Source organism: Camellia sinensis, chromosome 6, assembly GCF_055761805.1.
Source record: "Camellia sinensis isolate YWXY chromosome 6, ASM5576180v1, whole genome shotgun sequence".
Taxonomy (NCBI): Eukaryota; Viridiplantae; Streptophyta; class Magnoliopsida; order Ericales; family Theaceae; genus Camellia; species Camellia sinensis.
The window spans coordinates 174264910-174336079 of NC_138966.1; the positions used below are offsets into that span (position 1 = coordinate 174264910).

Sequence of the window (71170 nt, forward strand, 5' to 3'; positions counted from 1 at the left end):
TATGAAGTGTGGAAACCGCTTGGTTCAGCAAGGCATAACAGTGAATTTGCAGGTCAGATCTTCAACATCTCTTTCTTTGACTTAAAATTTTAAAATGGTGCAATAATTTATTACAAATTCCTTGGAAGATTTATATTTTCAAGTAAAAGACACATTTCATATTAAAGATTACATATATGCATTCTTGATGTTTTAGGTGTTTATGACACCCGAAAAAGGTTGGGGTGTTAGGACACTTGAGGACTTACCGAAAGGTACTTTTGTCTGCGAATATGTGGGAGAAATTGTGACCAACACAGAGCTATTTGAGAGAAATACTCAAATGAGTGGAAGAGAGAAGCACACATATTCTGTGCTACTAGACGCAGACTGGGGTTCTAATTGTGTCCCAAGGGATGAAGAGGCTCTCTGTTTGGATGCAACAGTCTATGGAAATGTTGCAAGGTTTATCAATCACAGGTACTTCAATGCTGTAAGTAAATACCTTTGTAATGTCACGTGGCTTTGCCGTGAGCATCAATCTGAAAATAATAAAAATAAAATAAAAATTGGCCAGAAAATGCTGGTTTTACGCTAAATTTGGTTATTTTGATGCATTTGTCTGAGAAGCATGAGGCTCATTTAGCTGTTGCACATGAAGGTTCTATCATTGTGGAGTAAATGACAACTTTTCAGAGGAGAAATTGATATCTATGTCAGGGGGCTCTTACATTTCACCACAAGAAATTCATTTAGCTTTCTCCAATTAGGGAAAGCAAGAAGAGGAAAGAATGAGTTTGGGAAAAAACAAAAATTCTCATGCATTCATGATTTTAATATTCTTCTACTTAATCAGTTGCTGTAGGCAACAAAATCTCTCCTAGTACTTATTAAATCCTAGTCCTATAGTATCTTTCCTTTTTTTTTTGGGAGGATAAGTTTTTAGTCATGTAGTTTTGTTTTCCCTATTCTCTCTCTCTCTCTCTCTCTCTCTCTCTCTCTCTCTCATTTATTTAGTTTTGTGATTTTGTCATGAACTTTTATGTAGTGTCACATTGTCATGTTGACTCTTTGTTTAACTTTATAAGAGGGAAAAAAATCTTCCGTCTTTTTTTTAGTAAGGATTTTTTTGAAAGTTTATGTATCTGAATTATGCATTTTGTTGATTAGATGTTTTGATGCTAACTTGGTTGAGATCCCAGTTGAAGTTGAGACACCGGACAATCACTACTATCATGTATGGAATCTTAGCATTTCATTCCTGTTAATCTCTCTCCCTCTTTCTCTCTGCAAATTTTGGGGATTAATCCAAATATTGTCTTATTTCTTTGTAGCCTGCTTTTTTCACAAGAAGAAAAGTTGATGCTTTGGAAGAGTTAACGTGGGTAAGTAGGTGGTATATATGTACTGTGCTCATTGAGATGCAGCTTTGATCCATTTGACATAGATGCTCCAAAACCCCTTCCAAGCTTCGGTTTATATTTTGCTACCTCAAATATCTGAATTTGGGCTTAGAATCAACTAATTTAAGACTTGTTTTATATACTACTAAGGTATGGCTTTACTTTTTTATATATTTTTGTCCCTTATTTATTATTATAATAGTTCTTTTGCTTAATAAAGGATAGATTCACTGTTTCTACCTAATTGCACTAGGTTCAAGTTAAATTCATTACAATTTGTAGATGAATCTGTAGATTCTATATTTGGATTTTCTAATCTACTGGCTTAATCTTTTCTTCTATGTTTTATACTTTTATATATGTTTTTTTTAATGTTTATTGCAAAAGGTCTAGATTTTACATCTTGATGAAAACATAAATCCTCGTGTTCCTTTTTTTTTTTTGAGTTTTGTCATTCAACTATTCCTTATCGTGTAATTACTATTTTTTATGTTGTAATTTAATTATTATCTGCTTATGAACTTAATATTCAACTGGTAATTTATATATAACAAATCATTACGTAAACTATATCAACATAATAGATTTTTTATTTTGATTACTTATGTTGATATAGATGCTTTGTGAACATGTACGTTTATACGTGCGCACACACACGTGTATATATATATATATATTGATTAAAACATGGTTTTTAAAATGTATTCGGCAAGTTTGATAAATTTTCATCTTCAAGTGCATCTATATAGCTATAATAAACATAGCGAAAAGTAAAAGAGTAAAAGACAGGAAACATTTATCTTGGCAATGACTTAAAGAACAACATAAAATCCGTTGTCCATATTAAATCATGCTCATGACCTGAATAATTTCATTAAAAATTCAAATTTGAAATTTGAGGGCTAAAACTTTTCAGCCCTCCATCCTTATTATTTTCTCTTAATTCTTTATCCATGTTTCTTTACTATTGGCTGTAAACAATTTGTACACAATCAATTGCAGGACTACGGTATCGACTTCAAAGATCATAGTTGTGTGAGTGATTTTCTGATCACACTGCCCGCTTAGTAATCAGTTAGAGAGCACTGGCAGAATAGATGGCTTCAGTTATCCTACAACAGAAAGAGAAGGCTCCAGCGGTGGCTCTTCCACCCGGGGGCACTCCGACGGTCAGGTCAGTATATCTCTCAAAGATAATCAAGTGCTAAACTTACTGCTCAAAGCATAAATTGCGTACCTTAGACCCACGGGGGTGCCTCTCTTTTATAGTTTACTTAATCCTATCTCACAGGAAGCCTGACTTCTATGGACTGCAATTCAGTACTTACTTTGGACTCTTCAAGAGATAAAGATAAACTCCCTAAGAGTTTTATCTTCATCTTGACTATGTCTCCTCTTTATCCTAGGACTCTTGTCCCTTATCCTTTGTCCTCTTATCTCGGATTCCGATATCTTCAGAGATAACCTCGGCCTTGCCGAGATAACCTCGGCGTCACGACCAGCACACGTGGCACCTCGGCTGACACGTCGGCGTCACCTTGCCACGTGTTGGTACTCAGAAAATATATCCCCACAACTGCCCTCTAGGTTTTATTACCTCTGTATTCTGAGGCGATAGAACCTATATCATTCCATTTTTCCAGTACGTCGGTTTTCAGTATTTCAGCCGAGATTATTATTTTGGCCGATATCCTTTTTATTGAAGAACAAGAATTTCAAGAACCCTTCCACGCGTGTGAGCTGTCATACACCATAATTCAACCATTTCTAACCACGCGTTTCTTTCTCATTGGTTCGTACCTGTGACGCGCCCGTAAGTCATCTCTTTCTCACGTGCGCCGTCTGACGTATGCATTCTTCTAGGCATATTGATTACTTTTTTGCCGCCATTTTCATTTTTGACAAAATCTTTCCCCCTTTCTTCACTTTTCACTTTTGCATTCGATTTCTCTTTGTTTTTTCTCTCTCTAGCTCCTGGATACGCCATTGTTCCAATATTCAAGCTCTGCAACTGTCTTCCGTTCTCCTTTCCTGTGAAGCTTTCATCGTCCCCGTTACATCTGTAACTGTTGTCTGACTTCGGCAATCTTCATACCGGCTTCATATTTTCTGGTAAGCAGTTGTTTTCTTCTTATTCTAGTTTTTGATCTTTTCTGGAATTTCTTGTTTATTACTGCTTTGCTCAAATAATCAATTTGTAAATCATACATCTAAATGCGTTGATTTCGCGTTTTGCTTATGCCTTGAATACATGTACTGTTCATAGTTCTTCTTGCACGCCTTGCCACTGTTCTTGGCCTTCAACCCTTTGTATTCTTCATGTTCTTGATAGTCCATCTCTGTTCTTGATTCTGAAACTTCGTATTTGTTTTCTGTTTTTTGTGTCTTTTCCAGATCTGTGCCTTTGATCTTCATCTTCATAGCTTTAGGTTTGGGATTTGTTTGTAGAACCCACATTTTTAGGGCAAACTAAAACATCCCTTTCAAATTTCTTCATTAACTAAAACCTAGGTTTTTTGCCGAGGTCCCAATAACCCTATTTGAACCATCTTCTTATTGAAGCCCAATACCTTTAGTTATCCCGACATCATGGGTATGTGGGAACATCGGGTAAACACCCTCTCTAAGCTGGAATTTTTTAGGCAAGAGTTTGAAATCCCAGCCGATGTCAATCTGAAGTTGGCTGGGGATGATGACTCCATCATGCCCACAGAAAATTCCATGCCCTTCCCTGTGGTTGCCTTTATTGAGTGTGGACTTCGGTTTCCACTTAACATCCTTTTTCGTGAGATTCTTCATTACTACAAGTTGAACCCCATGCAACTGGCCATTAACTCTTATCGAGTGATCTACGGCATTATTGTCTTAGCTAAACAGGAAAACGTTAGGATCACCCTAGCCAACATCCAGTACTGCTATATCATGTGCGCCCTTAATTTGAAAGAAAAAGGCTACATTTATTACCTTAAACCGAGGTCTACAGAATTCAAAATCGTAGTCGACCTCCCAGACTCCAACAAGGGGGATGGGGATGACTATTTCATTACCTCAGGAAATTGGGAGTTTGCTCCAGACGAGGACATCCATCTCTACCCTTTTCCTCGTTCAGTTTTAGAGGGCAAGGGTAAGAGCCCAATATTCGGCTTTGCCTGTTTTCTTTTGAAGTGTTAAATACTTTGTCTGTTTCTGACGTCTATTCTTCTTACAGCTGTTCGTCAGCCACCAAAAAATTTTCGTCAGCCACCAAAAAATTTTCGTCAATCCTTTGTTCCCAGCCAGGATTTGAAGAAACTTCTGGACTTGCCAATCCACAAAAGAAAGGCGTCTCTGCTCCTCAATTTTATCCCAATTTATAAGTCAACCTTGCCCGACGTTCCCAAAAGGAAGAAGAAAACCTTTTCTCCACCCACTGTTATAACCTCGTTGACTGCATCTACATCACGAACAGATCAACGATCAACATCTGATCCAGCTGATCAGCCATCCACTTTGGCTCCATACCTGGTCCCAATATCAGAGAGAAAACGTCGGCGACGACTTGTCCTTATTGTCGAGATGGGTCGCCCTAAGCCAGTTGCAAAAGATCTTCTAGCCAGTATTCCATCATCTGTTGATGAGCAACCAGCACAAACCCTTCCACCACCTAAGCCAAAAAGAATTAAGAAGGCCCAACCAAAGGCTAAAGTTACTCAGACTGAGTCTGAAAATGCTTTGCCTATATCAAGGTTGGCTGAGAGTGACAAACCTCAACCTTCTGCTGGGAAGAGGGGCTCGGAAACCCAGCTATCAAAGTCCCCAAAATCCAAAAAGCCGAGGTCTTCTTCCGCTACGACTTCGGGATCCAAGAAGAGCGATGCCCCCTGGTCCCCAAAAATAACTCTGGAGGACAAGCCAGTCTTGGCTACTGACAGTGCCGACGACATCAATGTCGGCGTAGCCCTAAGCACAGCTCTGCTCCTTCCTGGTGACCTTGACCGCAACACCGAGTTGAGCGAGTATGAGAATTATGCGTTGATGCTTCAACGCTTCGTTCAAGTAAGTGTCTTCTTCTTGGTAATTTTCTTCTTTCTGTTTTGTATTTAGAAAATTTTGTGCTAATTTTTGCCTTGTGCTCTTTCAGGCAATCCAGCATGCCCACTCCTTTTCTGTTCAATCTTTTGAAAATCGGCAAAAGCTGGCTGACATGAAGAAGGAGTTCTCTTCTCTCCAAAAGATCAATAAGGGCCTAGAATCAAAAATGAAGAAGCTGAAGGATCAAGCCGAGGCTGCAATTAAAGCTCAGAATAATGCCGAAGAGAAGGTTGAGGCTGCTGAGGCTATCAAAAAAGTGGCTGAATCCCAAAGAAAGGAGGCCGAGGAGAAGATGGCCCAAGCCGAGAAAGAGCTTCAAGAAACCTTGGCCACTAAAGAGGCTGAAATAAAAGATGCTGATGAAAAGGCATATGCCCAAGGCATGGCTGACGTCACTGATGCTTATGAACAGCAAGTGAAAGAGGCATGCAACAAGGGTTTTACGCTTGGTTGGATGTCCCTTCTAAAGAAACTTAATGTCCTAGAGGACTCGCCATTAAGAAAATCTGATGCCATTCATCTGCCATTTCCTCCAATTCAAAATCCAAATCAAGACGTCGGTGAATCCGAATCCGAGGAAAATGATGAGGATGAGGATCAGGCCTTGGTGAGAAAACCCAATGATGCTGATGGGGCCAAGTCCCCTCCTCAGAATGAGCAAGTCCTAGACTTGACTCAGGATGAGGAAGGTGATGAGGTTCCCATAGAAGCTGTTCCCGAGAATGCACTTGCCGACGTCTCCTCTGTGGACAAGAGTGTTGAAGAAACTCTGCAAGAAATTGATGCTGAGGTAGCGGCGGACAAGGCTGCTGGGATGTCTTCTCAACAAGCAACTGATCTTCAAATTCAACCAACTGATGGAGAGGAGTCTTAGCTTTATGTTCTTCTTTTGCTTACTTGTATCTTGTTGCTTCTTTATCTTTTGGAACAATGTATGCTTTTTGTATGGCCGATGTGCCCTTTTCTTGGTGAATGAATATAACTTTTTCTTTTCTATGTGCTTGCACTCCTGTCTTCTCTTTTTTGTCTTTGCATGATTCTATACTTAGAATATTCTACATATGTATACTCTTCCTTCTTTGTGTAACCTTCTCGGGGTGACATACCTTGGTTATACTAACCGATGATCTACCTCGGCAAGTTCTTGTCCTGCAAATTGCTTATAAATTTCAACAAGGATAAACATATACTGGTTTAATCTTTATAAAATTTTATAATAAGTGCTAAGCAATATATATTGGCTTAACTTCAACTTGTAAATTGCTACAAATTTCAACAAGTGTTAAGTGTTACTTCAGTTTAACTTCAACTTGTAAATTGCTACAAATTTCAACAAGTGAAAATAAACAATTATCTCGACTTAACTTCAACTTGTAAATTGCTACAAATTTCAACAAGTGAAGATAAGCTATTATCTCGGCTTAACTTCAACTTGTAAATTATTACAAATTTCAACAAGTGAGGATAAACAATTATCTCGGCTTAACTTCAACTTGTAAATTGCTTCAAATTTCAACAAGCGTTAAGCATTACTTCGGTTTAACTTCAACTTGTAAATTGCTACAAATTTCAACAAGTGAAGATAAATAATTATCTCGGCTTAACTTCAACTTGTAAATTGCTACAAATTTCAACAAGTGAAGATAAACAATTATCTCGGCTTAACTTCAACTTGTAAATTGCTACAAATTTCAACAAGCATTAAGAATTTTTGTCTTCTCTCTGCCCCTAATGTGAACCTGAGTTCCACTTGGGTTCTCATTATTCAGAAACAACATTATGCATAATTCACAAGTCTTTGGAGAATCTTGCTAAAATTTTGTTAATGGCATCGGTAAAAAATAACAAGGAACATCTAATGATAGAAAATTTTCAAATTACAAGTGTTCCAGGGTCTTGGCAATGCTTTGCCCTCATTATCTTCAAGTCGGTATGCTCCATTGCCCAATACCGAAGTGATTCTGTAGGGTTCTTCCCAGTTTGGACCAAGCTTGCCCTCTCTGGAGTCCTTCTTGTTGCCAACAACTTTCCTCAGGACTAGGTCGCCGACCTGAAAATTCCTTGGATTAACCTACTTATTGTAAGCTCTAGCAAGTTGCTGCCGGTATGCTGCGAGCTGAATTGCAGCTTTCTTCCTTCTTTCTTCTAAGAGATCTAGATCTCGGGCTAGAAGTATATCATTAGTCTCATTCTCTACTCCTTGAGTTCTGATCCCTAGGATGCCGATCTCCAGTAGGATGACTGCTTCTGTGCCGTAGGCCATGGCAAAGGGGGTTTCCCCTATTGATCTTCTCGGCGTAGTCCGATATGCCCAGAGTACATTGGGCAACTCGTCTACCCACTTTTCTTTTGCTGCCTGCAATCTCTTCTTTATCCCATCTAAAATTACTTTGTTGGATGCTTCTGCTTGCCCATTGCTTTGGGGAAAACTTGGTGTTAAAAAGTAATTCTTTATTTTGAATTTCGCACAGAAGTTCTTGATGAGTTTGCTGTCAAACTGCGTTCCGTTGTCGGCAACTATTGCTCTTGGAATGCCAAACCTGGTGATGATGTTTCTCCATATGAAGTTCTTGACGTCCACATTTCGAATTTTGGCAAGAGGTTCTGCTTCTATCCATTTCATGAAGTAATCTGTTGCTACCAGCAAGTACTTCCTTTGCCTAGTTGCTTGGGGCAACTGCCCAATGAGATCCATGCCCCATTGGGCAAATAGCCATGGACTGGATACAGGGTTCAAGTCAGCAGCTGGCTGGTGTATCAAAGGCGCGAACCTTTGGTATTGTTCACACTTCTTCACATAAGCTTCAGCATCTTTTTGCATATAGGGCCACCAATACACCTGGGTAATGGCCCTGTAAGCTAGTGATCTGCCCCCAACGTGGCTTCCACAAACCCCTTCTTGAATTTCATATAGAAAATCTTCAACGTGCAAAGGGTGTACGCACCTTAAAAGGGGTCCAGTGAAGGACCTTCTGTAGAGATGTCCGTCCGCTGTCAGATTGAATCTTGCCGACTTCAATCTGACCTTGTGTGCTTCCTTATGGTCTTCTGGCAGCTTTTCCTCTTTTAGGAATGCAACAATTGCATCCATCCAGCTTGGTCCCAAGTCCACACACATTGCTTCATGTTCTGTAATCGGTGGTTCTATGCTTGGGGTTGACAAATAATCAATCATGATTGTCCTTGTTTTTCCAATTTGTATTGAACTTGCCAAGTTGGCCAATGCGTTGGCGTGGCTGTTATCATCTCGGCTAACTTGAAGAAGTCGACAGTTGCGAAACAAGGCAGCCAGCCTAATGACTTCCTTTGTGTATGCCGACATCCTCTCATCTCGGGTTGCAAACTCTCCTGTTGTTTGATTTACTATAAGTTGTGAATCACAAAAAATTATTACCTCATCTGCCTCTGTTGCCACTGCCAGCTTTAGTCTTGCAATCAATACTTCGTATTCTGCCTCATTGTTCGAGGCCTTGAACTCTAATCGAATAGACTGTTCCAATATTTCTCCATCAGGAGATATTAACACTACTCCTGCCCCTGCTCCTTGCCGGTTTGAGCTCCCATCGACAAACAGGCGAAAGGAGTCGCCGATGTAAATGCTGCAAGGTCTGAGTTTTTCCTTTCCTTGTTTTTTTGCCTTTGGCTGGGCTTCTCCTTATTTGCTTGGACATCGTTCATCTTGGCTCAACGGAGCCCGATGTTCGATGGATTCTGGCGTGAATCCGGCCACGAAGTCGGCCAAAACTTGTCCCTTAATTGCTGTTCTCGGCCTGAACTCCAGGTCATACTGGCCCAAGCCCACTGCCCATCTTGCTATTCTTCCAGTTAAGTCTCCTTGTTGTAACAAGGACTTCAGTGGGTGCTCTGTTAGCACTATAATCTTGTGCGCTTGAAAGTAATGGTTCAGCTTCTTTGAAGCCATTATTAAGGCCAGTATTAATTTCTCTAGTGGTAGGTACCTTGTTTCTGCATTGGCCAGGGTTTTGCTTACATAATAAATAGCCTTTTGCTCCCCTTTTTCCTCTCGGATTAGCACTGCACTTACTGCGTGTTCTGAAACTGCCAAATACAAAAACAGTTCTTCTCCAGGTTCAGGTGTTGAGAGGACTGGAGCCGTGGTCAGATACTTTTTTAGGTCGGCCAAAACGGCTTCACATTCCTCAGTCCATAGGAAGTCCGTAACCTTCTTCACCAGGTTGAAGAAAGGTTTACATTTGTCTGAGCTTCTGCTGATGAATCTGTTTAGGGCTGCGACCCTTCCAGTTAGCATCTGCACCTATTTTGCCGACGTCGGGCTCTTCAACTCTAGGATGGCCTTGATTTGATCTGGGATGGCCTCAATGCCCTTTCTTGTTATCAGGTACCCCAAAAACTTACCTGATCCAACTCTAAATGCGCACTTCAATGCGTTCAGTCAGAGCCGGTATGTTTTGAGTATATCAAAGACCTCTTTTAGGTCGGCAAGATGACCCTGAAGTTCCTTGGTCTTCACGACCATGTCATTGATGTAGACCTCTACTGTTTGGCCAATCAGGTGTTTGAACATTTTGGTTACCAGCCTTTGGTAAGTTGCTCCTGCGTTTTTCAACCCGAAAGGCATTACCCTGTAACAGTACAGGCCTTTTGGGGTGATGAATGCGGTTTTTTCTTCGTCTGGGTGGTGCATGGCGATCTGGTGGTACCCTCTGTAGGCGTCTAGAAAACTCATTCTTCTATGCCCTGAAGTGGCATCTACTAGCTGGTCAATTTTGGGTATGGGAAAGCTGTCTTTGGGACAGGCTTTGTTGAGGCTGGTAAAGTCTATACAGACTCTCCATTTACCGTTTTTCTTCTTTACCACCACTGTATTGGATAGCCATGTTGGGTAGTGTACTTTTCTAATGGCCCTGGCCTCTAAAAGTTTGTCTACTTCTTCTTCTACTGCTTCGACGTGTATCAACGTCGATCTTTTGGCTTGCTGAATTACAGGTTTGGCCGACCTGTCAACATTCAGTTTGTGGGAAGTGACCTCGGGGTCAATGCCAGGCATTTCGTAAGGCGTCCAAGTGAACACCTCAATATTTGCTCTTAAAAAAGTCTGCAACTCTTTTTCCTCTTCTTCGGCTAACCCCGAGCTGAGAAGAAAGAAGCGTTCTTCATCCCCCTTCTGGACAAGGATTTTCTTTAGTGCCTATTCGCTCTTCTTGGCTGGTTCTTTGCCGACGTCTTCTAGGACTTCCAAGTCCTCATCTTCAATTTCTGCCTCCTCTGGCTCTCGCATACTACAGGTAGATTTCATTGCTGCCATGGAGCAACTCTTCGCCTATAGCTGATCGCCTCTAACTTCCTCTATCCCATGCTCTGTTGGGAATCCCAGTAGTTGATGCAATGTTGAGGGAACTGCCATCATTGCATGCAACCATGGCCTTCCCAAGATGATGTTGTATGGTGAAGGCGTGTCAATCACCATGAATTCTGTCCTTACCTTCTTAGTGCCAGCTTGTTCTTCCAAGCTTGTTGCGCCCAATGGCCATGTCAGCGTTCCATTGAAGCCAACCATCGGGCCATTGGATTGCTCCAAGTCATCAGGATGAAGGCCCAGCTCCTTGTAACAGCTAACATACATGATATCGCAAGAGCTACCGTGATCAACCAGGATGCGTTTCACTTGGCACTCCCCAACCAGGAGTGATACTACCAAGGCATCATTATGCGGATGCTGGACCATCTCTAGGTCGGCTTCAGTAAAAGCTATCGTTGGTCCCTGGCATTCTTCATGCCGAGGTCTTTTATGTCTGACCTGGTTCACGTGCTGTAGGTGTTTTACCTTCTGAGTCTCCCCTCGTATGTCGTTTTCGTTCACGTTTGAGTGAATTACATTAACCACCCGTGGTCCTCCTGCCTGTGGTTGCTGAGCTGGGGGAGGCGGAGCTGCTAGTGCTTGAGGCAATCTTACCTGTTCTTCTCTAGTTCTGGCCTCATCGACAAGGTCTCTCAGATGGCCTTGCCTCACCAAGTCTTCTAGTTGTGCTTTTAGGGCTCTGCAACCCTGAGTTGGGTGCCCTTCTTCATTGTGGTAAGCACAACGCCTACCGACGTTTCTTCTCATAAATTCCCCTAGTGTTCTTGTCGGTCCTCTGAAATAGGGTTGGTTTCGTATTTGGTCCAGGACTTTGTGGATCGGGACTCGGAATATAGCCGTTACTGCCTGTTTAGCCCTCAATTCTGTTTCTTGTTTGTTCGGTTCATTGTTACCTCGGCTTCGCTTCGGCGAGCCGTTTCCTTTCTCCTACTTTGTCTCTTTGTTTCCCGACGCATCCTCCTCGGCTCTGGCGTACTTCTCGATTCTCGCCATGAGTTCTTCCATGCTTTTTGGCAATGTCTTTGCCAAAGACTTCCGTAGTGGGCAGTCATTTTTCAGGCCGTTCTTGAAAGACACGACCGCCACCTCTTGGTTACATTCAGGTATTCGATTGAACACCTCGTAGTACCTTTTTTTGTAGGCCCTAAGGCCTTCATCCTTGGTGATTTTTAAAGCCATCAGTGCGTCGACCCTCAAGGGTTGTAATTTGTTCGTCACAAACCTGGCCACAAACATCTTGGCCAAGCCTTCCTAAGTCTTTACGCTTCCCTTCGGTAGTTTATGGAACCAATCTGATGTAATTTCCCCGAAAGATGAGGGGAATACTTTGCAGAGCAACGGCTCGTTCCCACTATATAGTGCCATTGAATTCAAGTATAGTCTAACGTGAAAGTTGGGATCTGACTTACCATCATATATTTGGAACCTCGACATACTGAATCTCTTTGGTGCTTCAAATTTGTCCAGTTCCACCGAGAATGGTGTCTTCGACTTAACCGGGGAAGTTACCTCGGCTTCAGCATTCTGTTGCTTCCTCTTGAGGTAATCTCTCAAGTCTTCTTTACTCCTTCCTGGAGCTCGGCTATCTTTGGACTTCAATCTTTTCGGCACACTACTTTCGGCCTCGTGGTGTGCCCGTTTTGATCTTTCTCCATGGGTTGTGTCAAAGCAGAGCGCCTGCCCTTGAACGTGCCGATGTTCTTTGGGCTCTGGGTCCTTCGTGTGATGTGTCCTTCGGGACTCCTCTCGTCTTGGCTCCTCTCGTCCGACTTCCCTGGAAGATCGGTGTGAGTGCCTTCCGCTCCTGGTGTGCTGAGGGGCGTCAGGGATTGTTTTCCTTCCTCCCTTCTGGGTATTAGTTGCTGGTATCGGCGTGTTGTGCAGCGGGTACGGTGGCTGCATGACATTGTTTTGCATCATGAAATTGACGACCGACTGTAGGTCTGCCAACTTGTTTACCAATTCTTTTACTTCTTCATCCCTCCGCAGGCACTTATCCCTACATACCTGAAGGTTATCTTCGTTATAGTACTTGTTTTGGTCTGCCTTCTTCGAAGTGTCGCCCTCCTAGCCGACGTCATTCTCTCCGTGGCCCTGGTTACGAGTTTCTGTATTGTTGTTGTCTCCTTCAATATCAAGGTCGATTGGTCTGCCGCTCCCAGCAGGAGTGTCGTCCCCAATCTTTTCCTTATGTCCGTTACTGGCCATATATTCTTTTAAGTTCCCACAGACGGCGCCAAATTGTGTGAGTGATTTTCTGATCACACTGCCCGCTTAGTAATCAGCTAGAGAGCACTGGCAGAATAGATGGCTTCAGTTATCCTGCAACAGAAAGAGAAGGCTCCGGCGGTGGCTCTTCCACCCGGGGGCACTCCGACGGTCAATTCAGTATATCTCTCAAAGATAATCAAGTGCTAAACTTACTGCTCAAAGCATAAATTGCGTACCTTAGACCCACGGGGTTGCCTCTCTTTTATAGTTTACTTAATCCTAGTCCCACAAGAAGCCTGACTTCTATGAACTCCAATTCAGTACTTACTTTGGACTCTTCAAGAGATAAAGATAAACTCCCTAAGAGTTTTATCTTCATCTTGACTAAGTCTCCTCTTTATCCTAGGACTCTTGTCCCTTATCCTTTGTCCTCTTATCTCGGATTCCGATATCTTCGGAGATAACCTCGGCCTTGCCGAGATAACCTCGGCGTCACGACCAACACACGTGGCACCTCGGCTGACACGTCGGCGTCACCTTGCCACGTGTTGGTACTCAGAAAATATATCCCCACAATAGTCATCCAGTGAAAGCATTCCATTGTTGTTGCGAAAGCATGTTCTGCCGAATGTGAAACATCCAAAGAGTTAGTATATATTTCTATAACCATAAAGCCTAAATATTTACCTTTTTGTTCTTCTTATGGACAGCAGAATCTAGTGCTTCATGAGTGTATGTTTATGGAAGATAATAAGCAGTATATTTCTTGGTAGCATTTCCTGACTGTTTGAGGCTTTGGAAACCGATCATTTCACTTGTTGGGAGTCTGTGTGACTGAAATGCTTGTTGCACTTAGAAATTTGATACTTAGAGTTGGTTTGGCAAATGCTTTTTTAGTAACTTTTTTTTTTCTTTTTTACTTTTTAGGATAAAGTTATTACTAAAAAAGTTCATGCGTTTGGCAAATGTTGAAAAAGTTGTTTTCGTTACTGTGAAAGTTTGATTAGGGTTTGGAGTTTTATAGTTTCATACTATCTGTACCTTTTTATAAATCTCAAAGCACAACGTGCTCCTCAATTAGAATGGGCAAAAACGTTCCTATTGTTGGAGCATGACTTTTCTAATGATACTGAATTAGTGCATTACTATTTAAATTTGTATGTGCAATATGTTGCTTAAGCAGAGTACGCATGTGGTTGACATCTGATTGTTGTAAAAGGTTAGTCTTTTGGTTTCCTGTTGATTCAAGTAATACTAAAAATTGTTAGGTTTAATATAAATCTTTTATTTTGAGAAACATGTGAATAGCGTTGAACCAAATTTATTAATTTTTTTTTTAATATAATCTATGGATTGAATTCTAATTGCATTTTACATTTTGCGGTACAGAAAATAGATCCAGTTCATGAATTTTCAAGTGCTCACAAGGAAAACATTACTGAGGAAGCTAGCTGTGGGTCTCTCAATCACTCCCTCTTATAAAGCAGTCTTATAATTGATGAAAATACATATTACAAATAGTTGTAATGAATTCTGATTTGGCCTTTTGTGATACTGTGGCAAAGGCTAATAGAATTATATATATACATATATTAATAGAATATTATTACAAATAGTTGTAATGAATTCTGATTTGGCCTTTATCAGAATTATTTATATACACACACACACATATATATATATATATAGCAAACTATATTTTAGATATATGTATTTATATTATATATTATTTATATATAAGTATATAATATGTACATAAATATAATTAACAAAATATTAAACTTTTCAATTTTTTTTTCCTATTATATATGTGTAAATTTAATTAATAAAAGTTAAACTCCACAAGTTTATTTTCTATAATATATATGTATACACACACATATATATATAGCAATTTTGGAATTATTTGCTTTTCTTGAGTGAAAAAATATTGGGCCATGTGGGGGAGTTTTATAAGCACTCATTCTTGACCACACTTCTGTCTTGGATCGATGTAGGACTTTCTTGTGCAAGTCCTCTCAGCAACAAAACAAGTGTATCAAATGTCAAACAATTTTTGTCCCACATCGTCTCTACACAATGGTGTTTAGGTAAAGGGATCTCTATTTATGTGTAGTGTAGTAGGCTTCATGTCTTCTATTAGTTTGACTTGGCGAACGAGCTACAACGAGCCGAGCTCGAGTTAGATGAATTTTGTGCGAGTCGAGCTCGAGCCAATAAATTGGGGCTTGTTTCGAGCTCGAGCCGAGCTCGAACATCTTCAAAATAAGTCGAGCCGAGCTCGAACATTGATAAACTCGACTCGGCTCGGCTCGATTACACCCCTAATGGAAACCCTCCTCTCCAAAGCCCAAGAATACATGAACGTCAGAGATTCCCTAGCCGCTCGACAAGATTCCACAGCTAATAACCCAACCCCTAGAGAGAAGAGAAAGGACTCTAAAACCAGAAGCACCTAGTACATACAACAAACACCTCAGTATATAGACCGACCTATTCGAGGCGACCGGTCGGCACCTACCCAACCGCCCGGCCGGTTCGAACGATACACACCCCTCAATTCGCCCATGGAACAAGTCTTGAACCAGATCTAACGAGATTATCCGTTAAAATGGCCCCAACCGTCGTGGTCTTCTTCCAACTGCTGAGACCAATCCAAATACTACCGTTTCTATCAGGACCACAGCCATAATACCGAGGAGTGTGTTAACCTCAAAGACCAGGTCGAGGGCTTGATACGCCAGGGGCGTCTCAGTCAGTTCACAGCAGCTCGCCCTCAGTAACAACCAAGGACCGAACCTACCAGAAACAACCACCGGCGCACCCCCTTCGATAACCCGCATAACCTAACCAAGGCCATGATCGACCCCCACAATAGCCCTAGGCACAAGGCAACCCTGCCCCCCCCCCCCGATTGGGGAGATCAGAGTTATCGCCAGCGGGCTTGCATGTGGAGGACTATCCCGTTTGGCCCAATGGGCAGAACTTAGAAAAATCAGGCAGGGCTCAGATAAAGAAGTCGCAATATTGGACCGCCCCTTCAAACACCCCAAGCAGTGGATGTAACAACCCTCGTCACTGTTTACCGAATAACTGATTATGACTGATAAGTGAACTGAATAAACTACTGAACTAACTGACTGAAATTGAAACTGAATTGACTGAGTATACCTGTTTAATTGTAATTCTATCTGTTTGGTTATTTGATTATCTGTTCGTGTCTTTGTGTTTAAACTGCTAATTGAAGGCCATATCGGTGGCCGAACCGAAAACCGATTAGTGTTTTATGATCATCGTGATTTATGTGGTTTTATGGTGTAATTATCTGAAAACTGATTAGGTATGATTAAATTAGATTAAAATGAGTTAAATTGCACAACTTAGACTTAATTACGACCTTGCCCTATTAATGGCCATTTCCTACATTGTTATTTGGACTTAATGGTGAGATCATTTCACCCACTTCCTCAAAACATAACCGAGAGAGAGGGAGAGTAAGGAGAAAGCTTGATTTCATCTTGAGTTTTGCTTGGTACTTGAAGTAATTGAAGAGTTCTTTGCAAAATTGAGCTTGTACATCTTGAACTACAAGACCTAAGGTAGATTCATTGCCTCTTGTGTATGTTTTGAATTGATTCTTGCATGGTTTTGAGCAAGTTGAAGTCTAGAGCCAAGTTATGGCTCTTAATTGTTGAATCATGGCATCATTTCATGCATGCATGTTTGAATTGTTGAATTTTGAGTTGATTCCATGGAGAATTGTCACTTGCATGCTCATGGTTATGTTAAGTCCATGTTTTCATCTTGTTTTTGGAACAATTGGCTCCTTAGAGCATCAAATTGAAGCTTTGAAATGGTTTAATCCATGCATGTTTGCATGTTCTTCATATTCATGGAAATTGGTTTGAATTGGATTTATTTGAAACACCCTTGGGCTTTGATTTTACAAATTGCGCTTTGAATCATGTTAAAGTATGAGTTTTGATGTGTTTTCTGAAAAATTGGCCCAAGATGATCGAATTTTATGGTTTAAAACTTGGTTTTGAGCTTGAGGTTCAAATCTGGAATTTCCAGAATTTGGACTCACGCTCGAGCGGGGTGACTGGCGCTCGAGCGTGGAAATCATGCTCCCAGCATTCTTGTTCTGTTTTGAAGTCCGCTCGAGCGGAATAATTGATGCTCGAGTGGGACATTGTGTCTCATGCTCGAGCGGGTGTCGAGCGCCCAATCGAGCGTGATTTTCGCCTATCCAGCACTTTTGACTGTTTTGCAGAACGCTCGAGCGGGTAAGTCTACGCTCGAGCGGAAACCTTTGTCTGCATGTCCGCTCGAGCGGAGTAACCTACGCTCGAGCGTGACCCATGTTTTCTGAAAAGTCTGAAAATGCTTTTAAAGTGCATTTTTGCATCCTCATCCCATCCTAGGCATTCTTAGGCCTAGTTTAAAACATCTTATTGAGGATATAGATGTAGAACCACACCGAGGCAAATTAGGGATTAAGTTATTATCTTTCCCAACTGTGTAGCTTAGTGTGTGTTCAATCTGTAATTGTGTAGGGTTGGCGACTGGGGACGCGCTCTAGCTTTACTGTAGCCCAGAACTTTGTAAGTAACAACTGTGTAAAGATATGTTCAAAATGATTATCTTCTGAACAATTGAACCGCACTGCTTTCTGAACTGATACTGTTAATTGAATGAATGTATGTCCTATATTCTGAACTGTATTGTGGCATCCTTAGCAACTACTGTTTACCATTACTGTTACAGAGATCTCTGTCGGTTCCCTTGTTGGAACCACTACTGTTACTGATTGATGGCCATCATTTACTGTTCGGTCTTTTAAGACCTACTGTTTACTGTACTGTTATGCTAATGGATGTACCACATATGACTGTATCGACTGGACGACTGAAATGCTGATTTAATTAACTGTTTTCATTACTGTAAGGACATTCATTCTTAACCCCTTTACGCATTGTGTTATTCACTGAGCTTTAGCTCACTGCTCATATATGTATGTAGGTGTACAGGCACCAGACCGCAGTTAGGAGCGTCGGGGTAAGCTCCAGTTTTGTCAAGCCAGCCACTGTGCCTCACTGCGAGGTTCCGAGCCTGTCAAGTTATGGCTTAGGGGTGTTTTAGTTCCCCCTTCTGTCTCTATAACCGTTTTGTTTACTGTATTGTACTGTACTGTTTAATAGAGATTAGGTCCCTAAACTAAATGATTGCATATATGTATATACTGTTTGTCTGACTGTATATATTTGAATGAAAAGTCTTTTTGCATGCAGATTATCACAGCTCATTGGACATTATTTATTTACTGTATTGGCTTCCGCCAGCCCCTGTACTCTGTATTACTGTATTACTGTTAAGCAGGCCTTCGGTAATCTCGGATTACTGGCCGGTTACAGTGCTAAACTCATAGGGGCGGGTTTGGGTCGTGACAGTGGATGGAGCCCATTACCTTTATGAAGGCTGATTGCACTGGCATCCGTTACCCCCATGACGACCCCCTCGTCATCTCTGCTCTTCTGTCCAATTATAAAGTCAGATGGGTGCTTGTCGACAACGGTAGCTCTTCGGACATCATCTTCCTAAATGTTTATCGCCAGCTCAAGGTCAGGGAAGAAAGCTTGTCCCCTCTTCAAACCCCACTGGTTGGCTTCACTGGAGATCAGGTGATCTCCATAGGCTCCATCAATCTTCTCATCACCATTGGAGAATACCCACGGCAGACCACTAAGTTGCTCACTTTTCTCGTCGTCAACTGTCCCTCTGCTTATAACATCATCCTCGGTCGCACCGCCCTCAACGCTTTCCAAGTCATCACTTCTACATACTATCTGGCCATGAAATTCCCTACCGACCTCAGAGTCGGCACCGTGAGGAGGGAATAGACTATGGCTAAAGAGTGCTACGTGGCTTCACTTAAAGAGGTCAGGCTGAAGGAGACTATGATCATTGAAGGCCAGGCTGAAGGAGACTATGATCATCGAAGGACTCGACGTTAAAGACGAAGATGAGTTACTCAGAGGGGAAACAGTGGAAGAACTTGTTGAAGCCCCCATCGACCCCACCAACCCAACAAAAATAGCCAAGATAGGCAGCCACTATTCCCCCAAGCCAGGGCTGATCTTACAACCCTCCTGACCGAGCACAATGATGTGTTTGCCTGGACCCATTTCGACATGCCGGGTATTGATCCTTTTTTCATCACTTGTCGTTTGAGCATCGAGCCCCATTTCTGACCCTACCGCCAGAAGCAGTGCATCTTTCACCCGGAACACAACGCTCTTATTACTTCTGAGGTAGATAAGCTACTGGAGGCCCAGTTCGTCAAAAACGTGGACTACCCCAGATGACTGTCAAATGTGGTCTTGGTCCGTAAAAATAACAATAAATGGCGACTCTGTGTCGACTACTTCGATCTCAATCGAGCTTGCCCCAAAGATAGTTATCCCCTACCTCGCATAGATCTGCTTGTTGATGCTATGGCCGGGCATCAAATGCTCAGTTTCATAGACGCCTTCTCTGGCTACAATCAAATTTTGATGCACCCGTCTGACCAGAAACATACCTCATTTATCACTGACCGGGGAACCTACCACTATCGTGCCACGCTGTTTTGGTTGAAAAATGCTGGAGCAACTTACCAACGGTTAGTCAATACCGTTTTTCATCACCAGATAGGTCGGAACTTGGAAGTGTACGTCGATGACATGTTAGTCAAGAGCAAACTCTCCTCTGATCATTTGCTCGACCTGCGGGAGACCTTCGGTACCCTACGCAAGTATCAAATGAAGCTGAATCCGGAGAAATGTGCCTTCGGCGTCGGATTGGGGAAATTCCTGAGTTTCATGGTCAGTCAACGGGGTATTGAGGCCAACCCCGAAAATATCAAGGCCCTGGTAAAAATGCAGTCACCCAGAACGATTAAAGAAGTTCAAAAGCTTACTGGCCGTGTTGCCGCCCTCAACCGTTTTATTTCCCGCGCAACAGACAAGTGCCTCCCCTTTTTAAGGTCCTTTGGCAGGCTTTTGAGTGGACGACCAAATCCGATGAGGCCTTCCAACAATTGAAGCAGTGTATGGCTAAACCTTCTACTCTCTCAGGCACTCACGGGTGAGCCCTTTTTTTCTCTACTTAGCCGTATCGAACACCACAGTCAGTGCAGCCTTCATCAGGGAGGACAGCTCAGTATAGCGTCTGGTTTATTACATTAACCGGGCCCTCAGGGGAGTAGAACAGAACTACCCATTGCTGGAAAAAATGGCCTTAGCCTTGGTCATAGCCTCAAGACGACTTCAACCTTACTTCCAAGCTCACTCCATAATGGTCCTCACTGACCAACCCTTGAAGAAGATAATGCAACAACTAGAGTTGTCCAGTAGACTTATGCAATGGTCAGTCGAGCTCAGCCAATTTAAAATTTCCTACCGACCTCGAAAAGCGATCAAAGGACAGGCTGTCGCCGATTTTTTCCTGGAATTCACTAATCCCACTCCAACCACGGACCCCCTACCCAAACACTTCAACAATGAGGCAGAAGGTCTCCACTCTTGGACCCTCAATGTCAATGGATCATCCCGCAAAGAAAGCAGTGGGGCTGGTTTCATCTTCACTGCCCTCGAAGGTGGTTATTTCAAATATGCTCTCCGCTTCCTATTTGACGCAAGTAATAATGAGGCCGAGTATGAGGCCCTAATAGCAGGTCTTCGCCTAGCCAGAGACATTGGTGTGAGCCATATCCGAGTGTTCAGTGATTCCCAATTGATTGTCGGACAAATCACGGGGGAATTCGACGCCAAGGACGACACAATGTGAGTCTATAAGGATATTGCACTCCCCCTTGTTCGCCTTTTCAACACTTTCCATATCAAACACATCCCTCGGTCAGAAAACTCCAAGGCAGATGAAATGGCTCAATTAGCTTCGGCCGACCAGTCAGACCTCAGCTGTGGCGTTCGCCTTGAATACCTGACTCACCCGGCCATTTTGCCAAACCAGCAGGAGGTCCACTTCCTCCAGAATGAACCTATCCCCTGGGCGGCGGACATTCTCCTATTTTTGACAAGTGGGGAGTTGCCAGATGACAAACAACAGGCCGCCAAAGTCAGGGCCCGGTCGTGCAATTACGTCCTCATCAGTGGCCTTCTGTACAAACGTGGATTTTCAAAACCATACCTCAGATGCCTCAATCCTGCCTAAGCGACCTACATGATGAAGGAAGTTCACGAGGGTGTATATGGTAATCATTCGGGTGCTAGATCACTAGCCCACAAAATCTTTCGCACCGGTTACTTTTGGTCTACTCTTAACCAAGACGCCACCGAGTTCGTGCTTAAGTGCGACAAATGCTAGCGCTTTGCCAACATCCCCTATGCTCCGCCGACATAACTAATTACACTCAGCAGTCCCTACCCATTCGCCAAGTGGGGCATTGACTTAGTTGGTCCATTGCCCACTGGTAGGGGCCAAACCAAGTTCGTTGTGGTCGCCATTGATTACTTCACCAAATGGGTGGGAGTGGAACCCCTTGCCACAATAACCGAACGTAACACTACCAAATTTATCTAGCAGTCGATCGTTTGCCGATTTAGAACCCCCAAGCCATCGTCTCAGACAACGGTAAGCAATTCGACAACGCCAAGTTCAGGAAATTTGGTGCAGAGCTCCACATTCAGCCATGCTTCTCTTTCCCAGGCCATCCCCAAGTCAACGGGCAAGTCGAGGTCACCAACCGCTCTCTCTTGAAGATCATCAAAACTAAATTGGAAACCGCCAAAGGACTCTGGCTGAGGAACTACCAAACGTACTCTAGGCCTACCGTACTATTGTCTGAACCCCTGCTGGGGAGACACCATTTCGCTTAACATACGGCGCTGAGGCGGTCATCCTAGTGGAAATCGGCCTGCCAACTTCGAGGGTTTTGCACCCGAATCCTGAACTCACCGAAGAATTACGTCGGGTTGAGTTAGACCTGATCGAAGAGCTCCGAGAGACCACTGCTATCAGATGGGCCTCGTATCAACAGAAAATGAGAGCACACTACAACCGCAAAGTCCGACTGTGGGACTTCGCCGTTGAGGACCTAGTTTTGCACGAAGCAACTCTCGCCACCAAAAATCCTACCAAGGGCAAGTTGGCAGCAAAGTAGAAAGGACTTTACGTCGTTAAACCAGACCTTGCCCAGGCACCTGCCGACTCTAAGACATGGAAGACAGAGACCTCCCCCATCCGTGGAACGCCGAGCACTTGAAGCATTATTTCTAGTAAAATAGCATCTCTTACTTTTGTATTGGTCAATTGTTATATGTTCCTTTTAGCGATCTATATGCTTGTTCGTTTTTGTTCTTTTTATACGTGGTGTAAACTTGTGATCAATAGGTTACCCCGTAAATGAAAATGACTTTATGTCTCCATTACCTGCATAATGACTTGTTAATTAATGTACGAAGAGTTCAGCCAGACTGAGTCAGTTAAAGCCTCAGCCAGACTGAGCATGAAGAGCTCAGCTAGACTGAGTCAGTTAAAGCCTCAGCTAAACTGAGCACAAGAGCTCAGCCAGAGTTAAAGCCTCAGCCAGACTGAGCACGAAGAGCTCCGCTAGAGTTAAAGCCTCAACCAGACTGAGCACGAAGAGCTCAGCCAGACTGAGTCAGTTAAAGCCTCAGCCAGACTGAGCACAAAGAGCTCAGCCAGAGTTAAAGCCTCAGCCAGACTGAGCAAGAAGAGCTCAGCCAGACTGAGTCAATTAAAGCCTCAGCCAGACTGAGCACGAAGAGCTCAGCCAGAGTTAAAGCCTCAGCCAGACCGAGCAAGAAGAGCTCAGCCAGACTGAGTCAGTTAAAGCCTTAGCCAAACGGAGCATGAAGAGCTCAGCCAGACTGAGTCAATTAAAGCCTCAGCCAAACTGAGCAAGAAAAACTCAGCCAGACTGAGTTAATTGAAGCCTCAGCCAGACTGAGCATGAAGAGCTCAGCCAGACTGAGTCAGTTAAAGCCTCAGCCAGACTGAGCAAGAAAAGCTCAGCCAGACTGAGTCAGTTAAAGCCTCAGTCAGACTAAGCACGAAGAGCTCGACCAGACTGAGTTAATTAAAGACTTAGCCAGACTGAGCACGACGAGCTCAACCAGACTGAGTCAACTAAAACTTCACCATAATAGATCTTTCCAAGTCTTAGCCAAAACTCCAGTAGAGCTTTCACACGGTTGGCATACTTAGTCAAAATCTAAGTCCATTTTACAACATTTCTTAACTTATTTTTTACATACAAGCCAAACTCTCATTTTTAACACTTTCATGTCTGCCCATCCTTAACATTTTTACTTTATACTTTTAGCGCAAGTTAACTTGGTTACCCATTTTTAAACTTTCTTACGTCACAATTCTGTTTAACCATTTTCATTATTCCAAATTTACAAAAGAAATTAGAACAGCAATGATACAAAAGAAAACTCGTTGTTTTATTTACAAAACTTACGGTTACATACAACTTGTTGCAAAAATTATACACACACAAAAAAAAAAAAATAGACAACCACAAAACCAAACAACAAAAGTAAAATTTTTTACATAGGTCACTCGTCCTCACTGGAGGCCAGATCCTCCTCCTCAACCCCCTCATCTAGGGGGGTCTGGGCGACGTCGTCTTCTCCTATCTTCATAAGGCTGAAGTCGATATCCAAAAACAGCTCTTGTACCTTGTGCATGAAGGTCTTCTAGCCGCTGTCCCAGAACTCGCTCATTTCGTGCTTATAGAAGTCCGACCGCTGGAAGCTCTGGATCACTTCCTTTTCACTCCTTCCTCCAGCGGTCGCCCTCAACAGTCCAATCCCTCCTCACCCTTCTTCGACAAACTGCTAGCGACAGCGGTATCAATGGCCATTTGGAAGTTGGCAGACTCCTTGAACTGCTCTACGGCCGCTATGCATAGGTCGGGGTACACCGCTCTCTCAGACGCCAACTTGGCCCTCTCCTCTGCCAAGGCCTTCTCCAACTTCGCCCTCTCAACCGCCGACGTGGCCCTCTCGTCCGCCACGGCCTTCTCCAACTTTGCTTTCTCAGACGCCAATTTGGCCCCCTCCTCCGCTAGGTCCTTCTCTAACTCTGCTATCTGATTGTCTGTCTCTTCTTTTTCCTTGACCGCCTAGTCGTGCAGCACTTCACTATTACTCATGGCCTCTTCCCACCTCTCGTTAGCAGTGGTGCAGGCCTGTTAGGCTAGCTTTAGTTGCTTCCTCTCGCTCGCCAGCTGGAGCTCCAGTGATACCACCTTGTGGCTTTCCGCTTCCAGCTCCGATCTGGTCGCGAGGAGCTTAGCACCAACACGGTCTGCTACATGGCTCTGCACCATCACTAACACTTCCATTTTCTTCGCTCTTTGCACATGTTCCAGTGCCTTCGCGCTTGCGCTCTGAGCAACTTTCTTCCAGCCCGCTATCTCCTCTAATAATTTTTTGAATTGCCCCTTCACCCCCTTCTAGCTGAACTCTTAGCGACTCTATCTCGATCTTCGCACGAGCTGCTTTATTCAACAAAGCAGCCGCCAAGGTCGCTGCCTCCATCTAGACTGAGCACAACCCTTTCAGGAGGTCGGCCTCCTCCAACCGGGCCATTGACTGCACTGCAGCGTCCTCTAGCACTCCCACTAGGCGGTCGGCCACCCTCAGGCTCTCCCCCCTTCGTCTGCCGAGTGACGTGACAGTGCGCGCGTGTGGTACAATGTGATCATCAACGCCACACTCGTACCCAGAGTGCTGGTCCCAGTTTTTCCTTCGCTGGGATTGGGGGTCACTTCTGGTACAGAAAGCATCGCTACCCTTTGGCTACTTGGGCTCAAGTTTTCTTTCAGCACTTGGGCGCCTAGACCCTCATCTTCCTTCGCCACCTGGGCGGCCTCCAAATGTTCTTTCAATCTTCAGTTTCTTCAATTTCGCTCTTTCTGATTCAGTTGATGATGTTGATTTTGATATTTTCAAGGCTGCTATGTTTGCCTCGGACATTAAGGCCCTATCAAGAACATCCATGTATTTTGGCAATTTTAAGACGCCAACTCGATCAAACACATCTAAGTCAAGCCCACCTTCAAATTTCCTAGCCTTTTTGTAGTTCTCGTCTATCATGTGGGGTGCATAACGGGCTAATTCAGTAAATTTTGTCTCATATTCAGCCACAGTCATATTGCCTTGTTTTAGTTGTTCAAATTCGAATACCTTCCTATCCCGGATGCATTGGGGAAAGTATTTTTTGAAGAAAATTTCTTTAAACCTATCCCATGCCACACCTTCATTATCATTCCGTACTAACATCCACCATCTCCTAGCTTCTTCTTTAAGCGTGAATGTTGCCAACAAAACCTTATGTGCCTCAGTACACGGAAATACCTCAAATATTTTCTCAGTTTCTAAGACCCAAGCCTCAGCTTTCAACGGTTCAATACCCCCCTAAAATTCCGGTGGTTTCATCTTATTGTATTTCTGTGTCAGTGTTATCATATCATAATTAGCTGGTTCAGGTACATGTATTTGCCCTTGTTGCTGTTGTTTCAGATTTTCGGTTAAGGCTTCAACCATTCTTTTTAACTGGCTAATTCTAACGTCAGAAGGTTCAGATTCGTCTATATTTCTTGTCCTTTCCATTGGCTACACACAAACAGAGTGCTTATTAATATAAGGAAAGTTCTCACTGATTTCACATTTCATTCCATATCAGACGTGTTTATACTTCATTTCAATTCAGATACAGTCACATGATCCCTTACTTTCATACGTTCATGTTCACATAGATTCCACATTCGGTATTGAAATTAGCATTACATGTTATTCCACTTAACTTCTTTGATCATGCACAAAGGTTTCATTTCAATTCATTTTCAATAAGGATGTGTTCATAATAGCTTACATACACTTAAACATGGTAATACAATGTCCCTATTTCATTTCTAAGACATTCTATAGCTCATATAGATACGTGTGTGTGGTATAACTCGTGCTCTGATACCACTCTATCACGACCCAAACTCGTCTTTATAGGTTTAGCATTGTAACCGACCAATAACCCTTGGATTACCGAAGGTCTCTGAACAGATTAACAAAATTAAAGGGCTAGTGGAAGCTAATACGTAAATATAGTTGTCCAATGAGCTGTGCTGACTTATATGAAACGGGATATTTAAAAACTTTATATACATAATCAAAAGTCAACCATACATTATACCCACACACATTACAGTATTTTAAGTATAGCCAACGACAACAAATCAAGTCTTAAATAAACAGAAACCACAGAACTTAAACACAAGACGCTTTGGGAACCTCCATGTGAGGCACAATGGTTGGCTGACAACAGAACACAGATCCGGACAAAAGCCTTCAGGCTCGGGCTCCAGAATGCTCACATATACATATATATACACACAATGAGCTAAAGCCCAATGAATAACATTAAAGCAAAGGGGTTAGTGAACGAAATCTGAATATAACATAAGTGTAAAACAGATCATAGCATAATCATTCTCATATCAGAACATAATAATGGTACATCCCATAGAATACATCACAGAACGTCTTCCAACTAGAGTAATCGGTTTCGGATACCGATTAAACACATATCACCACAATAAAGTGGCTAACGAGATCTCGTAATTACTTGTATGTCATGGACCCGCATTTTCATGCCGTCCCCCATGACTTGGGACTATCTATGGATGCCATAATAGATTTCAAATATGGAATATTCGTTCACGAAAACAGATATCATTTCAGAAATTATAACTTATCGCATAACAGTTGAAACATAGTTCATATCAACATATCTTTACAGAAATGTTACTCACAGTGGTTCCTGTAAATGGCCAATCAATCCTCAGATGTTGACCTACAACACAAAGGTACATAACACAAGTATTTCTTATCATTACACATTCATGTGGCCATTAAGACTTAGCTTTCATTACATTGGTTCTGATTCTTTCTTATCACATTACCTAAAACACACACACACTTATAAACTCTTAACTTAGTACATTCTTGATCTTAGCGTGTTTCTAATTCATAACCTCATTACTATAGCTTAATTAAGGCTTAGGAATGCCTAAGATGCAATGAGGATGTCAAAACATGCCTTGGAACACTTAGTCAAATTTTCTGAAAATAAGGTCCCCGCTCGAGCGTAGATTTCCTCGCTCGAGCGGACATGCAAACATGAGAGGGATCGCTCGAGCGAGACTTCCCTCGCTCGAGCGGTCTGCAAACTCGGAGAAAGTACTGGTTGGTCTCAATCTACGCTTGAGCTACAACTTTCACGCTCGAGCGGATCAACAATATGCAAAGGGTTTGCTCGAGTGTCCAAGTGGTCGCTCGAGCGGGATGTAATAGCCTACAAAACTACTGGATGCACGAAATGTCCGCTCGAGCAGCAAATCCCCCGCTCGAGCGACCTTCAAAAATCTGGGTTTTCCATAACAGAGTTTTGAGCTTCCAAATGCAAATTCAATGGCAAATTCGTGCATGGCTTGTTCATAAACTTGGAAAACTTATTCATAAACATGAACATATGATTTTCACCAATTATTTTTAGTCAAAACCCATGAATTTACCAAAATTAGAACCAAAACTTTAATGCATGTAGAACATACAACTCTTTTCTTCAAAACTCATGAAGTTATCAAATTGAGCTCATAAGCTCCATGCATGTAAGAAATTCTTCCCAAAACATGATTTCATGTGATTAAACATGGTAATCCTAACATGCATGTACATTACAACCTCCAAATTCAACACAATTGATGTAACTCATAGCTAATTTGGTAATTTAACACCTACATGAGCATGCATATATGAATTGTAACTCAAATCTTCATTCTAAGCTCAATGTACACATTTAAGCTCATAATCTTCATGTTGGTGACTTAGATTCATAAATTAAGGGTTGAATTCATACCTATAGTCTTGAATTAATCTAGCTCTTGCACAATATTACTGAACTCAAGCCAAATCTTCAACTTCTACCTTGAATTTACACTTTATCTCACTAAAATGGAGTCTCTTTCTCTCTAGGATGTATGAAATTAGATTTTGGCACTCAAAGATGGGCAAGAAATGAGCTCAAATGAGCTTAAGGGCTCCTATTTATACCTATGATGCTATAATACATTAATTAGAACATTTGGCTTGCCAAACGCAACTTAATGAATCAGACTGAATCAATTTTTAATAAAATTTGCCATATGGCTCTAAAAATTCCAAATAATATATCGGTGTAGTCAATTATGGTTTCGGGTGCTTATAAGGCTTTCAATTTATATATTAAAGTGAAATTCCAAACAGATATTTCTATAAGTAATAGATAGAAAGCCAAAATCATACAAAGTGCAGAATAAACACATAATTTATTTTAATCCACTCATTAACATCATTAAATACGAATTAGTGGCTAATCACATATAGGGGTTGTTACAAAAAGAATTCTTCCGCTGTCCTTGCCACACCCTCGGTCGTGCCGTCGCCATGTGATTACGTAGACCATTATAATTTTCCATGCGTTGGGTATCAGCTACCCCGGTGCCGCCTCCAGTCTATTCAGTATATCTATTACCATTGGGGGGATGGGCAACCTCAACTCCGCCCGCAATGCTTCTTCGTACAACGAGAACTCTGTCGGCCGCGCATCTGACGCCCTTTCCTTAGATGTGGGCACTCTCAACTCTATCTCTGCCGGAATTTGGTACTTCCTTCGTACCTCCTCCAGCTCTTCCGCCGTAAATGTGGACCTGTCGACCTTGGTATGCCAATGGTTCGGCTGGCACAAAGAAGTGTGGACCTATCTCTCCCATTCGGTCTTCCCTCTATCAACCTCTAACAACCCCTATTTTCTTTCTTATTCTTTTCATTGGACTGAAGCTACACTTGGGAATGAGGGACTACTGACATGGGTAAGCCCATAAGCGATATGGCCCATCGCTTAAGGCCCAATCCAAGATTCAAATACTAAAACCCAACACTACACCAAGCACCAATGACATCTAAACACTTGGCAAGTAAGGAACTAGCCACATCAGCAGACAAAGATCCTGCAGAGTTATTGCACCACACATCAGTCATTAATGAGTTTCCCTGCAGCATTTATTACGACAACCCTTCACATCGGAATAGAACAGCTTCACCATGAACAAGGCAAGCTAGAACATAGGCTTTCGGCCAACATGACAGCTCAGAGTGGACAAGGAAATGATGAGCAAATGATATAAGTAGGTTCCTAAGACAAAGAAAAGGTTAAGTTCTTTATCACCATTCCATCTCTATCATCTATCACTCTCATTCCTCTAACTTGCTCATCGGAGGGTTCGCTGGGGGACTCCCTGTTCCCCGTTGAACTCTTGTGCAGGTTTCTCTGTGGGTATCATTGATCGGACGACGGTTTGAGAAACGTGGATTGACCCGACCTGTTCTATCTGGAGCTCGCAGTATCATCATGTTGCATAATGCTCATTTCAATATTCCCCTTTAGGCGAATACAAAGCAAAATTTTCTCGTGTACTGAATATTGATTTGGCAAGACACATTGAGCAAACGTAATATGAAGATTATAAAATTACTTTTAGAGAAAGAGAGACAGTTCTTTTGATAAAAATGTTCAAACATATAAATAGATGCACTTTTGAAGACAATATTGTTGGCTCAATTACAATATTATTATTTGCTTTTAGTTTTTTAAACTCAAATCCATAATGTTCAAGGTTATTATCAGAATTAATGAATTTACTTTATTTTATGAGGCTATGAAATTTTGATTAGGATTTAATACCCCTGTTTGTAGAGCTGTGGGAAAGTATTTATAACTTATGTCTTAACAGCTTATAGCTTATAACTATGAACATAAGCTGGTTTCTGACTTATAAATTAAGTTTCTCCTGCCCTACTCAAAGAATAAGCTGATTTCTGACTTACAAAAAGCTATAAGCTGCATTGTTAAGCTAAACCAAACATATCAAAATAGCTTAAATTAAGTTGAAAGCTGAAATAAGCTGAAAAAAAGCTGTACCAAACAGGGCCAATGTCAGGTGTCGCGCACATTTGGTTAATATAATTAAAAGTGATTACTCCCTCTGTCCCAAAATAATGGTCCCTTTTGGGAAATTCAACTTTTTTTGGTAGTATAATTATTGCATTTGAAAAAAGGTAATTTTCCAAAATTACCCTTTTGATAGTACATTTTTTGGGAATATCAATGTCGTAATTGTACTTTTATATTGTTTATTAATTTAAAAGAAGGGCAAAATAGGAAATTTATATTATTTTTGTACTTGATTTTTGAAGAGGGACTAATATTTTGGGACAATGAAAAATGAAATAAGGGAGTAATATTTTGGGATGGAGGGAGTATAATTTATCATATCATATTCTTTATTTTTCTACACTTGTTTTCATAAAAAATCAACTAAAATATGGGGAATTATATCCCAGTGGGATAGTTGTTTTTTACACAAAAGCATTTCACTTGCACCCATCACGTAATTACTTGTATTTCACATATTTTTATAATTTTTATTTTATTTTCACTGTGTTATAATTTTTTCACTGAATAATGTTATATGTACCACTTAATGTATACACTGGTGTACTAATAAATAATGTGGCATTATTTGTATGGTTTTGAATATTTATAACTTGTATAATAAATGTGATCAATAATAATATTATAACACTAGTTGGCACGCTAGTATGTACACTGAGGGAATTATTAGTGAGGAGATTAAGTAAAATTGTGTTTGTTTTGATGATAGTTGTTAGTGTAGGAATTGTTAAATTATTTTTATATAAAATAATAAAACAAATATAAAAATATAAAAAATTAAACATTAATGTTTAAAAAAAATTCCCAATATGTAAAAAATAAAAAAATTTATAATCCCTTTACTATTTTTTTAATACCACCTCCACCTCTTCCATCTCAATCCTCTTTCCAACCTCCATCTTAATCCCCTCCTCCATCCTAATCTTTTCTCCAACACTACAAACAAACACAACACTAAACTTCCATCCTAATCCCTTCCCATCCATTGCACCCAAATCAAACGAGCCTTATATAACTAGCGGTAACCCGTGCGATGCACGAAAAAATAGACTATATATATTTTGTGTGATAAATAAATCATATTAATCTTAAATTATATCTTAATAGCGACAAGCCATAATATTAAGCCATCTAGGTAGATGTTAACAATAATTAACCCACAAAATTTTACAATAAAATTTGATATGCATAAGAAATTATTAATTATAAAAATTGTTGAGAATAATAGTATCACAATCACTTGATTACATAAATAACTTGTATCAAACTAAACAAAACATTAAAAGAGAGAAATTCTATAAGCTCAGAAAAATTATCATAAATTTACTTGGACTTTTAAATCAGTGGTTTATATTATTATTGTGGGATCAAATTATGAATAAATATCAACTTTTAATTATAATTTATAAGTAGTTTTTAAAAGATTTTAATCTAAGTTTGTTGCCTTGCTTATAAAAAGAACTTCTCAAACAAATCATTAATTGATTATATTAGCAACTCTCTATCTTTGATTTCCTCTATCAATGACACACTCATATCATATCAAAGTATAAATCATTCTCCATAGTTTGAATAATACTTGCATAGTTCCTACGTCATTTTAAAAAAATTAATCAAGATAAGAATGTCATAGTATTATAAAAATTATATAAGAGAATAGTTTTAATCCATTTTTTTTATAAAAAAATGATAAAAAAATTATTTGAATTGTACTTAAAAAAATATAACAAATGATAGCTTTAATCATTATATACCAAAAAAAAAAAATTTATATCGGTTACTCAACGAAAAAATGGTCAAATACAAATAGAGTCATGAACATTGAATTAAATCATATGGGCTCTAAATTGATAGTATAATCTGGTAAATCAACTAATAATAACATAGAGATATTGACAAATATGTAGTACTTCTCTATCATCTTTGTATTATATCCATTAATTTCATATATTATATGAAAGTTTTATTCGTCTCGATCCTTCAATAAAATAAGGATCAAGAAAACAAATTTAATAAGAAATTGATTCTAAACTTAATTATTGAAAAAACAAAAATTTCAAAGAGAGAATTTAGAGATGGGATTGAAGAAATACAATAACGAATGACAGCCTTATAAAAAAAATTAAAAAAAAAACATAACAATGATCTAATGCAAATTATTTTTAATAACTAATAGAAAGAATCTCAAATTATTACCTTTTATAAATATAGTGAAGAAAATTAATTTTGTGAGATTTTTGTGCTACCTTATCCCATTTAGCCTTTATTATTTCATTATTAATACTATTCTCATTCAGAGCGATAATTTTTTATTTTATTTTATAATCTTTATCATTTGGTAGATAATAACGAATAATAAAAATTATCAAGAGAAGGTTAAGAATTTAATAAGAGATAAGAAGTTATAGATAAGAACATTTCATAAGATAAAAAATTTAAAATAAAAAAAGATAATATGTGATGGGGAAAAAAAAAAGAGTAAATCAAAATAAAGATTTAGATATATATGTTTTTGATAGATATATAGATTAACAAATCATATCTTTATCTAAATTTTATTATTTTAATTTTTTGAAAATCAATTATTTAATCTTTATCTTTATCTGTAGGCCATGAAATTAATCTTTATAAATTATTTATCAATTTTTTTATGTTTATTTATCTATAAGTCATGAAATTATTTTTTTAAAATAATTTTTAAAATTTTTATCTTTATCTATAGGTCATGAAATAAATTTTCATAAATTATTTATGAATTTTTATATGTTTATCTATAATGAAATTAATTAAAGTACGAAATGAGGGGAAAAAAAAGAGAGTAATTTTGTTTTGTTTTTTAAAAAAATCAATTATTTAATTTTTATCTTTATTTGTAAGCCATGAAATTAATTTTTATAAGTTATTTATCAATTTTTATTTGTCTGTTTATGAGAAGAAATTTTAAATTATTTATAAGTTATGAAATTAATTTTTTTAAATTAATTGTTTATTTTTTATCTTTATCTATAGATTATAAAATTAATTTTTAATTTTTATATGTTTATCTATATAGACGAATTTTGAAATTTAAATCTTTATCTATAAATAATGAAATTAATTTTAATTTTAATTAATCAAATAAATAAAAAATAAAAAAATAGAAAATATAAAAAGCAATTAAAGAAAGTTACCACATAAAAAAAAAAAAAGAATGTTTTAAAACTATGAAAATTTAAAAATAAATGTTTAGAGACTTTTGACAAATAATGGCCCTGTTTGGTAAAGTTGTGGGAAAGTGCTTATAACTTATACCTAAACAACTTATACCTTATAACTATGAACATAAGCTGATTTCTGACTTATAAATTAAGCATCTCCTGATTTCTGACTTATAAATTAAGCATCTCCTGCCCCACTCAAAGAATAAGCTGATTTCTGACTTCCAAAAAGTTATAAGTTATAAGCAATAAGCTAAACCAAATACATCAAAATAACTTAAATTAAGCTGAAAATTAAAATAAACAGCTTTTAAGCTGCACCAAACAGGCACAATGAGCCTACTAATCTTGAAAGCCCACACATCCTTGAAAGTTGTAGTCCTATAGAATTCTACAGTACTTTCCTCCAGATAATACAAAAGACGAAGGTGTTTTATGTAATTTTACTGATATAGCTCACTAGCACAAACCCTAGATTTAGCCTTCTCTATAAATTCCACACAAAACCCTAATCTTTTCTATTCACTCTGCAGGCAAAAATGTCGAAGCGAGGTCAGTTCATCTCTCTCTCTCTCTCTCTCTCTCTCTCTCTCTCTAGACGTGTATTTACGTATGTATGTATGTATGTATGTATAGTTTTCATGGTTTTTGGGTGATTGTAGGGCGTGGAGGATCGGCGGGGAACAAGTTTCGCATGTCGCTGGGTCTGCCGGTGGCGGCGACAGTGAACTGTGCTGACAACACCGGAGCGAAAAATCTCTACATCATTTCGGTTAAGTGTATCAAGGGAAGACTCAACCGCTTGCCCTCGGCATGTGTAGGAGATATGGTGATGGCCACTGTGAAGAAGGGCAAGCCTGATCTCAGGAAGAAGGTCATGCCCGCTGTCATCGTCAGGCAGCGCAAGCCCTGGCGCCGAAAGGACGGTGTTTTTATGTACTTCGAAGGTCTCTATCATCAAACTCTATGTTTTTTTGGTTGATTATACTCATTGTGATATCAAATCTGTTTGTTTTGTGCTTTTGTGGTTACTTTTTATGGGTAATTTCTTCTTGATTATACTAATTGCGATATCAAATGTTCTTGTTTTGTGCTTTTATGGTTACCCTTTTATGCTTCTTAAAAGGGTTTAATTTAATGTTTCTTGTTGGTTATACTGATTGTGATTTGAAATGGGTTCGTTTTGTGCTTTTCTGGTTACCTTTTATTGAGGTTGTGTTTGGTTGAGTATTTGATGAGGGAAATGGAAAGGGAAGGTGAAATAGAAAGAAAAGGAGAAAGAATTGATAAGATTTGAATTCTAAGTTAGGTTTGGTTGATTTGGGAAATGGAGAAAGAAAATAGGATATGTGAACCAAAAAGACAAAAAGTGGATTTGCATTTCCCCCTCACTTTCCTTTCCCCTGTGTTCTCCATTATAACCAAACAAAATGTGAGATTGCATTTCCTTTCCCTTTTCATTTCTCTGATCAATTCCTCTAACCAAACACGTCCTAAAGGTTTTAATATTGAGTTATTTAGGTAGTAATTGGATGACTATAAGTTACATTGCTTTATACAAGTTGTTTATAGATTTATGAACTTGGTTGATCATACTGATTGGAATTTATTGTATGTTAGCTGTATTGCTTCTTAAATCTACTTTTTCAATTGTCTCTGATGGGCTGTGAAATTTTAGGATGACATGATATGGAAAAGAATGGTATGCTGGTATAGCAGCATCTTGATAAGTGAATTTATCATTCACGAATGATAATCCGGTGCTTCCTGAGACCAGCTACATTAAATGTCAATCATTAGATCGAATGGGTTATTATCTCTTAATCTGTACCTGCTCTGTCGTGGTCTGATACATTTCATCTTTTTCCTTTTTGTTTCTTAATCTCTCCTTTGTCCTCACTGTCATGATTGATTATTTACTAAACATCTATTTGGTTTTCATTCTCCCTTTTCTCATTTTGTAATCCAGGTTTAATAATGAGCTTAAGGGGAATCTATTTCTTCCTGGTTATTTCTGCTGGTGATGTGGTGTGAGAATTACATTATCTATTTAGGGTTTCTCTACACCTCCCATACCCAGCTAAATGCACATTACCAATCTTGCCCTATATTGGATGATAAATCTGTTTATCACCCCTGTCAAGATTGGGATATGTGAGTCTGAGTTTATCGTCATCTTCTTTAATCTGTCATGATCACTAATTTTCTGAACCATTGGATTATTATGGTTTTTGGACTAATTTGATTTAACAGTGTATTTATCCTTTCCAGGAAGGTTTCTCTTCAATTAATTGTCAATGTGTAAATTTTAAACTTGGCCACCCTCATTTCATGTCTTTTGCTTGTTTTTGCTATAAATTTGAGATCATTGGCTTAATTTGCAGAAGAAGAGCATCGAATCTATGTTAGTTAGGGGAAGTTTTTATGTGTATCGGATCTCTTTTAACCTCCCATCTGTAGTTTTTTTCCTTGAAAACCCATGTTTATTGTTTTGGATGCATTAATTTTTGTCAAAGAATCTCAAGTTAGTCCACAAAAGTCTCTTTTTGGTACTTTCAACTAGTTTATAAAAGCCTCTTTAGCTTGCTGTGTGATTGGTGCTCTTTTTGTTCAGTCTTCTCTTAGAAAACCAAAATTGGATTGTTTAGTCATTCCAACAGTGAGCAAATATCACCAGACTAAGTCAGGTATCCTCCTTTATGCGTGGTTGATACAGTTACATGTCTGGAAAATCAACAGTGTCTATCGTTACAGATGTGATGATGCTCCTCAAGATCACATTTGCTCCATTTAGGCATTACATGTCCATTGTTTGATATGTGCAATTGGACCATTTTAGGGGAAGTAGTTGTGCATATACAAATAAGCTTTAATCTGCCGTTACAGTTCTCTATTTGATGCAATTACTAGCCTGGGAAAAAATGTATATTGTTTCAGATGCATTAATGCTTTTCAAAGCATCTAAAGTTGGTCGGCAATAGTCTCTTTTTGGTGCTTCCTTTAACTTCATATAAGGCTTCTTTTGTATTGCTGAGTGGCTGGTTTAGATTGCTAACTGAGGATTTATTTTTCTTTTCCAAGAATCAATTGAATGTTCTTTTTGATGTTGCTAATGTATACTTTTTGCATTATTGCAGATAATGCTGGTGTCATTGTTAATCCAAAAGGAGAAATGAAAGGTAAGTTATCATTTTAACAAATTTAACTTAATTATTTTTTTAAACCAAATTAAGAGATATTCCCATGAACATTTGATTGATTGATACATTATTGCAACCCTTTTTATGTTTGGAACTGTTGAGAAAAAGACAAGTCTTTTGTCGCATTTGGGCCTATTATTAGTCTCTCTGATGTTTCTATTTGGTAGAAGTGCCCATTCTTTATATAAATTGTGTATAGCCTTTTCTCCCCCTTCTCTCTTTTTAAACTAAAATCCCAAACTAAAGCGTTGTTTATCTGTATGTGCTTTTCTTGTTTCTTTGCCTTGTTGTAAGGAGAGTTGGTGGTTGTTACATTTGCGTCCTTGTAAGGTCCTACTTTGGCTGTTATATGTTTCCTATGTTGTTTGACTAAATAGAAAATGTCATATCTTATGGTTTGAATTTTTGAAATTATTGATTCTGGCAATAGAGTATTCTGAGTATAATTTTTTGAATATTTTTCGAAGAATTTCCAGTAGGGAATTGTACATGTTCAATCAACTTGGCTGTTGATATGATATTAATTATTTATTGGTGTTTTGGTGAGAGGCTCCTCAATGAAACCAATTCACCAAAGGAAATTTGAGCTTTATGAAATTCAAAATATCTTATTATGGATGGTAAATCAATTCATGGAAGTAATGTGGATACCAACATAATTTTTTGGGGGGACCTCTCAAATTAAAGACCTTCCTTGCACTGTTGACTTGCTGCTTCTCACACCACCTTTAAATGAGGGGTTTGTTTAACAATTTCCTCTTCACTGTTTATTCCAGTGTGAGTTTGTTTTTTTGGCTATTGGATATGTATCTAACCACTGGCTTCATGGTGGTTTCAGGATCTGCTATTACGGGTCCAATTGGCAAGGAGTGTGCGGACCTGTGGCCTAGGATTGCTAGTGCAGCCAATGCTATTGTCTAAGTTCTGAACTGAAAGGGAAGTTGAAAGACTTGAAGAAGCCTTGGAAGAACTAAGCAAGTGAAGTGCTATGGATTTATCCAAAAAAATAGTCTCATGTTCTCGTGTCTTGGATTTACCCCCCAAAAAAATGTTTTAAATACTCTTTTGCTGAGAGGTGCTTGACCTTGTTTTCAATTTTGGATCATAAGTGTTCATCTTTGGCAATGACGTGTTTGTTATTCATTTGGCTTTTTGAAGTATTTAAAATTGGGTTTGAATTTGTCTGTGTTTATTGTTGGTAATTCTTTGATGAGGAATTTCAGGATGCAATGGAGTACAGTTTTTGTTTTATATTGTATTGATTTTATGGTATTGTTTTTAAATTTATTTTTAATAAATCAAATTGATTAAGATGCTGTCATGTGACATTTTTTTTAATGAACATGGTTGCATACAATTGTAGGTTTTGATTTTGCATGGATGTAGAGCCTGAGATGACTGGTTCATGTGAGCAGTCTAGAGGCCAGTTTTTCTCTTATGACTCCTAATATGCAGGTTTTGATTTTGCATGGATGGAGCCGGATGACTGGTTCATGTGAGCAGTCTAGACTCCAGTATTTCTCGTGTGGCTTATCATTTTTTTTTTCAATGATCTTGCCGTGTTTTTTTATTACAGTAAGACATGTTAATAAAATACATAATTTATAGTTTTAATTTTAAATATAAATTGTTGAATCATCGTAATAAAATTATTGCAAGAGGTCCATTCTGGAGAATCATGAGTATAAATTCATACCAAAAAAGTAATATCTTGAGCATCTTGACATACGCGTAGCTGCCTCAACTTTCTGTTCATCATTACTACTAGCCTTCGCTTGGTTTGAAAAGTTTTATGCTCTCGTTTGATAAATTAATGAAGTTAATACTTTAATAAGCTCGTAAAGCTCGCCTCTATCATGATTATTAAAGTAATAATGTTAGTTATCATGAAATAAATATTGTGCAAAGTCTTTATGAAGATTTTCTATACCTTGACTAGTGGTAATGTTTTATTATATGTTATGCAATCACTCTTTAATTATTTTTATAAAGATTTTTATGATATTTATTTCACGTAGCATTACTTACTTCAATTGAAACTCTTGCACTTAATCTACCATTGGCAGCCTTGAGAACTTGAAAATCGGAAAGGAAGATGACGACAATACTAGTTCAAAAAAAATTAAAACCTAAAACCTTGAAGGATGATGACGGTATTACTAATCCAAAACAAAAAAAATGTGTGCACGTGTAAAATTGGACCAACTCTTTTTGATTTGACTCGTTAGCAATCTTAATTTTAAAAAACAATATTCCATAACAATATGACCAAATACTAGTATTAAAAAAGATATGAAAACACACAAAATAAAAATAAAAAGAATAATGCTTGGGACTCCCTTTTGGGGGTCACCCCCTTTTGTCACGTGGCGGGTGGTGATTGGAGAAACAGGAAAAAAAAGAAAAAGAAAAAGTAACCAATGAGAGAGAGAGGGGGTCAAAGGGGGTGAGGGGAAAAGGGGGGATGAATCATTGTTGAAATAAAAAACATAAAGTTCTATTTATTTAAATGCTCAATAAGACTGTTTCTGCTAGTTGAGTTGCATTTTGGTGCCCAAATTCGTTAGAATTTGCTGCAAAAGGACTTGTAGCACATATCCTCAGCACTCTTACGATCTTGGGTTACATTATTGCTCAACAAGTGTCCTGTACATTGGCATCAGCTTGGCTGATCTCAACTGATGCAAACATGATGATCAAGGCAATGAGAACCATCCGCGAGTTCCATTGCACGTTGCAAGCTCATTTAAATTGGCACTATAAGCATATATTGGCACTAATTTCGTGTTGAGATTTTCTATTTGAAAAAGTAGTTTGTCCTTATGTTCTATCACAAAAAATCATACGATTTGTTTATTTTTTAAATTAAAAATTAATTAAATAACATATCATGCAACTATAAGCACATGAAATGAACATTTTGAGGAGAGAAGATCCATGATATTTCTTTCATATACATCCAATCAAATCAAGACAATTCCCTTGTGAAAAAAAATGGTGTCAATTATCTTTGTTCTCATTCACATTTGAAAGCATTTAGGCTCCACATCTCCATCAAATGGATTTTTTTCTTCTTCTTCTTTACTTTAAGCCATTTGAACACCCTATCATGTGATCTACTAGACAAGTAAAAGACATGGTGACAACTAATTCCAATAAAATACCCATGCGATCCCACTTTAACTTGTCACCAATTCCTCGTTAAAATCCCAATTCTCTCTCTCTCTCACTCTCTCCCTCACTATCCAAAACCTCATTGTACCTCTGTTGTCAAACATGACAACAATGTGGAAAACTTTCGGTAGCGTTTGGTAGAGTTTTAGAATTATGATTTGATAATAAAGTTGTATTTTAAATTTGTGAGTTTTGAAATTATAATTTAAGTGTGAAATATTTGTTTGATTATAAATTTTAAAAAGAATTTTGAATTGGGTTTGAAATGAATGATGTGATATATGATATTTGATTCAAAAACTTACAACTCATAACCAAACACACAACCCAAAATTCTATTCAAAGCTCATAAAAAATTTTAAAAAAATTTCAAAAATTTTTTTTATTTAAAATATAAAAATAGTAGGTGCAAAAAAAAAAAATCCGAATACTGTCCGGTTAAATGGCCGGACGTCCAAGTAGACGTATTTGCAAAAGTGGGTGTTGAATCAATTTTTGAAAACTATAACCAAACACCTACCTCAAACCGACTATAACCAAACACCTACCTCAAACCAAGCGGTGGCATTAACTCTAGAAAGCTCTACCAAACAGAGCCTTCACTTTTCTCTTAACTTTCTTGGGTGTTTGCATTGGTTTGATAGCCGCAGATTGGAACATTTTGAACCAGAAGGGAAAACATGGGGTGGAAATCACCTTGAAAAATTACTGTGAGAGTTGGAGGATGAATGTTGAGCTTCACAACATCTGGGAATTCGAAGTCATGCCCAAGGGATGCACGGAATAAGTTGGAAAATACATGAACTCAATCCAATACAAGGTGGACTCAGAGAGAGCAGTTGATAAGTGCACTGCCACTGTGTTTCCTAGCGCTAGCTGCAGCTTGAAGAGAGATGGCAGAGATGCCCGGATTTTCAACATCCACGACACGCTCTTGTCGACCGTGCCATACTAGAAGAAACACCATTTTGGGTAAGTTTGATCTGTACTGTAAATTCGCTAATCCTATAATCATTGTACAATCTTGGCATGTTTTTGGTAAAATGGGTATTTTTTTTTTTTTTTTTTTTAATGTGACATAGGGGAGAAAAGTTGAACATGAGCTCTTTGGAAGAGTGGCAGAGTAAGGCTAAAGGACCAGCTCTTGAACACACATTGAAGCTTTTTAATGATCTAAAAGGGAGAGGAATGCATATCATTTTGGTTTCTCCAAGAAGAGAGCAACTTAGAACAGCCACTATTGACAACCTTGTTGATGTTGGTTTCCACGGGTGGACTAGTCTTATTCAAAGGTTTGTGCTCATTTATCTATTGAAAAATATCTAACAGATCTTATTTTTCCTGATAAATATGATTTAGTCATATTTACCATCATATTAATAGGACTCACTGGTACTTTAATCAGAAAAGATTTGACTAAATGAAAAAAATTTCATTTTAAAAGTAATTTTATGTACCTAAATGTATGTTTGATTGGAACATTATTATCCTTTTGATGTAGGGGACCAAGTGATGAATATAAGGAAGTACAGAAATACAAGGCTGATATAAGGAAGCAATTGATTGAACAGGGGTATCACATTTGGGGCATTGTTGGAGACCAATGGAGTAGCATTGAGGGACTCCCTACTGCTAAAAGAACATTTACGCTTCCAAATCTCATGTACTATGTTTCTTGATTGATCAAGAGAGACTCTGTTTACAAGATTTGTCTTGTGATAAAAACTATATATTTTATGTTAGAAATTAACAAAAATTTTTATCACTATATATTTTATGTTAGAAATTAACAAAAATAAAGCTATGTTTGTATACTGTTGATGAGTTGATTGATTTTTATCGAGAGTCTGCATTTTCATTCACCCTTGCACCATGTTTGCTTTGTTGGACCTTTGGGTATGTATATACGCTTGTGCATCTCAACTTCTGGAACTAACCAACAATACTTCTGCTAAAGTAATATTTAGGAAAAAGATATACACGAATCTTATACTCAAACCTGTCAAAATGCTAGTGGCAAATCTTACAATTAAGTCGAGTTGCCCTTTTACTAGATAATATTCCAACTTCAGTAATTTTCACTTTTCCTAAGTGACCATAAATAATCGGTACTAAAGTTAAACTTACCAGCTTGAGGAGCTCTCAACTTACAAAAGCATTTAATAATGTCGCTTTGAAATCAAAGAATATTGAAAAAGTCTCTCCCTTTTCCAAAGATTACTGATTTATCGTGTTAAGTTATAGGAACTTAGGAACGTCCATTCACATATAGCACAACGGAGCTTATATACAGATTTGATTGTTTCCCCCCTAAATCTTGGGATTCTATTCTTCTGAATTGAGGAGAAAAAATGATACAATTACATGCTCTAAATCTCAATCTCTCCCCTAAAGGTGCAGTGACATTTTTGACATTATGATATTTGGAAATGAGAGAACCAAAATCAGCTACTACATAGAAATTTTGTACGAAAATTCTGCATTACTCAAACCCTTATGTTGTCTTTTCATTTTATTTACTCAGATTTTATTGCACACACTAGGCAAATCCATTACATACACATCCAACAGACATATATATGTCTATAGACAAGTCTAGTAGCAGAATGTTTAGCCACAACAAAGTCAAAATATGCACAAAACAGAATTACCTCATATTAAGTGATTTTCACAACTACTTAAAGTAGATGGCCATTTATAGCCACCACAAAAGCCAACATTGGTTCAGCCCATCTTCTCCTCGCCGCCCATCTGCATCTTGGCACAATACTCAAACAAACTCCCATCAAAGCAGCGCCTAATGGCTTCCTTGGACAGCAAACCTTCCTCATCCCTAGCGAGAACATACAGTACTCCCCACTCAAACTTACTTGCAAACCTTCCAAAATAGCAGTGAAACAAATTATTAAGCTAAAGGAATCCAAAGCAACATTAATGGAAATAGAATGTAGTGTGCAAATCTTGGCACAAACCAGCCAAAGATGTCAAATGCTTCTCGATTTCCCTGGGTCATTTCCCAGATCTCTCCAAACGTGAGCTTGTCGGGGACTGTGCGAGCGTACTTGCTAAAGATGTTTTCAAAGTTCACAGGCATGTACCTGCATATTTATTGGATATGGAATGCAAACGTAAACAACATTAGAGAATTGTAAACTACATTAGATGATCTATTTGCATTACTTGTGAATTCTGATATGCTTACCTTCCTTCAGTGTCATAAGTTGCGGAGTCACTCCCATGCTTGCTTTTATGGATGTTGGCAATGTATATAGGGAGAAAAGGAGAAGGTATCCACCCCTACAAAAATACCAGTGCGAGGAATGAGACGAGGGAAAAAAAATCACTAGTGTTTTTGCTATTTTAAGCAATGACTGGTTATGATTGAAACTAGAGCCCTCCGCTTCAATAGTTTAACCATTAAAACCAAGAGAACCACAAACAATCCTCATCACTTGAATTATTTGAGACTCCCATTGCTTGAATTATTTGAGACCAGTAAAATGAGGCCTTCTGAGGAGTTTTGAGTTCAGTTTTGTATTGTTGGAATGTTTTTTGTTTTTTCTGTTCTCATTTTTCTGTTTTGTTTTTCTTGTCTTTTGAAACTCAAGCTCTAAGCAATCTCCCAAATCAAAGACTTGCGCGAAAATGATGTTCTCCCCACACAACAAACAGAAAAGACAAGCAATTAGAAAAGATAGAAATAATGGAACCATTGGGGTTAACACCATGGCCAGAACCTATGTATCTCACTAGGAGGTCATCCGTTTTGTCAAAGCATCCAACTTAAAACCAATTAACTACTGCAAGAGTGCAGGAACCTCTAGAGTATATTAACCAAGCTTGGGTGGCTCAAAGAGACGATATGAGACATGTATATTTTTTCAATATACAGAGTACATACAGAAACAAAGATTATTCTATTTACTTTTAGTTGACAGGTGAAGGAATGATCTCCCACCAAACAGGGGAAAAAAATATTTCAGATTGACTTGTGTTTAAAGAATGAATACAAGGTTCTCACATGACCTAGAAACAGGCCATGTGTTAGATAACTCAATGTAACGACTATAAAGAAAATCAAGGTCAAATGTAGATTATTTTGCTTTAAACTCCAATTTTTATTTGTTTTTTCTTCTTTCTTTTCCAAAATAGTTAGCTAATTTTTTAATGAGGCACATGATCACATTTGAAAATATTTACATAAGTACTGCTTCGAAACACATCAATTATTATTTCCTAGAAAAAGAGTATGAACTTACGGGAAGTGTAGGGTAACTCAAAGCTCCATTAATACCAATAGCTATTATAAGAGATGCAATCATGTTGAAACCAATTGCACGCAGCCCTGCGATAGAAACAAAAAGAAGAGGGCAATGTTTACACTTAGAAACAATGTTTACAGTTTCCTTACAAAGTATAAAACTAATGACATTTAGAATTGACACTCTGTTTGGAGGGTGAGAAAGGAAAAGAAATGCTTGTGGTCTCTCATTTATGAGAAAAAAAAATATTTTCACTATCATAGATCGGATGGATGAGAAAGCAAAGCATATGAGAGAGAGAGAGAGGAATATCAGTGGAACTATTACTTTTCTTTGGGCAATCTTATAACCAATCAACTTGTAAATCCCATCATAAAAGACGGCTTACGTTGATTCATGAATTTGGGAAGGGATTTGAAAAGAGAAAGAGAAAAGGGGTGTGAAATATTTTCCCTTTCTATTTCCAAGTCACTCTCTCCAAATCATGAACCAAACATAGCTTTAGTTAGCAAATTCTCTTTCTCACCATGTCTCACTCAACTTATGAACAATTTATAAATTGAACATGAGAAAAGAGTTTACTTTCTCATCATTTCTTATCATTTCTCACCAAACCACCCCATCCAAACGTAGTGTGAGACAACTCGTAACCCGGCATTTTTAAATTCCGGACAGCAGAGTGATTCAACCAGCCACCATATTGGCATAGCCAAAGACAAAACTTGGGAAACTTGAATAGTGAAGGCCATAGCCCTTGACCAACAGTTTCATCTTGACAAAACGCACAAAAACAATCAAATCAAATTTTCTGTCTTTCTTTCCTCATTATTTTATTTTCGGGAAGGTGAAGTTATGGTCCAGTAGGAAGCAAATGATAGCATGACAAAGTAAATGCATGGAAATTACCAGTATATGTCTCCCAAGGGTAAATGATTCCATTGTCGTCCATGTCAAAAAAGGCCACATGTTGCTGAAGAACACTCAACCCATAATTCTTTTGGCCTGGTGTTCCATTTGGATGGTCTGTATCTGGAGCAGCCAATGCTCTGGCCAAATCTGAATTCATGAATGCCAAAGAGACATTAGTAGCATAAAGGTGGAGGCTTTCTAAGACTTCATTAGCACAAAGATAGGTGGGTGAGATGCAAATAAGATATAGTATTCATTTTACTTTTTACACACATTTTCTCCTTTTCTTTTTAAATTCTTAACCAAATACGTGATATAAACATAGCCTAATGAAGGGGCAGAGGCACTCAAGGGTCAGGGGATCACGTGCCCCCTCTGGGTTTTTGGAATTTTTTTTTTTTCAAACATAAAGAAAATATTTTAAATAAAAAAATTTATAAAAATATTATTTAAAGTGAAATGTCAATGACATTTTTAAAATTATGAGAACAATAATGGTTATTTCGATTGAAAGTAAAGAGACTATGATAAGTTATATTATTATTTATAAAAATTTCAATATAATGGTGATATCTATAATTATTGACATGCAAACATAATTAACCTCAATGAAGATATATGAAATTTATTGGATTGTTACGTACATTTGATACGTAGAGTTTGTCCTTCATATGTTTTTTTTCTATTCCTAACTAAAATGACCATTATATAAATTATAATCAAGTAACACATTTTCAATTATAAAAAAAAATAAAAAATTACAATAGGTCATAACTAATACCAAAATGAATCATAACTAACTATTACTTGATATATAGTAATAGCCAAAATAACAACCACAAGAAGTTATAACTAAATTATATCTAACACTATAATTTGTCATAACTAAAGACCACGAAGATCATAATTATGACATATGATAAATACTTTTTTTTATGGTGTGTTTTATAGAATTTCTCTACTAAAATATATTATTTATATCTCAACTTATCTTCATTTTTAATTTTTCAATCTACCTATAAATAGTTACTCCCTAATATTTATATAAAATTTAATCTCAAATCCTATAATTTTAAATTCATATTTATCTAAATGGACTCTTAATATTTAAGTTTAGTGATATCTCATTGTTGTTTATTATAAAAATAAAATAAAAAAATTTGCTTGGTTAGAGTTTTCCAAAAATACTTTTCAGAAAATTCTACTTTCTTATTTTTTTGGTTTTTTATTTTTATTTTTACTGAATTTTTTTAATATTTTAAACAATTTTTTTAATTTTTAGACATATCTAACATAAATATACCTAAAAAGTAAAAAATTTGTGAAAAAACCTTTTAAAAATTCACTAAATACCAAAAATACAAAAAAAATATATGAAAATTCTGTACATTATTTGTATTTTTATGTATTTATTAATTTTTTAAAATATTTTTTCACAAATTTTTTACTTTTTAAATACATCTAAGTAAAGTGCATCTAAAAAAGTAAAAAAAAAAATACTTAAAATTTTAAAAATATTCACTAAAAACAAAAAAACACAAAAACTAAAAAACTCAATTCTCAAAAAATTTAATCCAAAAAACTCAAACTAAACAGATTGATGTTATCATTAATTTGTGCCCCTCCCCATCAAATTTCTGGCTAATGACACATATTACACATATTTGATTGAAGTGTTTGGGTAGGAATTTTTTTAAAAAAATAATGTGTTTGATTCATGAATTTGTGTAGAAATTTAGAAAAAGAAAGGAAAGAGATAGGTTAAATAAGAATAAAATATAGTTAAATTTTACTTACATTTTTCCTTTTCTTTCCAAATCGCTACATCCAAACACAGTCTAAAAATTTAATTCTGTGCAATTACACCCTCACGCTTAACCACTTATTATTTTTTGAAGCCACTTTTGAGTTTTGTGATTACAAAGACAACCCAAACTTTATCTTGGACAACCAAACTGCAATTATATATTGTGAACATAAAAAAACCAGTCTAAAATCACAAAACAACAATGAGCTTCCAAACCAAACCGTCACTATAATCCAATCCAATTCCAAACACATCGTTTACTCTTTACTCTCAAAAGTGAGAAGAATATGTTTCAGTTAAGTGGCTCTCAAAAGTACAACCCAATAACCCAAATGCTAGGCTAATACAAAAAATGCAACTGTATTGACTGACAAAATGTCAGAGACCAAAAAAAAAAGAGTAATGAAACAGAGAGAGAGACATACAAGGCTTAGGAAGAGAGGTCTCCAAATCAGTCCGAACCTTTCTCTCCATAGTCACCGGCGCAAGAGGAGCCTCCGTCGCCATCGCATTCCTGTCCTGAGTCGCCGCCATCTCTCTCGCTCTCTCTATGATTCTCTAGTTTGTGTGTGTGTGTGTATGTGTTTTATAAAGAGACTTTTTGAAGGGGTTGTTCGGCGGTGAAGAAAATGGCAAGTGAGAGAGAGAGGTGTGACGTATGGGAATGGCCACGGAATCAAATCCGTGGCAAGCATGCAAAAGTGGTGAAGCTTGGTGACTGACAGGTCGTGCATGCGATTTTTGGAAACCAAACATATTTACCTCACAAAAATGAGTTTTGTTTGCAATTGGAATTGCGTGTTCCACCTCCCGAGGAAAAATTATTTAATAATTTCGAAATGTCACGTGAGTATATTTTAAATTAATCGCTAATGATTATTCATACTTTAAGAAATACTAAATAATCATTCCTTCACGTGCATACACCACCTTGACTTTTCTTGGTTGTGCATTTTAATGTTTTTTTAAAAAAAAAAAATTTTAAAAAAAATCCAAAATATTTTCTATTTTTTACAAAAATCAAAAGATAAGTTATACTCAACTAAACCTAAAGAGAGTTAGAAAATTATAAATAGTGTTTGGGATTTTTTTTATAGTAACTTTTCAAAAATTAAAATATAAGTGTGTTAATAAAAAATAATTATTAAAAATATTGGATTTCAATTTTATGATACAAACATTACATAGAGTTGGGGCTTGGAGAAGGGGGAGACATGAAATGAAGAATGACTGGGGGTTAATCAATCATTTTCTTGAATTCCAATTGAGCTCCAAAACGGCCCATTTTCCGTAGTTAGTCAAGCCCATCACAAGCAAACCACCCCAACCATGATCCATCTTTAGCGGTTCTTGGTCTGCTCCGAGTTTAAACTTTTCCAACCCAAAAACCGATTCCAAACTTTCTGGGCCTATAGTCTCGGCCCAGACTTCCCCCTCAACGACCCAGCCCATAGTAACACTGGCCCACCCAAATCTCCAGACTTTGAAGCCATTTACCATATCCAAGCCGTCGTTTATAAAAACCTAAACACCATTCAACAGTCTCCCTATTTACGGCCAGAATACCAAACTATCTCATTTCATTCTTTGCTTTCATCAATAAAATCTAGTGCGCTATATATATATAGAGAGAGAGAGAGAATGGCGGAGGTGGCGGTGGAATCGGCCGGAGCGGTGGTGGCGGAGGAGGCGGCGGAGACGAAGCAGCCACACCGGTTGGAGAGGAAGTGGACGTTCTGGGTCGACAACCAGTCGAAGCCCAAGCAAGGCGCCGCCTGGGGTTCTGCTCTTCGCAAGGTCTACACTTTCGAAACTGTCGAAGAATTCTGGTGGTAATCAATCATCTATCTCTCTTTCTTTGTCATGATTTGGCTTTGTGTTCTGTTTGATCTGGTTAAACTGTAGATTGTTTTCTTTTGAATCAGCTATAGATAGATCAAAAAATTTAGGGCAAGATAAACTTGACTAGTTTTACATTATTAAGGGATTTCAAATAACTAATATTTTATATTATTATTTCAAATTTATGGTAATGCTTTCAAATTCAATCTTGATTTCTATATCTAAATTTGAGCTATTCTCTTTGAATGTTTATTGCCCAAATCTTTTAATTTGTAATCCATAAATCTGGACACAACCTCATATGAATTATTAAATGAATTTCTTGATTCGCTTCAATGTTTTTTTATTTATTTATAATAAATTAGATAGGTTCTTGATTCTTTTTTTCACTGAGGACGAACAAAACAAACCCAAGATTTGATTTTTTTTCTAATGAGAAACTGATATTCCATTTGATTTTAATTGATTACTCTAAATCTTTGCACATGATATGAAAAATATGGATGAGATTTTGTGTATTGATTTGTGAAGTTGTGAACTTTTGTGCAGTTTGTATGATCAAATTTTTAAGCCCAGCAAGTTTCCTGCAAATGCTGACTTTCATTTGTTCAAAGCTGGGATTGAGCCCAAATGGGAAGATCCTGAGTGTGCTAATGGGGGCAAGTGGACTGTTACTAGCAGCAGAAAGGCTAACCTCGATGCCATGTGGCTCGAAACTGTAAAATTCTGATCCTTCTTCTTAGTATTAGTTTATAACAATTTGAACTGGTGTACATGACATGTTGGCCTTCCATTAGAATACTTATTTGCATGTTTGGTGACTAATGGATTTTTGTTGGGCAGTTGATGGCTTTGATTGGAGAGCAATTTGATGAGTCTGATGAGATATGTGGTGTGGTTGCAAGTGTGCGCCAAAGGCAGGACAAACTTGCATTGTGGACTAAGACAGCATCCAATGAGGCTGCTCAGGTTTTAGTCTTTTACTTGACTGGTTATGTTGATTGGCACCTCTATTTTTTCGTGGTTTTCATATGCTTTGTTATCATTAAGTAACTTCATTTTTTAAAGTAATTTTTACTTTTATGAAAGATGTAAATTGTTTCATAGAACACTGTTGTGCCTGTTAGTATTGATATTTTAACAGGTTGGTGTTAGATGCTTAAAAGGTTCTAAAGCACTGTATTATATAAACTTTAACCATATAAATAAAGTTTAGTAGAAATTTTAATTTGAATAGTTATTTAGGGAAAGTTTGAGAGAATTTGGTAGAATAGACAATTGTAGGTTTTTTACCTCTTTCATCATTCAATCTGCTTTCTACTACTGGAGCTGTTTCAACTTTTGAAGTCCCCACATTTTTTCAGGTGCCTTTGGCAACAAAGAGATGCCTGTCATTTATATACAGGCTAGTGGAGTAGTAAAATTTCATGGCAGTTGAAGAACTACAATTTGTTTAGTGAAAGCTTCTGCTTAGCAGTGGTGGTTTGCACAGAAAGTTCTTTCAAACAGCATGGAGTGTGGTTTTATTTAATACATTATTTCCGTTTTTATTATTTATTGGCAAAAACTTATTTTACTAGTTTCGTTAAAATAAAAGGTTATATTTTTCTAGAAAATTTTTACTTTCTGTTATTTGTTTTAACTTTATCCTAAAGAATTTTTTCTTTTACGCTATGTTTGGTTGGAGAATTTGGAAAGGGATTTGGAAATGGAAAGGAAAAAGGTAGGTGAAATGTGAATAAAATATACTTACATTTCACTTAGTTTCACACACCTTTTCTCTTTCTATTTCCAAATTCCTTCCCAAATCCCCCAACCAAACATAACGTTAATGATATTGGCATGAAATGTGCGTGTGTGTGTGTTTTTAAGCCATGGGGTTGATTCCTATTCATTTTTCTCAAGAAATACTAATAATCCCCCGACACACACACACACACACACACACACACACACATTATATATAGGTTTTAGCCATGCTGACTTATTTACTATTAATTTTTCTCAAGAAACACTAATAAATCTACTATTTTGTGAGGGTTTTGGCCTCTATAATATTGTCATTCATATGGCAGAAAACATTGTGCAGAGTTTCAAATCCTCACATTAATGAGATGTGTCTGCTTTTCTCTCCCTATGATTCTGCTTTTCTCTTCCCATGATTCATCTTTGTTTTTTGACATGTAAATTTATTAGAGAAAGGCATCAAAAAGCAGGGTGCAATCTTGTATGTTTATGCTTTTGTACTGCTTAATTTGTAGTTTGGTCGCTTTAAGTTGTACGTGTAAGGCAAGACAGTTACTTCTAATGCTGTGAAATTGTAGTTTAATACATAGTGTAGTAAATCTTAGTTATCACCATGGTAAAGTTCACCTGTTGGAGCAGAGATGAGAGAATCTTTGGTATCTAGTGAAGAGGATTGAAGTGAGTAATGTTGAATCCTGGGTAAAAATGTTGAATAGGTTTTCAGATTAATTCTTATTTTCAGTGGAGTTATTGATCTTTGTTAAACCTGACTAAGCTGTAATTTTCTTACCATTTGCTGCCAAAGGGACGATTTTGGTACACGAGAGAAGTTTTGGCTATAAATTTTTTCATTGGCAGTAAGGGTTGATTCAGGGACTTGGAAAATGAAATTGTGCTGCATAATAACTAGTATAGTTCTACATTGGTGTCTCATGCTTTCCTTATCTTCATATGCTTGTTAGTAGCTTTTGATGGAGGCAATGCTCAAAGACTAAGTTCAATTTGGTTAGTGGGCCTATTGATGGTGGTTTGGGAACCACATTTATATGTAATCACTCTGATGTGGTATGTGACATTTGAAATGATTTCTTGTTCTTCCGGCTGTTGCTTTGAAGCGAGTTTATTTTCTGTATGTATGACATCATTCATGAAGTTTCAAGATATGATGAATATTTCTTATTTTCTTTAGGGAAATACCTAAGGAACTATTCCATCGTTGTCCCTTCTTTAATGCTAGACCTTGTTGGTTTCCTTGCATCAGACAAGTGTTTGTTTAATTAAATGAGTATTGTTTAATAATGTGAATGCAACTGTTGTGATGTAGATGGCCATTGGGAGGAAATGGAAGGAGGTTATCGATGTTAATGATAAGATTACTTACAGTTTTCATGTAAGTTTTAGTATTATTATAGTATTATCTGTGTTTAGCACCTCTGCATCTTCCTATATCTCTCAACTGCTTCGTTTTTTTGCAGGATGATTCTAGAAGGGAAAGATCAGCAAAAGGTCGATACAATGTGTAACCGCCCCTTGGCCTGATTGTTGAGCTCTCTACATGCAGAGTTGCCTAGCTGTGACAAGTACTAGATTGTGTTACTGTTTCCATAGGTGCTCATCTCTACGGCAAATTTAATTGGAGGATTTTGTGAGTGTGAGATGCTTTTTTGGATTTGGATGTAAAATGTACTCTTATGATTTGATATTTGGAAATCTTGTATTTTTTGATGATTGTTTCTCAAGTTGCTCCATACAATATATGACTAATAGAACTTTGCCGATTTGCTGTCTTTTGCAAATAGAATGCTTGAATAACTAATTTTTGTATGTATATATAATATTTCAGTATCTACCATCATTGCCATTAAACTCTTATCAGACGACATATAATTTGTGAGTGATGGTCTGGTCATTGTGAATCTACTGAAAATTAATTATTTGAACTAAATACCTATTTAAAATATAGGGTCATTGAATTTACATATGGAAACATTGACAACTGATTTGCATCTTTAAAGCAGAGTTCAATCTCGATTTGAAAAATTCACGAATGTGTGCATACTTGATTAGTTTATATTTCATGACAATCTTCAGCAAAGTCCAATCGAACTGAGGTTGAGTAGTTTAGCGTTTTTTAAAGTTTTGAGTCAAAATTTTAACAATTAACAAGTTCTAAAACTTTGTAATTCTTAATTTGTTTCAGTTTTTAACAAGATGAACACTAACCTAATTCATTTTACAACCATAGCAATTGAGCTGCCAAAATCTAATTGATTTTCCTTTCCTTGTGGGTAGGTAGGAATTAATGATTTTCTTAGTTGACAAGCAAAATACCTCCTTGTGTTTCATTTCAATAAATGGGAATATAGAAAACATTTCAACTACAATAAGAACAGGGTATGTATCTAGTTTACATTCCAATAGAACAAAGTATATATTTGGAAGTCCTCAAACTATAAGTACTATGATAAAAGACATTTAGCATGTTTGACAACAGAGAGGAATTGCATGGGCTTTTTCATCATCAAGCAAGGAATCCAAGTCTTTCTCCATTCTTCTTTGCTAGCCTAATCAGTCCTTGTCGCTGTTTTGCATCTGCTCCTATTGACTTGCAGAATTCAGTAATCACCTGAGAAAAATATACCAATTGAAATTATATATATTCTTTCTCCAGATAATTCAAGTCATTTTAGACTGAGAAGTTGAACCACACAATTTGGCAACACAAGATAATGATAAACAATTGTACAACAAAAAGAATTGGTGGATGAGGGTGGGAGAGGAAGGTATACCTGAGAGTGCAAAGCAATGGCTTTGCCTCTGAGCTGATTGAATCGCTTCTTGCCGATGACATTCCTGGTGACAACCACCGCCGGAGCAAACAGACCCTTCCCTTCATTAACATTCTTCATCATAGGCTGTGACCTTACCGGCTTCCCAACCCGTACATGGGTTGGGACCGCCTTAGCCAGCATGGTGTAGTCTTCACCTGCCATGGATGTTCCCCAACTTCCATGGAAGGATGAAGAACACAACCCTCCTATGAACCCAGTTGCAGATATTGAAGTAGCCATTGAAGAAGAACAACACAAACAGCTAGTTTGTTCCTCTCCAACTACTAGGGAAAAAATGAAAAACAATCAGAAACTTTATTTTCTTTTTATTCTGCTTCTTGTGTGGTTCCTATGAACTTTTGTGATAGATGTGCTTTGTGGGTTGTATTTGCTTTTGCTTTTTTATTATGTTTTTGTTGCGAAGATATGTTAGTAGTGGTGTAGCTTGGTTTATATATGGTTGGTATAGTGAGGTGAGACTTGAGAGAGAGAGAGAGAGAGAGAGAGAGAGAGAGAGAGAGAGTGAGAGCTGAGAGAAGCATTAAGAGCCGCACAATACTGGTTGGCTTGGACTTTTACTCTGAATTTTCTTTTCCCTAAACGTGTAATTTACTAGAATTGTTTCTTCTTTATGAAAAAATGCATAGAAAATAAAATTTTGCGGCTCAGATTCATGTCATATCAAATTTAAAAGTAGAAAATATTTATAAAAAAAAGTGAGAAACAAAATTCAATACTCCTTTATTTTCATTAGTTTAAAAATGATTCTTTTTACTTTTGTTTTTTTGGTTCTCCTATTTAAATATGGATGGTACAATTTTATTTTTATTTTTATTTTTTATTTTTTATTTTTATTTTTATTTTGTACTCAATACTTGCTTCCTCTATGGTTCCATTGTCATTGGGGGGAGGGAAGATCTTAATCTGCCATTCTAGTGGCTTCCCTCTATGTGGTGCTGTCAAATTTATCAATGAGGGGTCACTGCTGTGCTGTGGTGTTTTCATTTGAGGTGTATTATGGTCTTATTTTTATGATCTAAATCGTTCATTTTGTAAGGTTTGTTGAGTACTTCATGCCTACCAAAAATCATATTAATCGGATATCAAAAACTATATGATCGACAATCAAAAAAATAAATAATAAGTTTTATTTTGAGAAATAACATAAATAATATGCAATTCGATCATATAGTTTTTTATATCCGATTAATATGATTTTTGGTAAGCATGAAGTACTCAGCAAACCCTACAAAATGAACGATTTGGATCATAAAAATAAGGCCATAATACACCTCAAATGGAGGCACCACAGTCACTGCTGTGCTTCACGCACAGCTGTGACCCCTCATCCCAAATTTATTTATCAATAATGATTGAGATTTCTAATTTTGGAGATTTCTATGATTCTAATTTAATCTGAATCACTCATGTAAGAGAGATAGAAAAAAATAAAAATAAATATATGAATGATTCAAATTATTTTGGGAGTCATGAAATTTCTAAATTTGGAGATTTCAATCATTTTTGTTTATTTATTTATTTGAGAAGTTTGCATGAATTAGATAGATGGTGTGAAAAAAGTTTGGTGATGACTATTTGGTTGTGAGACCAACGAATGTAAATTAGGCACATAATGGTAAGCATGTGAAGCTCATGCTCAGTTGGAGAGGGCTGGTGGTGGTCGACTGTGACTAGCTCACCGCTGAATTGGGAACTATGAACTTTCAACCGTTCATGAATCATGTCCATGTCACAAAGGAAGGTTCTGAGAAGTAACTATGATAAAGTAATTTTTGACTAAGTTATTTTTTACAAACCAAATCAAAAAAATTGACAAGAAAGAGTCATAAAAACAAAACAAAACAAAAAAAAAAATAGGGAAGGGGCCAACGTGGTTGCCAATCGGCTAGCCATTGTGTCTTAAATTGGGTATGGTTGAGTATAAATTAAAAATGAAAAAGGTAAATTATCAAGGAAAATGAGTGAGTCTCCCTTTTTGGAAGATTTCATTGCCTCTAAACTAATCTACACCACTCATGATGTGTGAGGCCTACTCATATATGTGTGAGGCTCACATCATGAGTAGTGTAGATCACTTTGGGAGTTGTGTGGTCTTTTAAAAAGGGATCTGTATCGTTGTTGAATTATCAATGAGTTATATTTGAGTATAAATTAAAAATAAAAAGAGTAAATTATCAATGAGTCGTATTTGAAAGAGGTGTGGCATATTTAATTTCATAACCTTTTGTTTATATTCAAAAGTCCTGTAGCGTTTTTTTTTTCTTTCTTTGCCTTCAATTTTCTTTCTTTCTCTTCCTAATTTTCGGCGACAGACAACCACGTCTTACTTCTTCTCTTTTTTCCTTTTGATGTATAGTCACCGGTAATCGATGATCACAATTAATTGGGGTTCATCGACAACCACCGACTCTTTACTTCACCCTCACTGACGGTGAAAAAGATGAATTTTTGGTCAAGAAAATGAGTAGATCTACTCAAATCTGAGATATGATGTAGATTTACTCATATTTGAGTATATCTACATCAGATCTGAATAAATCTAAACCCAAAATAGTTGCCAAAGTACAATTCTCTTTCTCCTTCGATCTCTTAATTTTTCTACATTTTCTTTGATGTACATTTCTTTTTTCCTGATTTAATGGAGACAATTTTCAAGTTTTGAAGAAGTTGTTTTCGAGTTTTAGTTACAGACAGTGAAAACTATAAAATTTTACAATTTCAATTTTTTTGGTATTAAAATTAATCATGTTTTAAAACTGTAAAATTTTGCAGTTTCAAAACATTCTTCAGAACTGTAAAATTTTACAGTTTCATAACATTCTTCAGAACTGTAAAATTTTATAATTTCATAACATATTTTTCAGTTTGATTAGTAAGGATAAATGGTTCATAGATTTTTGCTCTGAAACTCTAACATGTTACAATTTCAAAACTTGTTTTTCATTTTGATCAATATTGAAGATTATTTACTTAAACTCTACGAAAATTAAAAAATAACATATATATTTTTTTCCCATTATGGTTGTTTGTTGTTGTTACGTTTTTTTTTTCTTTCTCCTTTCAGTTTATCAATATTTAGCACATTTTGTTATGTTTTTTCGCTCTAATTTCTCCATGTATTTTTTTCAGCAATATTCTGGATATTCCGGTGAATCTCTGACGATATTCTTAATGTCCAGCCAGGGCTGACCCTGAGTTATTAGGGGCCTAAGGTGAATTTTTTAAATTGGGCCCTTCATGTATCATTACTTTAAAAAAAATTGTTTGGATAAAACAAAAAGGATAAAAATTTATTTTTATTGCATTACAATTTAACAAAATTTAGAAAACAAATATATATATATATATATATAATAGTTGAACTTCAATTATTTGAATCGAATTTTTTTTTTTTTAGCTTACCAATGCTATAAAAACTAAAATTAATTGAGGGTAAGGATGAGAATTTTCAACACAACTCAAGTAATATATAAAATTAGTAAGTTAGTGTGTGAGTGAATTTCTGACCATACTGCCAAACTCAGTATTCAACTGGAGTGCACTGGCAAAATAAATGGCACTTGACTGACCTGCAACAGAAAGAGAAGATTCTGGCGGTGGTTCGTCCACCCGGGGGCACTCCGACGATCAAGTCAGTATATCTCCCAAAGATAATCAATAGTGCTACTCTTACTGTTCAGAATATAAATTGCATACCTTAGACCCATTGAGGGTGCCTCTCTTTTATAGTTAATTCAATCCTAGTCCCCATAGAAGCCTAGCTTCAATGGACTTCTGCTCAGTGCTTATCCTTATCCATGCTGCAGTCCTTCCTCATTCTAGGACTCTCGTGCCTTATCCGCTTATCTCGGATTCCGATATCTTCGGAGATAATCTCGATCTAGCCGCGATAACCTCAGCGTCATGACCAGGACACGTGGCACCTCGGCTGACACGTCAACGTCACCTTGGCCACGTGTTGATACTCAGAGAATATATCCTCACAACTGCCCCCCTAGGTTCTATTACCTCAGCAATCTGAGGTGATGGAACCTATACCAGAACTTCCTTCCAGTACGTCGGCTTAAGATTTCTTTAGCCGAGATCATCATATAGGCCGACATGTCTTTTTTAAAGAACATGAATTTCAAGAGCTCCTTCACGCGTATGAGCTGTCGTACACAATAACTCGACCGTTTTAGCCACGCGTTTTCCCCTGATTGGATCGTACTTGATACGCATTTGTAACTCGTCTCACGCTTGCGTGCGTCGTCTGACGCATACGTTGTTTTAGGCACATTAATTACCTTTTTGCCGCCGTTTCAAGTTTTAACAAAACTTCTTTCTCCTTGCGTCTTTTCACTTTACACCGTCTTTGTTCAAACTCTTTCTCTCTCTTATTTTCTCTAATCCTCTATTGTTTCAAGCTCTGAAGCTCGGCTGCCACTGCTGTTTCACCTCTTCCAACGAGGCTTATTTCCTGCTGCCGCCGTTCGTCTGATTTCGGCGATCTCAACATCGGCTTCCTCTCTTCGGTGAGTTACTGTTTCCTCTCGATTTAACTTCTCGTTTCAGTTTTTGATGGTATCTTGAATCTCTGTCATTTTTGCGAACTTGCTTATGACCTTGAGTAGTTTAATTTGTTCATGTATCTGAGTATGGTTGCCCCGCGATTCTGTTTTTGCCCAATCTTTTCTTGAGTATTCACAACCTGCACACACATTTATTCACTTTTGCCATTGTTCTTGGCCTTGTACCCTTGCATACACTCTATCACAGTGTTCTTGATAGTTCATCCTTGTTCTTGATTCTGAAACACGTTCTTGTTTTCTGTTTTCTGTGTCTTTTCTAGATTCCTGCCTTCAATCTTTGTTCCCGTAGATCTAGGTTTAGGATTTGTTTATAGAACCCACAAATTCTTAGGAAAAACTGAAACGTATTCAGTCGTCAATTTTAGCCGAGGACATTCAAAAAAAACATTCCCTTCCGAAGTCTCACATCTTTCACTTAAGCCGATATTATGGGTATATGGAGGCATAGGGTAGACACCCCGACCAAGCTAGAATACTTTAGGCGAAAGTTTTCCATCCCTACCGACGTAAATCTGAGGTTGGCTAGGGAGGATGACTCTATCATGCCCACAGCTGATTCTATGTCCCTCCCAGTTGTAGCTTTCATCGAGTGCGGACTTCGGCTCCCACTCGATATCCTTTTTCGTGAGATAATCCATTATTATAAGTTGAACCCAATGCAGCTTGCCATCAATTCGTATCGAATAATAAATGGTATAATTGCCTTAGCCAAACAAGAAAATGCTAGGGTTACCTTAGCCAACATCTAATATTACTATACCATGTGTGGCCTTAAAAAAAATACAGGCTATGTTTACTACCTCAAACCGAGGTCCACGGAGTATAAAATTATTGCCGATCTCTCAGACTCCAACAAGGGAGATGGGGATGATTACTTCATTACCTTGGGAAACTGGGAGATCGCTCCAGACGAGGACCTCCATCTCTACCCTCTGTAGACGTCCCCGAACGTCCCGGGAGGGAATCCCGTTTTGTTCGTTGGGCTTACTATAGTTCAGACTCAATGTCACGGTTCTGAATCTGATCTCGCAAAGTACAATGCAAGATCGATAAATCACCAAAGAGTCCAAATCCGGCAAATCGTTTTGAAAAACTGATTTTTAGAATGAAGTGCCAAACATAGACTGCTTTGCCAGATACAGAGTTGCCACCTAAATATTTTATTTTGGGAGAATTTCGGAAACCCTGACTTGTGCTTAAGGCCACGTGTCCAAGTGTCCGTCATCACCAAAGTTGCCCTGGCTCGGGAACTTGGGTACGATTGGGGAAGGTCACTTCGTGAGCACCCCCGCTCACCCGATCAAAAATCGGTCTCTACTAACCATGATATCGAGTTTTGAAAACATTATGCGCTCTTATTCCGATTTATTAGCCTAGAATTACTATGTGATGCGCACAGCATACAAGTATAGACTAGATTGCCTAAGTTGGAACAAAACATCGCATATCCGTTTGTTTTGAAAATGGATTGAAGTTTGTTACTCGCAAGTAGGCTAAAATACGAGTTTCAACGAATTATTCCAATTCAAGCAACCCAACCTTCACCCACGAGCATTCAGGCAGTTACATCACATAAGCACATAGCCTCATGGTAAGCATGCTATCATGGCAGTCACTCACACGCATGCAAGAATGCTAAAGCATAACACTTACCGAGTACTCCGAGCCAAAAAAGAAGCTAACTAGAAAACATGCATAAATCCTAACTATACTGAGATGCCTAATGTAACACATGCAAGAATGCAACTAAAATAGGCTCGGCTATTCTAAGATGGCATATGAGATGTAACAATCGATACATGTATTCAACTTGGAATTGAAATACAATGCAGTTAGCATGATGCGCCGAGCCCGGTGCATGCAATACAGATTAATGAATGCAAACATGTGAACATATAGATGCTAATTGAAACATGCCCTAAAACTAACCATCATAAGTTGGTAAATAAAAGAGAGAAAGACGTGGGGTTGGAAGACATGCATCACACACACGCACACTTATTACAAAGTTCGCCCTCTCGCAGAGGGTCCGAATATATAATACAGACCGAATAATTAATCAACTACCCTAGCTAATTAAATATTACAAAGCCCTTAAGTAATTAACAAATTAATTACAAAACAATCTAAGTATCAAATTAAAGAGTCCGCCGCAGATCCACCTCGAAATGATTGGATGATGCATGCTCGATTCGCCTCGCTCGGAAACCCGTTGCCATGCCAACTGTTGCCTCTGTTTGCACTGTTTCATGCCTCTGAAAGCTACACAAGTCCCAAGGTTGCTTCTGAACCACTCCCTGAGCACTGTGGGAGGTTATCAGCCAAGAGACAGGACTACCGGCCATGTAAGGATGGTCATCGACCAAATACAATGGTCGGCCGACCAAAAACATTGCCGACTGGCCAATACCTTTGGCCGGTAGCAAGAAAACAGGGCCGGTGGCCTCAAGCCATGGCTAGTGAGGTGTGGAGATGGCCAACAAGCCTTTCCCTGCCCTTAGAAGTAAAAACACAAGTGTTGGGTCCACAACCAAGCACAAAATAGATAAGTTGAGAGATCTTGAGGCAAGGCGCATAGCCGAGACCTCCGAGAACTCAAAACGAACACGAGCATAGATGATCATCGAGTGTTCAAACGATGACGTCCAAGTCTTGAGGACGGTCAAAAATAGGGTGTCTACAGTTGCCCCTCTTTGACAGAACTCGAAAGTCATAACAATGACGGGAGTGAATGTCAAAGCCCAGAGACGACCCATTTTTGACAAGGCCGAAGACTTAGACAAAGCATACAAGCTAGCAAGATATGTGCCCGAAAGCAGGGTCAAGATGCAAGAACAATGCACAAAGTCGAGCATAACTTATGATCATGCAAAGAAAGCTGTAACGAAACATAACATGCAACAGTTTTAAGCAAGCCAAAAGCCAAACTATATTACAATGCAGAAAGGATGTAAGAGAATTATGTAATTCTCGCTACGTTTGACGCGGAGAATACAATACCGTTCGGTTCGTCTGGTCGCGCCAGCCTCAAATGAACCGTACATACAATATCGTGCCTGCAAAAGAAAGAAACTTAACAGGTACAACATTGTTAGCAATATGCATAGCAATGCAAGTGAAAAGTGCGCAATGACGCAAGTTGAGGGATGCATGACAATGCAACCTAAGTGTGACGCATAACAATGCGAAGGGGATGCATAATAACACAGATAAAGTGTGCAAGACAATGCAAGTTGGAGGGGAGAAACATAGGGACATATCCCAGTGTTTCGGGAAGAAAGAGAAACATAGGGACATATCCCAGTGTTTCGGGAAAAATGAGAAGAAACATAGGGACATATCCCAATGTTTTGGAATAAAGGAGAAACATAAGGACATATCCCGGCGTTTTGGAAAGATATAAACATTGGAACATATTCCAAATGCTCTTAACCAAATAGGGAGAAACACAGGGACATGTCGCGGTGTTTCGGAAAGGAGAAGAAACATAGGGACGTGTCCCGATGTTTCGGAAAAAGAAGGAGAAACATAGGGACGTATCCCGGTGTTTCGAAAAAAGAAGGAGAAACATAAGGATGTATTCCAGTGTTTCGGAAAAGGAGAAGAAACATTGGGACGTATCCCGGTGTTTCAAAAAAAGAGGAGAAATATAGGAATGTATCCCGGTGTTTCGGAAAAGGAGAAGAAACATAGGGACGTATCTCGGTGTTTCGGAAAAGGAAGGAGAAACATAGGGACGTATCCCGGTGTTTCAAAAAAGGAGAAGAAACATAGGGATGTATCCCGGTGTTTCGGAAAAGAAGAAGAAACATAGGGACGTATCCCGGTGTTTCGAAAAAAGAAGGAGAAACATAGGGACGTATCCCGGTGTTTCGAAAAAGGAGAAGAAACATAGGGACGTATCCCGGCGTTTCGAAAAAGGAAGGAGAAACATAGGGACGTATCCCGGTGTTTCGGAAAAGAAGAAGAAACATAGGGACGTATCCCGGTGTTTCGAAAAAGGAAGGAGAAACATAGGGACGTATCCCGGTGTTTCAAAAAAGGAGAAGAAACATAGGGACGTATCCCGGTGTTTCGGAAAAAAAGAAGAAACATAGGGACGCATCCCGGTGTTTCGAAAAAGGAAAAGAAACATAGGGACGTATCCCGGTGTTTCGAAAAAGGAGCAGAAACATAGGGACGTATCCGATGTTTCAGAAAAGGGAACGAAACATAGGGACGTATCCTGGTGTTTCAGAAAAAAGGAGAAACATAGGGACATGTTCCAGTGTTTTGGAATAAAGGAGAAACATAGGGACATATCCAGTGTTTCGAAAAAGGAGAAGAAATATAGGGACGTATCCCGGTGTTTCAGAAAAGGGAAAGAAACATAGGGACGTTTCCCGGTGTTTTAGAAAAAGGAGAAACATAGGGACGTGTCCTGGTGTTTCAGAAAAAGAAAAAGAAACATAGGGACGTGTCCCAGTGTTTCAGAGAAGGAGCATACAAAACAATGCAAGTGGAATGTGCGTGACAACGCAAGTGAAGAGGTGTGCATAACAATGCAGGTATAGTGCGTGACAACGCAAGATAAATGTGCAAAACAATGCAAGTAACGGTGCATGACAATGCAGGTGGGATGATGCATAACAATGCAAAGGAAAAGTGCACAACAATACAAGCGAAAAGGTGCATAACAATGCAACTGGAACGTGCATAACAATGCAGGTGGAGTATGCATAACAATGCAACTGAAAGGGTGCATAGCAATGCAGGTAGAGTGTGCATAACAATGCAAAGAGAACGGTATATAACAGTGCATTTTTAGTGCAACATCAAAAACATGTTTGAAGTAAACTACTGAATAAAGAAATACACGCCTTAACGAGACCAATTCAAACGTAACCTCCGATTTACCTCTCGGAAGACTTGGCAACACGCTCAGCTCAAAAGGGTATAACCTATTCATATTGGCGAGAGGTAACATCTGCATGTGAAACCCTCAGGTGCTGCCTGAACTGTCATTCTGACTTGAAGCAGGCTTAAGTTTGGGGTCGAGATATACTCATACTCCAGAGAAAGGGCAAGGCCTGAGAAGGTGCACCTGGAATGCAGTCTCGGAATTGCCAAAGTCGAAACATGCTAAGATGCTCCAAATTTTCCCTCTTTTCTTTTGCTTTGTAGCCCGGAACCTATATAACTTCAGATAGGTCCTTGTTCTACTGTTCTCTCATAACCTGGGTTGGACCCTTGCAGTTTATGAAAGAAAGAATCTTGTTTTGCACAAATGTGGAGAATTCCATAGCACTCTCAGCACAAAGCGATTTATTTTGAAATTAAAATGAGAAAAGGGTTCTCAACCGGGTATTGAGCCTACAACTGACCACAGCCAAAACGAATCAACAACGGAAAACAAAGGTAGAACAACCTAAACACAACTCAACAAAGGAAAAACAAGGTAAAACAACCTAAACACATCTATTGACACTCAAACGACTCAAAACAAGAATCGAGATAAACAAAACACACAGACACAACACTCAGTCGTGTTACAAAGGCAAGAGACCTCTCAGATCACGAGGAGCCAATTTCTCCGGGTATTGTTTCCTACCCTTTCTCATTTGTGATTCTCACATCACTCTAGCACTCAATCTCTATTTTTCTGAAAAAGTCATTTTCTCACTTTTTCTCTCAGCGCACATCTCTCTATTCTTCAGTCTCTCATTTTTTTATCCCTTCCCTGGGTGGGTGATGGATAAGCAAGAAGTTGTGGGCTCTTGCCCCTGGTATTCTACCATATTCTTGTTCTTGTTCACAACAATGAATTTCTCCCACAGAGGGGTTGCGCTACAACTGGGTGTATAGCAAATCTGCAGCTGACATCGGTTAACGATGCTCTGCTGGGGAGTTTGGACGTGACCAGATCTATCCAGATGAGGGAGTGGAATATCTTGATCCATTCCAGTTCGAACTTCGCACTTGGCTCAATACCTCGCTGCTTAGAGGATGAGAGAACTTTCGACATTTTGCTGTTAGTTTTTTTTGTGCCCTTTTCTGGCAGATGCAGTGCGCTTTCTGGCAAGTATGTTGACAATGGGAAAAAGACAGAATACCTGACTTAACTGTGCCCCTAGTTCATTATTTTGACCATTTTTTGTTTTTGACGTTCTGCTAAAACAATTTTGACCAATATGAGAGTTAGATTAACATGCTTGTTCGATTTTCTGATTTAAAATCATGCAAGTTAGGTTATGAGCACTGAAAATTTTCCTTTTTTGGGTCCAAGAAATGCTCCGGTTTTAGAAAAATGGAACAATATTAATCAACCTCATTAAAAATTCTCAAAAACTATTTTTGCAAATGGCCACTGCTCGACCAATGCAGGATTTACTCTTGAGATGCACAACCTCAGATCCAAAACAATGGAAAATTACCCCTTGTCTGAACGGCACTGCATGGCAACTGAAAGTTGCCCCTAGTCTGAATAGCACCGCAGCACTGCACGGCAACGGAAATTTGCCCCTAATCTGAATAGCGCCGCAGCACGTGGCAACCAGTCCTCACAGTGACAATTATGACCAAATTCTCGGATACAGAGAAGACAAACATGACTAGAACCATCACATGGACACAGTCAAATTTGAAGTGTTTTACGGCTGGACTTCAGAATGAAGTTGCCTACGTATCCCAAAGATGGGAATCAAGCCTTACGTAGTTCGGGGTTAAGGTACATTCGGGTATTAACCTCTCCTTTTGCGCTCTAACTTTTGCCAAGGCAACCCTTTCTGGGTTTTCAACCTTGCGAGTTTTGTTCTTCTTTTCTTTTCAATTCTTTTCTTCTTTTTTCTTTTTCATCTTTTCTTTTCATTTTCTTCATTTTTCTTCTTTTCTTTTTTTCATTCTTTTCATTTTTGTTTTTTTTGTTCTTTTTCTTCTTTTTCTTGCTCTAACTTTTGCTTGGGTCGCCCTTCCGGATTTTCGGCCCAGCGAGCCTCTCAAGGGTAAAAGTGTAGCTTTGTCCATGTCAAATGGTTTTGAGATCTTGAAGTCATCTGAATGCAGGAGAATGACTGTTGTTCGCTGACGATGCAGGAGTTCATCCAATGGGGGGGCTGAATTTGCCCCTAGTGTTGTGGATAGGAACTCGATTGTCCTTCAGCAATGTCTTCTTCTTTCCTCCCTTCTGGGGTTTGGCATTCTTGTCGATCTTCATTGATTTATGGAATGATCCATCTTCGGCTCTTCGAGCACAATCTGGCATCTTTTGCCCCTAGTTTGAGAGGTACTTCTGATCTAGGTTTGCAAGCTTTTTTTGACGACACCTGATCTTCTTGATCTGATTTTCTTTGCCCTAGATCGAGGATTACTTCTGATCTGGCCACACAGGCCTCACATTGTGGTTGACCGTTGAACATTCTGAATCCAAGTTCAAGGTTTGAAAGTGAGGGGTTGAGTCTCGAGGCTGAGAGCGATCCTAGGCTGCACAATCTCAAGAGCGATTCCACATAGGTCTTCGCAGGACCTCGCAAAATATTTTTTTGAAATCTTTTAAGAAAGCGACAAATCGCTTGTGCTGAAGACAGTGTAGAACCAATCTGGATCAAGTCAGGATCCTTCCCAGTACACACACTAACAAGCATGATCTCATTCATTAAGGGCTTAGCACGCCTCTCTTTCTCTCACTTGATCAAATTTTTACAAATCCCGAGGAATTCCTTCCTCTTTGTTTTTAACACATTGTTCGAAAAGTTTTGAAAAACTTAGGTCAATACAATGACTTAAAGGCACAAAAGAGCAAGTGAAATGCACTTCCGTTTCATTCAAACTTCTGGCACAACTGGCGTAAGGCAGAAGCAAACATAAGAGTGTGAAAATCACTGTTGTTTCATTCAGATCTATTGGCATAACTGGCTCCAAAGTAGAAACAGACTCAAAAGAAAGCAAAAAGACAAACACAAAACAAGATAGTGATGTCCGAGGTAACACCTCCGGAATCACCCGACTCTAATGTAACAGGATTGACTCGATACAACAAGACAGACCAGACTGACTCAGTACAAAAAGACTGACTCTGTACAGCACAACAAGACTGGCCCAATACCCAAGTCAAAAAGTAAAGTAAATAGCATTCGCAAATGCTCAAAATAGTGCGTGCCATCCCCACAGCTGGAGTGAACTGAGTGCAATCCGCAGGTGGTTCATTCCCCGATCACATGGTCACGTTATCCCCCAAGAGTTTACGGATCAAGTGCCGATAGACTTTGCAGGACCCGGTGCAACGATGACCTTGTTGTCAATCAAATTTTGTACCTCGTGGCGAAGACGGACGCAACTATTAGTGTCATGACCGGTTTGTTGATAGAAAGCACAATACTTAGCCGGGTCATACTTTGGAGGGAGAGGATCGGGCAGAGGTTGTTGTTCTAACAGTTTTAGATGTCCTTTCCTGAGTAGGACCCCTAGAGCTTTAGACAAAGGCATGTAAAGTGGGGTGAAAACCCTCTTGCCTCGGGGTAGATAGTCTGAAGTTCGGGGGTTTGGATTGGATGTGCCAACAAAGGGGGTGGCTGTTTTTGGAGTGACGGTGGCCATTCCAACTTCAGAAGATCTTGCAGCTGCGTCACCACTAGTGGTCGCATTCGAACTGCGCGTAAACGCCCTTCTGGGCTGCTCCTTCTCCTGATCAATAAGACCCTACTTCATAGCGTCCTCAATCTGCACCCCAATCTCGTGTAGGTCCGCAAAGGTAGAAAGGGGTAGGACGATCATCTTTTGCATTAACCTGGGTTGGAGGTTGCGCACAACCATCCTTATTTGGTCTTTGTCGGAAGGCCTTGTAGTCATCATCGAGGCCTTTGCTCTCTATCTTGTCACAAACTCTGAAAAACCCTCCTTTAGCTCTTGGCGGGTGACTTCAAGATCACGAGTTGTGAGCTCGATCTGTGTGTTGTAGGAGTATTGAGCAACGAAGGCCTCAACCATCTCTTCCAGTTCTGTTTCGCATAGTTCTCCAATTTTGCATATCAGATTGCGGTTATCCCAAACAAGGTTCGGCCGAATAGTGACAGCTTCTGGGCCGTGGTCAAACCCATTGGCCTCAGGATATCAGAAAATAAGTGGAGGTGCACCACTGGGTCTCTAGAACCATCGAAACGATCGATATGTGGCATCTTGAACTGGTCTAGTAATGTCACCGCCGAATCGGTGTATCCATCCTCTATGTCCGAAATGGACTTCACACCCTGAGATTTCTTGAATAACTTTTCAAGCTTGCTTACTTTTAGTGCCGTGGGGTCCATCTCGAACTCAAAGGGAGAATCCGGCAGGTTGGTCTGTGCTTTGGATAACTAAGGTAGGATTGGAGGCAGAGCCGACCCTGTTGGAATGTCCGTATCTTCCTGGACATTAGTTGTCTCCCCGAGTATTGGCACTCTTGGTGGGAGAGGAGCTTGGTGAGAAGCGGATGCTCCGGTTTGCTGTTATAGCCTGGCAATTAACTCTGCCTATTGAGCCATGACCTCGGCCTATTGTTTGGCAAATTCTGCTTGACGAACAGCGTCCTGCTGCATGGTTTTCATACTTTCCTAGAGTTGACGCATCATTTCTTCCATGCTAACTGAAAACTGCTGATCTAACTGAATAAGTGCGTATCCCCTTTTCTGAGGTGGAAACAAATATCTCAGCCCAACTGCGTATAGGTGAAGTGGATAATGACCGCTGAACTGGGGACTGTTGAACGGATGATCTGTGCCTGATTGGCCTTTTTACCCTGCTTCTGGCGAAGGAACACTGATTTGCCCTTGAACTGAATCTCTGACCTGACAAAGTCTATTAGCACAAGCCCAATGTACCAGGGGATATTGGAGCCTTTTGAAGTTATGGTTCCGAGACTACCTTGCAACAGAAGAAAATAGACAGCATCTCAACCTGATTTCACCAAAATAGATATGAGCAAAGCTGAATGACTGTGCTCTCCACTGAATTCTGCCCTAAATTCTACCTATAAACTGATACCTTCAGGTAAAATTGATTCCCCCAAAATACTGATTCTCTCAGGCCTGATACCCAGACTTGTAAACTGATACATGCATTCCTGTAGAGACGCACTCTAAAAGCACATAGCAAGCAAGTGAGAGCCGAAAACACCCCTATGTTAGGGTAGGGTTTCCCTATCCTATTTTGTCAGGAGCTAGGGTTTCACTACACACATAGCGGTTTCAAACAACCTATCATCGAGTAAGCAACCTGTCCTAGTTTGGAATGGTCACTATGGATTCCGAATATGCACTAGGTCGAATGGTCAAAAGGGTGCCCCGGTAAAACCGAGATTTGTATTCCCATCATGGCAGAGCTCGTAACCGGTCAGCCTTATGGCACGCAGCCTCCGGCAAACCGTTCAGGAATAGCAGATGGCAAACACGGTGTCTTAGGCGCACCAATGCACATGTAATGCAAAGAAACACATAAGTGTAATCAAAACAAGATATCATGAGTTCGAGTCAAGTTCTCTAAATCCCCAGCAGAGTCGCCAGAAATTGTAGACGTCCCCGAACGTCCCAGGAGGGAATCCCGTTTTGTTCATTGGGCTTACTATAGTTCAGACTCAATGTCACGGTTCTGAATCTGATCTCGCAAAGTGCAATACAAGATCAATAAATCACCCAAGAGTCCAAATCCGGCAAATTGTTTTAAAAAATTGATTTTTAAAAAGAAGTGCCAAACATGGACTGCTTTGCCAGATATAGAGTCGCCACCTAAATATTTTATTTTGGAGGAATTTAAGAAACCCTGACTCGTGCCTAAGGCCATATGTCCATCATCACTAAAGTTGCCTCGGCTCGGGAACTTGGGTACGATTGGGGAAGGTCACTTCGTGAGCACCCCCACTCGCCGGATCAAAGATCGACCTCTACTAACCATGATATCGAGTTTTGAAAACATTATGTGCTCTTATTCCGGTTTATTAGCCTAGAATTACTATGTGATGCGCACAGCATACAAGTATAGACTAGATTGCCTAAGTTAGAACAAAGCATCGCATATCCGTTTGTTTTGAAAATGGATTGAAGTTTGCCAATTACAAGTAGGCTAAAACACGAGTTTCGACGAATTATTCCAATTCAAGCAACCCAACCTTCACCTACAGGCATTCAGGCAGTTATATCACATAAGCACATAGCCTCATGGTAAGCATGCTATCATGGCAGTCATTCACACGCATGCAAGAATGCTAAAGCATAACACTTACCGAGTACTTCGAGCCAAAAAAGAAGCTAATTAGAAAACATGCATGAATCCTAACTATGCTGAGATGCCTAATACAACACATGCAAGAATGCAACTAAAATAGGCTCGGCTATTCTAAGATGGCATATGAGATGCAACAATCGATACATGTATTCAACTTGGAATTGAAATATAATGCAGTTAGCATGATGCGCCGAGCCCGGTGCATGCAATATAGATGAATGAATGCAAACATGCGAACATATAGATGCTAATTGAAACATGCCTTAAAACTAACCATCATAAGCTGGTAAATAAAAAAGAGAAAGACGTGGGGTTGGAAGACATGCATCACACACACGCACACTTATTACAAAGTTCGCCCTCTCGCAGGGGGTTCAAATAAATAATACAAACCGAATAATTAATCAACTACCCTAGCTAATTAAATATTACAAAGCCCTTAAGTAATTAACAAATTAATTACAAAACAATCTAAGTATCAAATTAAAGAGGCCACCACAGATCCGTCTCGAAATGATTGGATGATGCATGCTCGATTCGCCTCGCTCGGAAACCCGTTGCCATGCCAACTGTTGCCTCTGTTTGCACTGTTTTATGCCTCTGAAAGCTGCACAAGTCCCAAGGCTGCTTCTGAACCACTCCCTGAGCACTGTGGGAGGTCATCGGCCAAGAGACAGGACTACCGGCCATGTAAGGATGGTCATCGACCAAAGACAATGGTCGGCTGACCAAAAACATTGCTAACCAACCAATACCTTTGACCGGTAGCAAGAAAACAGGGCCGGTGGCCTCAAGCCATGGCCGGTGAGATGTGGGGATGGCCAACAAGCCATTCCCTGCCCTTAGAAGCAAAAACACAAGTGTTTGGTCCATAACCAAGCACAAAACAGATAAGTTGAGAGATCTTGAGGCAAGGCGCGTAGCCGAGACCTCCGAGAACTCAAAACGAACACGAGCATGGATGATCATCGAGTGTTTAAACGATGACGTCCAAGTCTTGAGGATGGTCAAAAATGAGGTGTCTACACCCTCTTCCTCGAACAGTTTTTGTAGAGGGTAATGGTAAGAGCCCTGTGCTCATACTTACTTGTTTTTAAAGTCTTCAATTACTTTGTTTATTCTAATGTCTGTTTTTTCTTGCAGCTCTTCCAAAATTAGAAAAAGGCTTTCGAAAGTCTTTTTTCCCCAGCAAAGGTCTGAAGAAGCTACTGGACCTTCCAGTCCACAAGCGCAAAGCTCCTCTGCTACTCAACTTTATCCCGACCTATAAGTCAGTTCTTCCCGACGTTCCAAAAAAGAAGAAGAATAGTCTGTTTCCTCCTTCTGCCACAACTCCTCAAGCTGCCTCCACATCTCGACCTGATCAGGGATCGACTTCTAATCCAGCAGAGCAGTCGTCAACTTCGACTCCTTATCTGATCCCAATATCCCAATGCCAACGCTAGCGACGAACTGTTTTTGCTGCCGAGATGGGCCGCTAGAAGGCAGTTGCTAAAGATCTTTTGGCCAATATTCCTGACGAAGTTAGTGATCAACCAGCACAAACCCAGCCTTAACCAAAGCTGAAAAAAAGCCTGAAGAAGGCTCAGTCAAAGGCAACGGTGACTCAAATTGATACTGAGGACACCTTGCCAATCTCCAAATTGGCTGAGAGTGATAAGTCCAATTCTGCTGCTGAAAAGAGGCCTGCCGAAACCCAACCGTCCGAATCTGCTAGATTAAAGAGGCCGAGGTCATCCTCTACAACCACATCGGGGTCTTTGAAGCATGATTCCCCCTAGACCCCCCAGATCACATTGGAGGATAGGCCAGTCAGAGCTGGTGATAGCGCCGACGATGTTAATGTCGGCGTCGCCCTTAGTACCGCTCTGTTTCTTCCCGGTGATCTCAACCGGAATGCCGATATGAGCGAGTATGAAAATTTTGCCCTGATGCTCCAGCACTCTATTCAAGTAAGTCTTCATACTTGGTATCTTTCTTTCTTTTTTCTCATACTTAGAAAATTTTCTAATAACTTCTGCTCTGTTCACTTTCAGGCCATCCAGCATGCTCATTCTTTCTTAATGCAAGCTTTTGATAATCGGAAGGAGCTAGCCGACAAGAAGAGGGAGGTTGCTAGTCTGCAGAAGACTAATAAAAATTTGCAATAAAAAATGAAGACCTTAGAGGATTAAGCCCAGGCTGCTATCAAAGCTAAGGATGATGCCGAGGAAAAAGCAGAATCCGCTGAGGCCATCAAGAAGGTTCTCAAGGCTGAAAAGAGAGAGGCCGAGGAAAAGATGACCCAGGCCCAGAAG

General features: G+C 38.7%; 6 protein-coding genes and 1 pseudogene across 8 annotated transcripts in view; 5 read left to right on the forward strand and 2 right to left on the reverse strand.

Annotated features, from left to right (window-relative positions):
- Positions 1-1559, forward strand: part of LOC145793043 (histone-lysine N-methyltransferase SUVR4-like) — a 2454-nt gene extending 895 nt beyond the window's left edge. Inside the window, exons 1-4 of the mRNA XM_082875432.1 lie at positions 1-52; positions 197-459; positions 1150-1216; positions 1314-1559. The exon at positions 1-52 is cut by the window's left edge and continues 895 nt beyond it. Coding sequence (XP_082731558.1) covers positions 1-52; positions 197-459; positions 1150-1216; positions 1314-1412 — 481 coding nt within the window. The 3' untranslated portion in view covers positions 1413-1559. The remainder of the gene's footprint in view (positions 53-196; positions 460-1149; positions 1217-1313) is intronic.
- Positions 1560-18458: 16899 nt separating this feature from the next.
- On the forward strand, positions 18459-18905 carry LOC145793833 (uncharacterized). Its single transcript, XM_082876705.1, has one exon. The coding sequence runs from the start codon at positions 18459-18461 to the stop codon at positions 18903-18905; it is 447 nt and encodes a 148-aa protein (XP_082732831.1).
- Positions 18906-33639: 14734 nt separating this feature from the next.
- On the forward strand, positions 33640-37732 carry LOC145793048 (large ribosomal subunit protein uL14). Its single transcript, XM_082875436.1, has 4 exons — positions 33640-33833; positions 33944-34228; positions 36419-36460; positions 37320-37732. The coding sequence occupies exons 1-4, from the start codon at positions 33821-33823 to the stop codon at positions 37400-37402; spliced, it is 423 nt and encodes a 140-aa protein (XP_082731562.1). The 5' UTR covers positions 33640-33820; the 3' UTR covers positions 37403-37732.
- A 2595-nt stretch (positions 37733-40327) lies between these two features.
- On the forward strand, positions 40328-41412 carry LOC114266207 (acid phosphatase 1-like; annotated as a pseudogene). Its single transcript, XR_014333551.1, has 3 exons — positions 40328-40627; positions 40738-40947; positions 41157-41412. The product of XR_014333551.1 is annotated as an acid phosphatase 1-like (transcript).
- A 725-nt stretch (positions 41413-42137) lies between these two features.
- On the reverse strand, positions 42138-47179 carry LOC114292981 (peroxygenase-like). The gene is made up of 6 exons (XM_082875438.1): positions 47059-47179; positions 44824-44973; positions 43915-44000; positions 42858-42952; positions 42628-42753; positions 42138-42533 (listed from the first exon to the last, which is right to left on the reverse strand). The coding sequence occupies exons 1-6, from the start codon at positions 47165-47167 to the stop codon at positions 42380-42382; spliced, it is 720 nt and encodes a 239-aa protein (XP_082731564.1). The 5' UTR covers positions 47168-47179; the 3' UTR covers positions 42138-42379.
- Positions 47180-48149: 970 nt separating this feature from the next.
- On the forward strand, positions 48150-51999 carry LSP1 (Eukaryotic initiation factor 4E protein). 2 transcript variants are annotated; one of them, XM_082875439.1, is made up of 5 exons: positions 48150-48465; positions 49025-49193; positions 49319-49444; positions 51546-51611; positions 51697-51999. In XM_082875439.1, exons 1-5 carry the CDS (start codon positions 48275-48277, stop codon positions 51742-51744), a joined length of 600 nt encoding a protein of 199 aa, XP_082731565.1. In that variant the 5' UTR covers positions 48150-48274; the 3' UTR covers positions 51745-51999. The 2 variants fall into 2 exon arrangements, 1 of the variants encoding a protein (XP_082731565.1); XR_014333552.1 differs by having other exon boundaries at positions 48152-48465; positions 49840-51611.
- Positions 52000-52536: 537 nt separating this feature from the next.
- On the reverse strand, positions 52537-53621 carry LOC145793050 (protein PROTON GRADIENT REGULATION 5, chloroplastic-like). Its single transcript, XM_082875440.1, has 2 exons — positions 53011-53621; positions 52537-52847 (listed from the first exon to the last, which is right to left on the reverse strand). Exons 1-2 carry the CDS (start codon positions 53290-53292, stop codon positions 52743-52745), a joined length of 387 nt encoding a protein of 128 aa, XP_082731566.1. The 5' UTR covers positions 53293-53621; the 3' UTR covers positions 52537-52742.
- Positions 53622-71170: the final 17549 nt, after the last annotated feature.

Excerpts from the sequence above, each read along its gene's own strand:
- LOC114292981 (XM_082875438.1), bottom strand. The coding sequence starts at position 47,167 with ATGGCGGCGACTCAGGACAGGAATGCGATGGCGACGGAGGCTCCTCTT. Across the intron at positions 44,974-47,058 it reads GACCTCTCTTCCTAAGCCTT|ATTTGGCCAGAGCATTGGCT; the intron begins GTATGTCTCTCT and ends TCATGAATTCAG. Across the intron at positions 42,534-42,627 it reads GCATTTGACATCTTTGGCTG|GTTTGCAAGTAAGTTTGAGT; the intron begins GTTTGTGCCAAG and ends CTATTTTGGAAG.
- LOC145793050 (XM_082875440.1), bottom strand. The coding sequence starts at position 53,292 with ATGGCTACTTCAATATCTGCAACTGGGTTCATAGGAGGGTTGTGTTCT. Across the intron at positions 52,848-53,010 it reads CCATTGCTTTGCACTCTCAG|GTGATTACTGAATTCTGCAA; the intron begins GTATACCTTCCT and ends TATTTTTCTCAG.
- LOC145793833 (XM_082876705.1), top strand. The coding sequence starts at position 18,459 with ATGGAGCCCATTACCTTTATGAAGGCTGATTGCACTGGCATCCGTTAC.
- LSP1 (XM_082875439.1), top strand. The coding sequence starts at position 48,275 with ATGGCGGAGGTGGCGGTGGAATCGGCCGGAGCGGTGGTGGCGGAGGAG. Across the intron at positions 48,466-49,024 it reads ACTGTCGAAGAATTCTGGTG|TTTGTATGATCAAATTTTTA; the intron begins GTAATCAATCAT and ends ACTTTTGTGCAG. Across the intron at positions 49,194-49,318 it reads ATGCCATGTGGCTCGAAACT|TTGATGGCTTTGATTGGAGA; the intron begins GTAAAATTCTGA and ends TTTGTTGGGCAG.
- LOC145793048 (XM_082875436.1), top strand. Across the intron at positions 34,229-36,418 it reads TGTTTTTATGTACTTCGAAG|ATAATGCTGGTGTCATTGTT; the intron begins GTCTCTATCATC and ends GCATTATTGCAG. Across the intron at positions 36,461-37,319 it reads TCCAAAAGGAGAAATGAAAG|GATCTGCTATTACGGGTCCA; the intron begins GTAAGTTATCAT and ends TGGTGGTTTCAG.